Source organism: Eurypyga helias, unplaced genomic scaffold, assembly GCF_000690775.1.
Source record: "Eurypyga helias isolate BGI_N326 unplaced genomic scaffold, ASM69077v1 scaffold1448, whole genome shotgun sequence".
Lineage (NCBI taxonomy): Eukaryota > Metazoa > Chordata > Aves > Eurypygiformes > Eurypygidae > Eurypyga > Eurypyga helias.
The window spans coordinates 26,712-92,750 of NW_010264751.1; the positions used below are offsets into that span (position 1 = coordinate 26,712).

Below are 66,039 nucleotides of genomic sequence, written 5' to 3' on the forward strand. Positions count from 1 at the left end.
ATACATAGGTACATGTGTATGCTTGTGTATTTATATGTAGAAGATTCCTTCCTAGCTTTTGCTAGAAATCAATTTTATGTCCTTTACCAACTGAATCAAGAGTGTGAGTCAAAACAAACATAGTGTTCCATTTCTCAGAAATTCAGAAGACCCCAAAAGAGGGGCTCAATTTCACACAATCACAGTGTCAATTTAATTTATTACATTGTGGGCATACAATAAATTCTCTTCAATAACATGGGAATTAGGGTGGTTTGAAAGAAAGTGAAGGGAAACTATTTGAAAGGACAAGCAGTCCTGAAGGAAGCACTATATCCATTCAAGTACTCTGAAACCCACGATAATGAACTAATTGAAAAATATGTATCTTGATAGGTGGAAACAGTTGGGGACAAGTATATGACAGTGAGTGGTCTACCAGAGCCTTGCATTCATCATGCACGATCTATCTGCCACCTGGCACTGGATATGATGGAAATAGCAGGCCAAGTTCAAGTAGATGGTGAGCCTGTACAGGTTAGTAAATATGTGGGCTTGAACGAAGAGCCCATTCTTTGATAGGATGATAATGCTTTGAAATAAGATAATGCTTGGCCCAGTCCATGCAACCTTTGTTGTTGTTAGATTTTGAGACTTATGTCTACAAATAATATGGAGAGTCACGTGTAAATGTGAAATGTGCAGTTCCCAGACCTTAAAATCTAATTATTGTGCTTAACCTTTTAAAGGACTGAATTAGGTCCGCATCATTTACATCTGTTTTCCAGTTATTTCAATGTAATCGACAAATTCCCATCACTCACCAAATACAATTCGTTGAGTCTTTTTCATCTCAATGAACCGAGCAATAATATTCCTTCACTGATATTTTTGGACACGCTTCAGATCCTCACATCAGTATGAGAAAATATTGCATTAAAAAAGTTCAGTTCCATGGGCAGTTGTGGCAGTGATTACTGGCAACAACGTGCATTAGGGGGAAGTTCACTCATTGCGTGATTTTATGAAGATGTTGTGGCATTAATACAGAACTGGGGAGGCTGCATTGACCTGTCCTTATCAGAAGTCTTTGAGGACAAAGTAAGTAATGAGTGTGATGCATATTTCTGTTTACGTGGATGTTATTGGTCTAACACCTGGCTTAGATCTGTGTACTTCACTTTGTCACTGAGCAAAGTGAGAAGGTTTGATTTGGGGCTTTACAATAAGTTGCTATAAGAATGAGCGTCTCCAAGCCCATCTTCTGGCTCTTGAGCTTTTAAATTCAAAATATCATAATGTTTCCTCTGAGAAATTTTTTCTTGACCTACACCATGCATTTCTGCATCTTCTGAGCACTCATTAAGCACAGACCTGTAGAGTATGCCTCTCTTCCCACTTTAAAAAAAAAAAAAAAAATCACAGTACATGATAGCAGCGTGGCATCATGCATGCTAGAAAAATACGGAGTTTGTTCTTTCATGTGGGAGGCAGAGCCATGACACTGCACCGCAGTAAATAAGCGTTACACAAACCACAACATGCAAGTCTTTGAGGAAGCAGGAGTAGATAGAAATGACATAATATCTGTAATAGTCAGAAGCATCAGATTAGTTATGTTGATTTTGAATATTCAAACTTGTATTTTTTCTCTCTAAAGATAACAATAGGAATCCATACCGGTGAGGTAGTCACAGGTGTCATAGGCCAAAGGATGCCGCGTTACTGTCTGTTTGGAAATACCGTCAATCTAACAAGCAGAACAGAAACTACTGGAGAAAAGGGAAAGATCAATGTCTCTGAATACACTTACAGGTGAGTAATGTGGTGTTTTTATTGCTGTTGACATCTTAAAAGAAATCACTTTGTCAGCTTAACATCATAGTGTCTTTGGAGTTGAAAGTGACGGGACTCCTGCAACACATTGTTTAAGTACATGAATCCTCATGAAATTGTCTGGCAGACTGCATTATGATACACTGTTATTGGTATGCAAATATGGTAAGGATCTAGACATAGATTTGACTCTTTTGTTAATTTGCTCACGTCTGTAGCATGTTTAACATTTTATGCAGTGTTTGGCATGCATGCAAAGTACATATATTTACATGTTTTCTCTTTTCAATTACAGGTGTCTTATGACACCAGAAAATTCAGATCCTCAATTCCACCTGGAATACAGGGGTCCAGTTTCTATGAAGGGGAAAAAAGAACCAATGCAGGTTTGGTTTTTGTCCAGAAAGAGTACAGAGACAGAGGTATGACTAACCAGAGTGTAATTTTTTTTAAACAAGGCATAAACATGACAAATTTAATCTAAACCAATGAGATCCATTTGCTTTTGCAAAACTAAATGTTCCCTAGAAATAAAAAGTTTTGTACAACACATTTCATTAATGCATTTACTATCTTGACAGCACATTAAAGTCCTTGATTATTTGTCTTTGCAGTTTGTGCAGTCCCTGAAAGAATACTTCTGTATTTTAAAAAGTCCTTGAGGGAATGCCAAGTGTTTAAATATTTATATATCTTCCTTTTACGGATTTCTCCCTTGTACTAGGTTTTGCAATATAATGTCCATTTCTGTTTAGGTGACATGTCTGGGTATCAGCATTTCAAAATTCACCATTTGCTTTCTTACAGTGAGTGAATAAATGTGCCTTCAGATATTTAGGTGACAATCCAGCAGCTACTTGCAGGCAGGTTCACACCTGATGTGTATGGTAGTCTGTTAAACACTGATGGATCTCCTTGTTCTGAGCCTTGCACAATAGAGGTCTTGCTTTAGAAATATACAGGGTGAAAACTCTTTCTTCTAAATGACATATGAGCCTAAATCCTGTTCTCAAAATGCTCTAGGGTGAAGTTCTTCAGGCACTGAGTGGTCTTTAAGCTTGTGCCTCCATTTCAAAAATCTGGGCATGTATTAACCAAAATTTCATTAAAAGCCGGTGAGATCTAGACTCAGAAGTGTGACACTTCATCAGGTTACAGTATGCCAGCTGATTTGCCATAGCTGAGCAGGTGCATACATTCCACCCATTGCCAACAAGTTAAAAAAAAAGTGTAAGTGTAATTTACATAGCTTGAATTTTGTCCTGAAGTAATACAAAAAGAAATAGTTTTAAGCCAATGTATTTAATCCTAAAGATACAATTGACTAAAATAATGGAAGTCATCAGTTACCTTGGCTGAAATAATTCCTGTAGGTCACAGGAAATTAATTATATGTCTGAATACTCTCGTGCTTCTAAAAATGAAATTTAGGCTGTTAAACTGGGCTCTTCAGATCTATTCCAGATTTATTACCACTGGTACTCAAATTTATGAATACTGACTTTTTAATGGTAACTCCCAGTATTAATGCCCATTATTAAATGTCAGGGAAGAACCTATACATTAACTCTGCAGAAGTATGTATTTTAGTATATATTACTTACAGTAGTATTCTGGGTGCCACTTTTGATAATACTTTTCTGGTTTTATTCTGTATCAAGATTACCTATAACTTCACATGTCTACCATTCTTTCAAAGCTAGAGTTGTATTTTAAATATATTTTAATTAAACACCTTTCACTTTTTTCTGCATTATAAATTATGTCCTATTATTGTAATTTTGAATGTGAAATTTCAGAGGGGTAGTGAGTCAGGTGGGCATTTTCTTTGTTTAAGCCTCACACATGTTTCATATGAATAATATTCATGTTAATAGTTCAGATAGGAAATTTCAATATTTAAAATTCTAAACTTTTAGAGATCTTGTACAACAGTTGTTTTTGTTAATCCCCACTGCAGTCCTGAGAGGTACTTGCCAATGCTATTATCTAGTAATCGAGCTTTATAGAGAGGGACATGGGGGCAGGAATAAACCTGCCAGAAAAATACTGTCAGCCTGATTTTCAGGAGCACTTAAGAATCTCACTTTAAGCACATTCAAAAAGTCTCTCTAATTTTTGTTAGTTTTTGTTATTTCTGAAATTCAGACATACATGTAATTCTTACAGGCAGAACTTCTCCCATCACAGTTCTCTTCTAAATTGTAGTAAGTTTGGGAGGAGACTGGAAAGATACGTTTATCTGGTGATTGGAACTGATAATCATTTTGTCGGAGGTGGTTTTGCAAAGAGAAAGAATATAATCCTCTGATCTTTTAATTCTCTTTCACTCCCTGCACAATTCCTTCTGTCCATACACACAAAAAAAAGATTCACTGTGTTTTACTCCTTTAAGATTTTCTGAACTGTTTGCAGTTTCTCTTTGTCTTGCGGAGGTACTCTCGCGTTACTTCTGTCGCTTTACAGACTGTACATCACCCAAGAGCAGAAATCAGATAACCAGCTTTTTATGTCTGATTACCTTAGAGTAATCGCTTTGCTTTAAGCGAAGTTGTAGTCTTGGTTTTCTTTTTAGAGTCTTGTTCTCTAACCTTACAAACACATATGCATGCTAATGTATGATGTGCAGTGCCATTAATTTCAGAGGGACTGAAATAACAGCATATGTTATGGCATGTTAACGTATATTCAGAAACCATGTGGTGTATTTCCTGAAAGGTCACTCCAGAATATTGCAAGAAATAGCTTATAGAAGTAAACATAAAAATATTTCGTAAATCATTCTGAAGATATTTCTGTTGGTTGTTCTTTTACTGTGAAGTTTTCTACCTCCGATATCTTTAAATCTATCCAAGATTTACATTAGTGATATATTCTCCTTTTTCATTAAATGCCTTGGAGAGTGATTAGCTCAGCATTTGCAAATCTGTCAGCATAGTATTTTACCCTGAAGCCCAGCAACTAATATGTGGTGAGGAAAGAGGACAAAATACTTACAGCTGTAACAGAGATGTGAAACCAAGGCTTAAATTATGCTGTCTCTCTGCTAGGCCTGTAGAAAACAATAGGGTTGGAGCAGCTCAGCATAGCTCAGACTTGGTTCCTAAGTTGGCATCTCTAATATCAGTCACCATGAGCAGTGCTTACTTCTGAGAAAGACCTGATTTACAAGAATCAATGTTGGTTTGGAGTGCTGCTCCTTTACTTTTTTCCGCTTAATATATCTTTTCCATGATACTATTACAGCAAAAACTTGCATTTTAGCAGAGATATACATAGAACGAAAAGCAACTGTGACCAATTACTCATTTCGCATCTGCTTGTTTGCATGTTATAAGATTAATTATTACTATCATTACTATTTTAACAGAAGTTCAGCTGCAGGTTCTCTGTTGAGAAACAGGTCTGTTGTCAAACTGAAAGCTTGCAGAGAGCCTCATATGTCTGATTGCAGTTTCCATCATTCCCCACTTTCAGATATCTTTTTTTTTTCCCTGCCCTATCCCCACGTTAGTGACGGAAACAAATTAAAGTATCTCAGTCAGAGCCGGTAGTTTATCAGGGAATGTAGGAATTTTTACGTTCCTACATAAAACACGTAAGAAAGAAATATATGCGTTACCTGTGCCGTGGTTTATTATTTTTATTATTCACTGATATTGGTTGCAAGTTGTAAAATTTATTTTGTCACTGCATTGACCCACCATATTGTTGCATCAAGGAAAATTCCTTACTTCTCAAATTCTACTTGCATGCACTCAAGGAAGCAAAGCAAGATGCGTTCTGAGCTGAGGGAAGAAGAGGACGCTGGATAGGGTGCAATGCTGCCTCCAAATAGGGTCCCAGGCAGTAAGGTTGAGTCATGGATGTTATTTCACGTCATGTCTCCATTGCCATGTGCAGTACTGTTGTCTTTTGCCTTAATTCTGAAATCATGCTCACCATTTTTCTCCAGGCTTGCTTGCTATTTTTTTTTTTCCTTAATGTGTGGTATTGTTGTATGTCTGCTATGAGCATGTATTTCAAGCTTTCCTTTTCTTGATATGCGTTTTTGCACGTCAGTCATGTGGCCCTTCCTACCACCAGATAATAATGAATAAAGTTTTGTAGTATGCACGCCACGACCAACCAATGTGATGCTTCACAACTTCATCTTCATCTCTGAAGTATAGTGATTATGTGAATTGGTGACATTTCTGGAAAGATAGGTTTTTCAGTTGTTGGGCAGAACAATGAACCTGAAGAACTATTTTTTAAAATAATACCTAAAGCAGCATTATTATCGTATAAATGTTGTTTATCAGATTTAGTTCTGCTATTACCATGCTTCCCATTCATTTTGTAAATACCACTTGATGCACTCGAAATTCCTGGTTAGAAAAAGGCTCCTCTTTTGCTATCATCCTGCATTTTCCCTTTGCAGACACTATGTAAACATTTTCTATATTGAAAAGGGGTCAGAAGTTTGTCTGATACTGCCATTTGAAGCATGTGCCAATGTACTTCTACTGAAATGCTTGTTCACTTGCAATGTATTTTTCACTGATTTATATTAACTAAATTAAGTTGACATGTTAATAATAGATTGCTGGAAAATTTTTGAGCACCTAGTGCTTTGATTCTTTTCTGATGGAGCCACCAGAATCGAAAGGCATGCTGCTGGGACATGGTTGTCACGGTTGCCTTTTTGATTGGTCTCTCTAATTTTCAGAAATGATCTTATTTTATTCCTTGGGAGGACCTGATAATATTCTAGGCATCGTGACATAATTAAGGGAATATAAAGTTTGGAAGGGGACATAGTGTCTTTTATCAGCTGATATAGCAAAGTGGACAAGGTTTCAGATGCATACACCTTCCATAATGTCAACATACAGTGCATTTTTATGTGAATAATATCTGTACTTATCTGACTGATAATTTCTGAATATTTGCATTATAAAATAGGATAGTACAATTTGTGTATAAAAATTGTCTATATCTGGTACACCTTATCAGCACAGAATATGTATGTATAAATGTTACATGTTAATGTGCAAAAAAAATGGCAATAAATTATTTTTTCCACTGATTTATAGAAATCTTTGGATTTTCCTTTTGGTGAAAACTATATTTTATTGTTTTATACAAAACAAGCATGTTCTCCATTCCATGATATTATTAAATAATTTATTGAGTCATTGTTCCAATGTTTGCAAATGTCCAAGAGTCTCCAACAATCAGGTTAATGGATCACATCCTCAGATTAAAGTAGTGTGCAAAGTGTGTAGATTAATGCTCCAAAAATAGTAGACTAGGTCACAAAACTGCATACATTCCTTTGAAAATCTTGGACAGTATTTAGCAGTCAAAAATTATTTGCTGTTCACTTTGAGCAGGATGTATATTACCAACCAGAGCTTTAGGAATGGGAAATGAAGAGAGGAAGCTGCATACATTCCTTTCCATCATCTCAGTGCTGAACAACAACGCAACACAGCACTCTGTGAGAGATTGTCCTCACCCTAATAGATACACACCTGCAAGTTGCACTTAAAGTTGATCAACCTTACCGAAACTTTAATGGTCACTCCTAAAAATGTGGGATATGTGATGGCTGTGGTTGTGCATTAACATGGTTCATGTGAAGTAACTTAAGTTTTCCATATTACGCTTCAACCTGGTGGAAGTTGGCATGCCAGAAAACTCAAATGATGCTCTGAGTTTTATTTTAGCTTCTTAACCGTTTGGGAGTATTAAAGCTCCTCTTAAGCTACTCTGTAACATAACAGGTTTCTTAAAGCACTAGAATAATAGGTCATGTATTGTGTTCATGTAAGAGCTTTTTATCTCAAGGAAACTACTACAATTTAGGCATTTAACCACATCTATTACTAAAACTGGTCTTCACTGAAGTGCCACATTCATCTACTAAAATTATACTGTGGTTAAACATTACTTTCAAATAACAGTTTAAAACTTCTGCAGGTATTTAGTTCTTTTATGTGTGCTCTATTGCCTCTTTTATTTAACTATAGCAGTTTATTTTTTCAGTAGAAGCTCTCTAGCTGAAACATGAGGCAGAGTAATTATCAAAGTCTGTTTCATAGAATCATAGAATCATAGAATGGTTTGGGTTGGAAGAGACCTTAAAGATCATCTAGTCCCAACCCCGCTGCCAGGGGCAGGGACACCTTCCACTAGACCAGGTTGCTCAGAGCCACATCCAGCCTGGCCTTGAAGACATCCAGGGATGGGGCATCCACAACATCTCTGGGCAACCTGTTCCAGTGCCTCACCACCCTCTCTGTGAAGAACTTCTTCCTGATATCTAATCTAAACCTCCCTGATTTCAATTTATACCCATTACCCCTTGTCCTATCACTACAGGCCCTTGTAAAAAGTCCTCTCGCAGTACCCTTGTAGGCCCCCTTCAGATACTGGAAAGCTGCAATGAGGTTTCAAAGGCATTTACAAATGCATGTGCTTTATTTTAGTACTTTTTGTGAAAAAAAAAAAAGTTGAAAGAAGGAGAAGAAAGGGGAGAGCAGCAATGAAATAGCAAATTATGGAATGCTTAGCTGCTTGTAATCTTCTGGATCATGTGCTTTCCTTTGAATTCAGATATGCCAAAGAATTTGGGTTTCTGTGTATTATTAACTAAGGCTGTGGCCATGGAGGGCACTCTCTGCTACTCCACTCTTGTCTTAAAGTTGGCACAGTGGTTGGCTTCCATAATGCAATGTTGAGTAGTCTGATTGTTGCTAGTGTTTCTTGGATAATATACTCCTTTTTTGCCTAATATAGGGCTTGAAAAATAGCAGGGCTCTCACTGGCTTCATTAAATCTTGAGGCAATCTTAGTAAGCGCATAGTGTCAGTCTTTAGAAATTACGTTATAAGGACTTCCACAACTGATCGGGCCATTTGATAATATGGCCCATATTTTTAGATACTGATCTTTTAATCAACTTTCCCCATGTGGAATTCTGCCAAAACTTGATTTTTTAAAGTTGATATGGGCATGCAAATATGTATACTTAGTTTTTTAGCAAAATATATTATCACTTCTACATGCAAATATGTATACTTTTAGCAAAATATATTATCACTTCTAGCATAGTAAGAGGGATATATTATTACTATGTTTACTTTTCAGTCAGCAGTACATTTCTCACAGGCTCTGTTGGGATGTTACAAGTTACGAGCCTTATGCAGTCAATTTTTTTTTGTGTTTGTATGCTGCGAGGTGAAAACTGTAAATCCAGTCCTCAACGGGAACAAATTCTGAGGATATAATTTCATGTTTGATAATTTTTGGGGAAAAATCTGAATGATAAACAATGAATGTGACACTCATTTGTATATTTATTTACAGTATTAACACAACAGTTATTCCTGTATTTTTTTTACTTACAAAAAGAAATTAAAATGTTATACTACTGTGCTTAGGGACCTAGAAAGTCTTTATAAATAAGAATAGCTTGAAAACTACTTCGAAATGTTGGTAAATGGGAAGGGCACAGGTGGAATAGTGCTGGTTTTAACTCCATATATGTTTCTGAAAAGTTACACATGGGGACAGACCAAACAATGAGCTACACAAGCTCAACTTCATTTTCTTGTAGGAGAGTGTCGGCTTGCAAACTCTGCCATTCTGGCAAACACATCTACAGGTGTCGTAATTGGGATGTAGCTGGAAAGCACGAACATGTCAGCAACTGGAGCAGATGGCTGGATGTCAGGTCTCCGGCTCTGATCTCTCGGATTGATATCTCAAGCTATTGCACAGCTCGTAGTTAAATTCTTTTCCCTCCTGTATCCAGCATCAGCTTAGCTGTAATAATCTTACAGGTATTGTGTCTCTCCCTTGCCCCTAGATTTGGTGATGTAAGAGAGTGATGCATTATTCATTAATTTACCCTTATTGTTGTGATTTCTGTTGGGACTATCCAGTAAGTCCAGCTGAATACACAGTTAAATTTTGGAGGATCTGGGGAGTTTTTCACCTTCACTACAGATTTGTAGGAAGAGGAGGCAGTAGTATGCGTTTTAGATGCAGGTGCAGTAATAAATACTATGCCCAGAAGACTTAATTCACCCTGCTGCTATTGAGCTATATTTTCTTTGCTTGTTTTTAGAGGAACTGCTTGTTTTTATTCTTACGTCACAAAGGCATCATTGGCAGAAATGGTTTATTAGGACCCAGAAAAGTCAATTTATCTCTTCAATAAGTATATATACAATATATATCTTTTATATATATACACACATATAAAGAACATCCTCCAGGAAGGAGTCATGAAAAAAAAAATGCAAAACCCAATTAGGTTATATGAGGCTTTTTTATTACTTGGTTACGGTGTTTAATGTATGTGGTAGTACTAAACATGCCTAACTGGTTACAAGCTCACATTTGAAAGACAATCATATGCACAAGAAGGAAATAGAAAGGGATATGCTAGCATCTGATACGAATAAGTGCTGGGTGGAGCTTGAGGCCCCAGAACCATTTCTTTGAACAAAATTCTAGTAAAAAGCTAATAAACATTGGCGTGTGCTGCAGCTAAGCTGTGCACTGCAATATGCACTCTTGTACTCTGAAACTTTGGTAGCCTTGTCTAATAACACCGATCTCCATGAAGCCAGAGCAGGGCCTGAGGCATCCGTATCCTAATGTGGTTTTCATTCACCATGTAGATGGGTCAGCACTGGACATGTATTGCCATGAACTGTAAAATTGTTATTCAATGGATTTCCAGCGCCATCGTATATTACAAGAGGGGGGAAAAATAAAAAGCCGGGTCATGATGTTCTAGCAGTGTGAGAGCTTGAAGAGAATTTGGTACTCATGTTCTCCAGAGAGCCACCACGCAGGGTGGTACAAATGGAAGACTGTGGGCTACTGTAAATGAATTCTGCCAGTTGCTGTGTTGACTTACCATCTCCAAGCAAAGGGTTGTTGCTGGACTTGTCCTGTGTTGTTTGAGTGCTGGGGACACACTGAGGGTCCGTGTTAGTATTTTTCAATAAACTATGTCCTTTCTTTCCTGGGGGAAGTCTGAAATTGTTGTCATTTCATGCCCCTACCTTTCAATGAGTGGGGAGCAAGTAATAAGCTATAGAGACATGTTAATTGTAACTAAAGAAAAAAAAAAAAGTGGTTCCACTCCCTATCTATAGCTGCATGTACAAGGTACTATTCTTTTTCCTTAGTGTTCTCCAGACTCCTGGCTGGCTTTGGGTGACAGTTGTGGAAAAACTGCAACAACACGTGCTGTCTCCACCAATTCACTCTTTGTTTGTTATTAGCAGGAAAAGACTAATGTTCTTTTTCATCATAACGGTCAATGGGTGTTTCTGCTAATGTGGCTGTTTTGGAGATAACGACAACCAGTGAATGTAAGAACAATTTTGTGATTATTATTCTGGGATGAAGATGTGTGTTCTCTGTTACAAAGGTTTTGTTCCAGGCTCTTCCACATATCCAGCAGTCAGAATGACATTGCCTTTGTTATTGTTTTTCTTTAGAGATGGTTATGGGGATTTCAAGATACGTAAAACACCTAGGAAAAATTTTATGCTAAAGCACAATTCTACTTTTAATGGGAGCTATTTTGTGTGATGAGGGTCTGTGAACTCACAGCAGTCAGCCAATGCTAACGCACATTTGTTTTTATCTGTTCATATGATGGACACTTCTGGCATGAGGCCTGTGGTGGTTTTTTTATATTGCAGGCTCTCAGGGTCATTCTAGCCTTCCAAAATTTTACATTTTCATAAGTGTGGTATCCTGTCTACTGCTCAGACAACTGACTTATGATTAAAATGACAGGATTTAGCTGAGTGCAGACAAAAGACAGAACGCATTCATAATTCCTAGCTGGTGTTAATCATAATCCTGAGCTGGAGCCTTTGTTTAAAAATAAAAACCAAACACACACCCTCCCAAAACAAACCCCCAAAACCCAAGCCAACAAAAAAAACGTACATGGCCCTAGTTTTCAGATGAGAAATAAAACTGAGTTCAGTATTGCTGGCTTCAGCCCCTGCATCAATAAGAGCATGGTGTCGTAATGAACTGTGTGAAAAATCAAACCACCTTCACAAATGTCACTGAAATAAGCAATGTGCTAAGAGTGAAGAAATGCACATCTGTTTCTCACAAGTCCTAAACAATGTGTAAGGATCCTGGAAAGAAAAGAAAGCTGGTTATGTCTTATTATTTTCAGATAATTTGTGCAAGTCAACTCCATAAATGGCATTTTTCATATGCAAAATGTTCAAAAACAATCTGATTTAAAAAAAAAAAAAATCTGTATTAGGAGGTTGAAGAGTATCCATTTTCCACAAAGGACATAGTGAATCATTCAGAGGTTTAACAGCCTGCACAAAAAACCAAAGCCTTGCCTTCTGTCAAATTCTAGGTGTGTTTGTGGGGAATTATATCATGATCTAGAGAATATGGAACTTGCCCACAAAGTGAGGATGCATGCCTTTTCACAAAGCTGTCCTTTCCCTCATCATCTTACCCATCAGGTTTTATAAATACATATGTGTGTGTATATATATATATAAAATCACACTTTAACATCTGTGTAGGCCACTCCTTCCTTGCCGCTTGGGCCTGTGTCCCAGGAAAAAAGATGATACTCATGAGGCCTGTACAAGAAGTACAGAAATACTGCAGTAATCCCAATGAAGGCAGTGTGCAGGGTAATTACTCTAGTCCCTGTCTCTGCAGTCCTTCAGCTCCAACCAGAATCATGAAAAAGTGTCTCAGATTGCAAACAAACACTGTTTTCTCATCTGCAGCTCATTCTGCATCAATTTAAGGTTTGGTCTACCTACATTGTTAAACTGGAGATGTCAGCATCTTCTTAAGATGTAAGTAATTGTTGTTTGATCATGGAGATTCCAAGAAAAAGTCAACATTTGTTTATGAAGTATTTGTCCTAGAACAAGTTTTTTGCTTACTCTCATTATTGGGTATGATTCATTTTCCGACTGTGGTATCTGTATGTAAATGTTGACTTGTATTTTCAGTTGGAAAACAGCACTACAGCTGGAGACAATTTCCATTGTCTCTTGCATTCCCAGGTATGTCACCTTTTAACTGATATTTCCTTATCTTTGGACCATGTGTTTCCTGGCACCACAGCACAGCAGCAGCTGGAAACATTAGTCTGAGTGAGTGCCATGGCTTTTCAAAAAGAGCTAAAGTGAACCCAGCACTTCATAGGGCCACTGATTCCTTTTCTCATTACACTTTTTTCATTTTTCTGGCCTCAGCAGGCTCAGAACTCTCCAATATGTTGTTCAGAAAGAACCTGCAAAATGAAGAGCTGCTGCGACGTGGGAGATCACACAGTAGCCAAGCAATAAATCTGACTAGGTAGGGCTGCATTGGCACAGCTGCCAGTCCTCAGGTTTTATGTTCCTTCTGTCTCATGGCAGGGCCTGTTCTGTGTCAGATGATGTCATGTTTTCTAATTAAATGCTGCAGGGTGCTAATATTTTCTCCCCCTGTTGCTACAATGGTAGCAGGAAATCTATGTAGAACGTTACTACAGTCTTGAAGAAAACAAAAAGGATATTGTATTAGACTGTTGTGTTGGGTTTTGAACGCTCTGCAAGGCTGGCAGGATAAAGCCATAGCAGCTACTTTGCATTTGATCCTGCAAAGCTGTCAGACTTATGTGGAGTGCCATCCAGAGGTAATGGCAGTGATCTTGGATGGGGTGCTCTGTTAGAGCGTTGCAGTGGGTGAGTTCGGACTCTCCCTGCCTGTATCTTTCAGTGTGAGAGCAAGGATTTAGTTCTCTGCCTTCCATAATTAATAGCAACACTTCTACATGTAACAAGACAGTGCCCAGGGAAGAGAGGTACCTGCACGTCCCCCTATAATACTACCTGGGTAAAATACTCTGCAGCCAAAAACCAATTTCAATTCAATAAAATTGTAACAAAACTGGATGAAGGAACACACTTCTGAGAAGGAAATCCTACGTTTTCTCAGCTGAAACCTAAAGGGAGGCAATGATGTGGGTTGCTGAACTTGTGTTAGTCTTGCAAAAAATATGAGGCTTTTGTGCCTGAAGCGAGGACCTGCAGATGCTCTGGATGGTGCTGGCTCTGCTGGACACGTGCTCAGCCTGCCAGTGGATGCCGTTTCCTGAAGCACCACAATGCTGCCAGAAATGTTTTGGTAAGACATTTGCTCAACTAGTCGGAGCTTCTCTTTGGTTGTTTGCTAATTTTTAGGGGGAAGAGTAATTTTTCTTGGGCAACAACTCAAAACTTGGTTAAAGGGAAAATACCACACGCTATAAAACGTTGGGGGAAAGTAACAGTAGGGACTTGGTTTGCCTTGACCCCAGCAAAAAAGACATTAACAGTCTCAAACAGATCATCCAAGGCTGGAACAGGAGCTGCCTGAAGAAGAAACATGTCTGTTCTGTTTGGCTTTTTTAAACTTCAAGCTTTTAGAAGAAGATACTGTGGACTGGGTAGTTTTACTCTATCATGTTTTAATGTTTATTACCTGTTTATACACAATACGAAGATAAAGCTTTCCCTGGAAAAGAGGAGCTAATTGACTGGGGCTGTGTTTTGGTGCTGAATTACTTTATGTTTGTTAGGCCGTGACATGAACACAGACACATTGCACAGTGTTCCTGTCGGGTTGGAGTTCTCTTTCTGTGTCCTTCTGATTGCCGTTGTCTTGGGCCATCTCCTCTATTGAGCAGGGACTGCAGTCCTGTTACAAGACATAAGAGTTTGCAGCTAATACCCAGGCAAAGGTCTGCTTGAAGGCAGCCAGTAAATTCTGGACTAAACAAATGCACACGCTGTAGGGATAATTCACTTCCACAGATGGATGATGGTGGAAGATAATTCGTAAGACTGCAGTTGTTTCTCTTAGACACCCAGAAGTCTGATCTGCAATTACAGGGCAGAGACTCTGCTGCCATACAGGGAAGAGGCAGAGTTCCCTGTGGCTGCAGGACTGTGCACCTCTGGGCTCACCTTGGGTGCTGGAGGCTTGCTTTTGGTTGGAGGTAGCAGGATCATGCAGGTAGTTGGTAGGGAAGAAGCAGAGGGTCACCTTGCTAGTTGTTGGCTTTCTCCTGAGTAGCAGGCACTTAGCTCTCTACTGTGCCTGCAGTACTCCCGTTTGAAAGATGAGGAATTAATCACTGACCAAACAGGCACCCATTTGTGCACTGTACACTCTTGCAGATAGTGGCAAGAGTGACATACAGACTGCGAAATCTGAAGTCAGCAGCTGTTGGGAGAATTTGCTTTCCTGCGATACTCAATTCTCCCCTTATGGAGGAACATGGAAATAACTGCTGGTTTACTTTGGTCACTGGAGGAAAAGAAAGGACAATTTAGTTATATAGGAAAATACTTATTTTTGAAAGCAATTACTTCCTTCAACACATAATGATTTGTGTAATGATATATCTGTTTCCATTGCTCCTTTTGTAAGGCTGAGAAGAGAAACCATCTGGACAAAAGTGCTGGTTTAATGATCAGATCTCTACCTCTGAGAGGTTCAAGCTCATTTCTCACTTGAACCGTGTTTCCTAGGGGAATGGTCCCCAAACCATGCTGCATACCTGTTGAGGGACACTATCCATCCTTTTGGTTTATTGCCTTTGTTGTCACCAAGTGCTGAATTCTCATCTTACCCCTGCCTGCCCCCGCTGCCCCCAAGAAAATCACAAGCCTTCCTTTTCTTGATTTCTTCTTAACCCTACTTTGGACTTCAGGTATCAGTTTAATGTTTGTGATTGGTTCATCTAATGCTGACAGTATTAATGTTATTTAAAAACCATACATCATGTGGTTCATTACATTTACTTCAGGAATACACAAACCAGGTGTTTTGCCCGATGAATGTGTGGATACTTGTCAGTGTAACAGCTGTCGTCGTGTAACATGACATGTAACATAACCTACTGTTTCAAATGAACATAAAATATTCCAGTATCTACAAAAGAAATGGTTAAAATGCCATTGATCTTTGCAAACTTTTTTTGGTAAGGATTATGTAACGGCCCTGATTATGTAACACCCTAATTATGTAATGGTCCCAATTCAAGATAAATGAGTAAAACTTTTCCCCAGCACCACACAGTCTCCCATAACTACCTTTACAGGAAGATCTTAGAAGAAAAGTTTCCTAGAAGCAACTAAAACTTGTTACAAAGCAGATTCTATTTTAAGACATACTTGTTTGTTTTAGTGGTTTTAAGATACTACATCTTTCTAAACATTCAGGTTTCATGAATAATTTCTCACAGAGAACATTTGTGTAATTTCTGCTTGCGTAGCAGCCAATTTTATTGCCCCCACAAACCTGGGGACTTGTAGCATCTGCAGCGTTGCTGCAAGACAGTGTTATATTAGGGCATTGCCACGATGCATTCATCTGGTCTGCTGATAGAATCAGTTGTCAGAAAGAGCTCGTCATCCCTTCGGGAGTAGCTTCTGTTGTGGAGTGCTCAATTCTCTAGGAGTTTCCAATTTCTGCTGATCAACAGCACCACTCCCAATGCAAAGTAGTCCATTTTATACATCTGTTTCTGTGCCTTGTGTTCTTTTTGAACACAGCCTTCTAGTGAATTCACAAAAAAAGTTCTTATGACAAATGTTACTAAAGGTGTCTCTGAATTGGAGACAGGATTGAAAATGCTTGGGGGGAAAAAATGAAAAAAATCATATTACTTCCAGACTGTTGCTAATATCTGGAGTATGCCAAGACCCCCAAAGTCTCATGTTTCTGTTGGGTTCTATAGTTCTATTCTCTTTGAGCCACTGCACAATCTTTAGTTATGAGGATATGGATAAACTGGATAGACTGATGTTAAAGACTCTTTGCTTCTTTCCCTCATCTGTTTGTGTAACAATTCCCCTTCCCTTCTGTTCATCCCAATAATGCAGATATAAACTCTGGGTTGCATTCATCAGAATTGCTTCACTTGCTCACTGTACTTGAAAACATCCCTAAGTCATTAGTGTTGCTAACTCCAGTAGCTGAGCTAGGGTGGAATGTCTCCTGCTCCTAAACAACAAACACATGCTCCCTGCCCAAGAGAAAACAAAAAACAGCTTTCTTCTGGCTGACACACGAGTGTGTGAATTCGCTTAGTGCATGGCTTGGTGCAAAATAATTTTATAGCAATCAGGGAAGAGGAACCTGAGCAGGAAATTAGGTGATGAAAGGAACAGCCCCCACCTGCCAGAACACAGCTCTGTGGGGGAATAGCACAAAGCACTGCTGGGGCTGTTTTATTGCTGCCTGCTTCCAGCCTATGGGGACAGGTGGAACAGGTGATGAAACACAGCTCTGTGATGAAACACAGCTTCTGAACTGCCAGAACACAGCTCTGTGGGGGAATAGCACAAAGCACTGCTGGGGCTGTTTTATTGCTGCCTGCTTCCAGCCTATGGGGACAGGTGGAACAGATAATTGGGGTGCTGCAGGACAAAGGAGATGTGATGCTTTCTGGGCATCAGGTTTCATTTGGGCTCCTTCCATTGTCTAGGCACTTGCATGAGCATGTAGGAGGCACCTGCCTTGCTCTATAGCAGAAGGAGTGTGGCTCCATAGGCACAGAGCACCTGGGCAAGAGAAACTGCTATGTGAGGTGCTGGGGGCTCTGGTTCCTGTCAAGTGCTTTCTTTGCATCAGTTCTCAACAGTACAAAGCAATGTTGCTGCTTTCTCACTTTGAACAAGAAAAAGAGGGACAGATGTTGGGCACTAACCAATTCTGTAGGTATGGCGAAAGGAATTGGTTTATGAGCCTGCGAGCTGCCTGGCAGGTCTCTGTTCTGCTCTCCTTAGGGCAAACAATCGTCTGTTGATGCTTGTGGACTACGTGTTCATTTTAACTAACAAGTCCTGTATATGCTTTATTTCATTGATCTCATTAGTAGTACATAGCATGTGCTCAGAGTACCTGATTGTAGAGGGGTTGTGGTAGCAGGGGAGGGGCCACAGTGGTGGTTCCTGTGAGAAACTGCTAGAAGCTTCCCTGTTGCAAGTCAGACCCACCTCTGGCCATGGCTGAGCCAATTATCATCTCTGTGATTAACATATTTAAGAGGGGAAAACAAAGAAAACCTGTAGTGGAGAGAAGAGTGGGATGTGAGAGATGCCCAGGTTGGTGCAGAAAGGCAGGAGGAGGTGCTCAGAGCAGGGGTTCCTCAGCAGCCTGTGGGGAGAGGGCAGGCTGTGCCCTGCTGTCATGGAGGGTCATGGGGAAGCAGAGGTCCACCTGCAGCCCAGGCCCCATGCTGGAGCAGGCACCTGCTCCCAAAGGAGCCTGTGACTCTGTGGGAAGGCCATGCTGGAGCAGGCAGTTTCTGAGGGACTCCCTCCTGTGGGAGGAGTCCCACGCTGGAGCAGGGGCAGAGAGTAAGGATCCCTCCCCCAGAGGAGGAAGGAGCAGCATGAGGCAATGTGTGATGTACTGACCACAATGGAGCAAAGCTGACCCTAGGAAGAAAGGAGGGGTGGGGAAAGGTATTTTTAAGATCTGTCTTTCTCTCTCATTACCTCACTCTGACTTGATTCGTAACAAATTAACTTTATTTTTCTTCCCCAAGTTGAGTCTCTTTTGCTCGTGACCATAATGAGTGAGTGATCCCTCCCTGTCCTTGTCTCGACCCATAAGCTTTTCCTTATATCCTCTCCTCCCCATCCCACTGTGGGGAGGAGTGAGCGAATGGCTATGTGGTGCTGTTTCTGGATGGGCCTAAACCATGACAAGGATATAAATCCATTCCTCTTGTAGCTTTCTCAGCAGCATAGCCATTCTGTCCTGACAGATAATTACTGAGGAATCTCAAAAACTAACTCTCAGCCTCTTTAAGCTGATTATTTGAAGGCAGAGAGCCTTTGGGTGACCCAGTGTTTATAAATCCAGACACGGAGACTTAAAAAAAGTAGTCAAATTTTATCCTTGCTGTAACTTTCTAGAATATGGCTGGCTTTAACCACTATTTCCTAGCATTTTGTTGTTAATTAAATCAATATTGATAAGTGACTGTTACATGTTTTCCTTACAGGGCACCCTAGGGCTTGTCTTGAAATCATGTCCAGGACTGATCCATTTGTGGATGTGTTTGTACTATTTCTTCTTTCAAGGGAACAATGACAGAATTATGCAGTTGAATTCTAAAATATAGTTGTTCACTTTAGACTGTGAGAGTGTGGTCAAAGCTTCTCTAAGGGTTAATTAACAGGGCTTAACTCCATTGCTGCGTGCAAACTCAGTAGCAGGTTGTGTGTTTAGAAGGTGACTTTTCTGTTCAGTGTTACAAAAGCCACAGGTTAAGAAAGAAGGCAAATGTGTAGGGCTTTCCTTAGAACAGGAACTGTTTGGATCCTCACCCCTTCTGATTTTTCAGCAGAGGTGTGAACCATGCCCCTGTTTGGAAGTGTCACAGTAAATACTCAGTTCTTCTGTTGGAAGCTATCCCTTTCTCTTCCCTGAAGAGATCGTTTCCCCTATTGGATGTGTCTTTGGGATTTTATACAGTTACTGATTTGCTTATAGTATTTGGAACCAGGTCCACATCTTGTGAAGTACTCCGCACAGTGGAGTTCTTGTCTGAACCAGGATGCTGGAAAATAAAGAACAACTGGCAACTTCAGGAAAAATTAAGTCTCTAAAATATGATGCTGTACTACGTCATGTGATTTGTTTCTCTCAGGTTGTGGGTTTGGTTTTTGTTTTTTTTTTTTTTAGAATTATGTGCATCTTCTAGGAACAGTTTTGCCTTTTTTTCCTACTTGTAACTGTTAGCCAGGTTTTCATTTTCAACAGTGACAGCTTCTAACAATCTTAAAACAGACATTTTGTGATGTTTCTCCAGTTAAATTGTTGTTGTTTTCTCATATCTGGTTTGTTTCATGTGGGGTGTTGTTTGCCACTTTGATTCATACATTGCTCAGAAGTTTTGAACTAAAATAACCCCCCCAAAATTCCATTTATTCAGGCTGCAGTAAATGTTCAAGATAAGTAACCCTTCCAGACTAGAGCATGCACGATCTATAAGCGACCTGTAACTTTATGTGAGCATGATGTGAAGTTGTTTGGCATTTTTAGGCTGAGAAATTTCTGCTGAGCCCTGGATCAAGTCTGTAACAAATAATGGTAGTCCTGCGTGCAGTGGGTAGAAATGCTGAGGATTCTTTCAGGTTACAAACATAGTGGGTCAGGTGACCAAAAGGAAAACATTCCAGGGCTAGTCCTATTAGCCATCAGTAGTAGCAGGCTTTCTGTCTTCTTCGCCAGCTACAGCATGCAAAGGCCTGTTTGTTACTCCTGGACAAGAGGTTGTATTAAAATTCTTAGCTAAAGTTGTTGGGGATATCAGTTATGGAAACTGCACCAAGAGTTGAGTCACTTTAGTGGGAGGCATATGGGTCGAGTTGAACAACACCAGAAGCAAATTTTGGTTTTTAATTAACAGCTTTTGTGTGTTTGGCACGTGTGCAATGCTGAGAAGCCTACGCTTTTCACAGCTTGTGTATAAAAGTCTTCCTTCTAGTAATTGCTCCTATTTCATATCTCCGGAAGACTCACGGTTTAAAATGAGGCCTTTAAGTATGTGATGGATACATCAGCAATGGCCAAATAGATAATCATCAATCCTGCCTTTAATGCCTATTTGTGAAGTCTTCAATAGGTAGAACAGTTACGGGAGCCCAGTGCTGTGCTTACACTGAGACCCATGAGGGATATAATGTGTGTAAATCTGAGTGTTCATGAGTTTAACTCACAACAACTGGCTGGGTTGGGAGTGGCTTTGAAAATGTCACAAAATAAGCTGAAATACCAACAGTTAGAATGTGGGCTACAAACCTTCTTTTTATAAAGGACCCTGAAGTGTACTGGAAGTATCACTAAATTTTCTAAGGCTCAGGATCGTTCTTTCAAAAGGAAACCCCAAAATCAGCAAGGTGGAACTAGATATGCGCTTAACCAAGCTTCATGCAGGAGAATTACACACTTCTCGAGCGGTATAAAGGCTTTAGCATTTGAGTCTGGGAAGAACAGCTACATGTGTGGATTGATCTCTCTCTCCCTGCTACAGTTTGTAAAAAGTTTCCCTGATACCAAAAAAGGTTGTTGGGGTGTTTGTGAGCATCCCTCTCCTGAGATCAGATACAGGTAGGGATCCACTGTTTGGACATCAGTTGTGTGTATGGTGGGAAGGGCCATTTGGGATTTTTTTCCTATTCCAAAGAAGCTTTGCTTCCTCTTGTGATGGCTTTGTTCCTAGTAAGGAGTGAGCAGAGAAGAGCTTCTCCCAGCTGGTAAGGGGACTTAGAGCGCAAGAGACTTAACAGGAAAGCGGCATCAGTGAGATGTGATGCTAGCCCTGGATCTACAGCACTATCTCACTCATACAGAGCTTATCACTTGCAACCGAGTCATGCTTCAACATTGCAGTCAGTAATTACTACGATAAAAGTTCAGAGATATTTCCTGTATGCTGAGTTTAATTAGTACATGAACTGTCCGTCTGAGAATATGTTTAACTCAGGATATAGTTACAGTAACTGGGTGTACTAATGTTTCTAGCATAATAAGGGTCTAGCACACTTCTAAAACACTGCGACAAGCTGTATGAATGAACCATTATGGTTTATCTTCATCTGAGATTTTTTTAGAATTGCATGATGTTCCTTGGATCTCCAAAACATGGAGCAACCAGAGCAGTGCTGAATTGGAAAGGAGACTTAAGAAACCAAGGGGCTGTATCGTGCTGCCACAGGGCACTACTCAGGTGAGAAATGCTGCTTTCCTGAAGCTTTACCAGCACTGGATTCATACAGTGCAAACAGTTGTATTGGGGCTAGAGGGTAGACACAGCTAACTACCTTCAAGCTTGAGTGATTGTATAGGGATATTCCTTCTTTCTTGTATAGTTTCAGCTGAAAGAATTGGTGAGGATTAAGGAGATTCTTATTTTACCTTAACCAATACTTTCTTAAGCAACAGTAGATCAGCTGACTTGTATAAGCTCCTTTAAGAGATACTTTGATCAGCTGATTTTGATGCAGAATGGGGGTGGCTGTGGTTTTTTTGTTTGTTTAACGCAGAAATCAATCTAAACATTGTGTGGCAAAGATGCTGTCACTCTGTTCAGGCTTAGTAACATCAGGTTTGCCACAACTCCTTTGAAATATCTCCACAGCTCATACATCATTGATCAGAGAGAAATTGTCTGACTTAAGTTATACTGAGTAATTTTGTAATAGATGCTGAAAAATCAGCTCTGTGCAGGAAAAGGCTTGTGAACAGGAGAAGCCTAGTGTAAGTGGGGCACCTACAGGTTAGATGCTGCAATGAATTAATCTACTATGTAAAAATCCAATCCAAATACTTCTGTACAAGCCAGTCTGTGTTCATTTTGCTTTGTCAAATAAGGAAGTGCCAGGCCTGTACCCTGTGCTCTTTGGCCAAAATTGCAATTTCTCCTTGAATAAATCCTTACTTACTGGCACTCCTTTAGAGGTGTCTGCCACGTACATTGCAATAGTCCTTGTGTGAAATGTCTTAGAAGAAGAAAGGAAATGAGCTCAAGAAACTTCTTCAGCCACCATCCCATTCTGTCACTGATGGATTATAAAGCTGTCTTCCTTGTACCAGGAGCTACTTTGCTGCTCTTATCTGCTGCCTGAGGGTGTGAAAGTTAATACAGTGCCTAAGACAACACAACAATATTCTATGGATGTACGTGTGATTGCTCTGGATTTTACATTGCTATCCCCGCAACTCAATTGCCTTCTTCCATTCTTCAAAAAATGTCTGCCACAGCATTATATTCTCTACAGCGTTAAACTTTAATGGCTTTTACAGCACACATACGTTTAAAAATGTTCCATTTTTATTTCATTTGTTGTGTAATACTTTGGGGCAGTTGGAGGGTGTCATCTTCAGGCTGATGTTTCTAGCTATGAAATCCTGCGTTGGATCTCTCTGCGCACCTCAGACTGGGATTTGGAAGTAGCCCAAGGGGGGGCTTTCCTAATCACATCACTAATTTTATTGTAGGGATTAACTATTTTGGAAGCAAACAATTAGCATGGGAAGGTCTTGCTGATCGCTACATAGAGCATGGATGTGCACTTGTGGGAAGGAAAAAGCAAACAAGCAGCAAAGTAATGCTAAAGTGGGAGAAAATATCAGCAAACTCTTAAAATACCTTGTTTTTGCTGCCCTTAAAGGTGCCTATCCAGTGAAGCCAGATATTTTCCTAAAAAACTCTGTTGCCTTAATAGACCAGTAGTTGTGTGTCAAAGTACAAAAGCACCCTTACTTATGCTCTGCTGCACAGCACACTTGCTATCTTTAGCAGGGCTGGGGAATCATTTGCTTTATATAATCTCATCAGAAGCCATTGCTGGAAAAAAACTCCATCATCTGAGCCTGTCACTTGCCTGTTCACCTTGGGCAGAACACCAGTCTCATGCTTTCTTCAGAGCTCTTTCTGCCACCTGCGTTAGAAGAATCTGTAACCAAGCTATTCTTTCGTGAAGTCAGTGGAGTAAGCAAAAGTCGTGTTTGACCTCTGAAATACAAGGTGTGCTAGATCACTGCACTTAGTTTTTCCCCTGCTTTTCTTATCCAGAAATCATACCTGATTCCTGCTTCCCAAAACATTTTCTTCTGGCTGAGGGATTCCACGGCTACAAACTGTTAGAGGCTGGGAGAAATCTTTAGAGAAATGTTGCAGTATGTTTGTTCTGGTTTTTCCTTTATTCCTCTGCTTCAGCCAACATGCACCTCAGACAGGGGTTAGAGGTACGGCTGTGTATGGCTGCTGTTACAAGTGTGCATGTGCCTGGTAATAGTGTGTGTGGCGGGGAAGTCCCAGCAGAAATGACGAATAAAAAAAGAATGGAGCAAAAATCTCAAAGTTAACCTTAAGGTCTCTCAAGCCCACAGTTACTGAGAAGTAAAATCAAGGCATCTCTTCTAGGAAGCAAAACCATTTCCTGAATGGTTTATCTTGTTGAAGGGAATCTGTTGCCAATGATGGCCAAATGGTAGCATTTCTGTTACTTTATATGCAACCTTAAGGACTTGGCTGCTTAGCAAGTACATGCTACTTTTTTTGTAGAAACTGATCTATTATTAGTTGCTGAATTTGAGCAGATGGTGTGGAGGAATAATGTGAATTATAGAGCATGGCTCTGACTGTTGACCTGGAGTTTCAGGCACAGTGTTTACATCATTTAAGAGTGCCGAGACATGCCCCTGGGCTGACTTAGGGTTGCAGGGCCCAGGCACTGACTGGGGAGCAGTGGTTCGGAAGGTAGTGTCTTGTATCCTTTGTGAGCTTTCTGATGTAAAAATGTTTAGATGATGAAAGACTATACAGTGCTAGTCTGAAGTCTAGACAACTGTCTTTGGGGTTGGATTAGGTGATCTCCAAAGATCCCTTCCAACCCCTAGCATTCTGTGTTTCTGTCTGTACGTTTTCAAATAAACAGTTACTGATTGCTATTGTACAGCTTCAAATCAGGATAATCCTTTATTTTGTAGTCTTAAATTTAGTCTTGGGTGCATTTTCTACAGGATTGTTTTGTCTCTATTTCTAATAAAGGGTTTCCTTCCAGGCAAGTGTGGTAGTACACTTTCTGTACATAAAGTACAGAACTCTATTCAGAGACCTCTTCTAGAGAAAGAAATGTACTAGAGAAAGTGTATAAAGTGAAATTAACTCACACATTTTAAAATAGCTATGGTGTTTGCTAGGATGTTTTACTTAAGCAAACCCCACAGGACACGCTTCTTTTTCTATGAGCTTTACCTTGTGGCGGGGGTTGGAGTGGGGAGGAGAGTGTCTGTTTACATTATTGCACATCTTTGGCAGTTTATTTAATCACAAATATCTTCTTTAAAAACACAACTCTAAACCACTGCTGCTTCCCATGCAGAAGTAAGAAAGCACAGCAGCATTTCTGAACAAATTAAAATAAATAAACTTTCAGGAAGGCTGAATCTGCACCAAAGCTGCAAAATCCTCATTCTGACTTTTTTTTTTTTTAGTAAGATTTAGATTAATTCTTTAATCTTTATCATCTTTCATGACATTAAATCTTGAATTTGGCCTATGATTTCCCACTTGCCATCCACTCAGATGTCTTAAGTTTCTCAGTTTTATATTTATATTAGTTGGCAGACTCACAAGTTTTGGGGGTTTTGCACATTTCAGACAAACAGATAATACACTGTAAAAGTTATTGTTGCTAGGTTCACTCCTAATTCTGATCCACAAAGCTACACTATCCTTCACTGGAACATGTAACAATGGTAACCTCTTAGCAAAGACTCCCTTGTTAATAAGCAAGTTAATAAACGCTGGGTTTTCAGCGTAGCAATGTGCCACCTGGGTGGCAGTTAAGAAACCTCTTGTGTGTGTTAATCTGGCAGGTGTATTATTTCTCCTCAGTCAAAACGCAGAAGATAAAAACTCAGTCAGAAATGCTAAATTGTGTTGCATGTCAATATCACTTGCTTTGCTGTTTAAAAAAACATTGATAATTCTGTAAAATAAAATTTTAGGTAAAGATGATATTTTTCTTTATGTAAGAAAGTGAGACTTTCCAAGATTCCCTCTTTAAAATTATCTGGCACAGTTAAATAGTTCTGGGCCATAAAGGAAGCAGGAAGAATATGGATTGCAGGGAAGGGAGCAATGCAAAATATTACTGTCTCCTTTGTATCTTAAAAAGGAAGGGAAGTGCAGAAACAATTAGTTTCATGCTTCTACAAGACACTAACATTCTTCTATTCCAATCTTTTTTTCCTTGTGTCTTGGTTGGTTCTGGGATGGATTGTTCCATTGAGGCATTTCAGAAGCTTTCAATAGAAGAAAAATGCACATCCAACAGAAGTTAGTAAAAATATACTCAAGCAGTTCTATGATTGTAATCATACTGGCACCACAAAACAATCCAAGCTGGCCACCTACATCTGCTGTAATAGAAGGAAATAAACGTATGTCATTCTAAGCATTTGGTTTAGTCTAGCAAGCAAACAAAACCCTGCTCGGTTTGAGTAGTAAATAAATTCAATATACATAATCCATCACTTTAAGAAAACAGAATTAATATTCCTAAGAATGTTTAATGGAGAAGACTAATGTGTTTCTTAAAAGTCTAAAGTAAGTAAAACACATCCTACCGTGAAACAGATACTCAAAGAGGCATAGAAGAAGGAAATATTTTAACTGTTCTCTTGCTTCTTCTCCCATGTTCTCCCTCTCCCTTCCAAATCCCATAAACTCGACTATTACAGTCCTGCATGTGACAGAGCTGTAAAATGGTGCTAAATTTAATTCTTAGTCTCAGCTGCTGTACATACTGCAGGTTCTTCCGTGGAATGACAGGAGACAGTATCAAAATTGATCATGAGGCAGATGTGATTATCACCATTATAATATAAATGCTATTGCTTTTTGTTTAGAAGCCCACATGGGCTATGACTTGGGAGGGGAGAGAACAAAAAACCAGGTTGGTTTGTGTGAGGGTTTTTTTTTAGATTAATTATTAATCAGCAATAAATATTAAACATTCACTTACCAAGCAACTCAGATATAGTCAAGGCCTTCTGCTGCTGTGTTATTTTGTAGCTCAGATCATGATATTTAATGTCAATACGCACAAGGTTCTGTCTAATGACAAATACATACAGTATTACTTGAGAGAGTCAGAACTGCTGTTCATTTTTACCAACATTTATCAGCATGGATGTAGTTCAGGATGAGTTATGGTGTCTTTAAAAGAATAATTAGATGAGAGTTACCAAAATGAGTTAGATGACTGGAGGAAAAAGAAAGTGTCCTAACAACAGTTGTAACAGGAGCTTATCAGAGGAGTAGGTCATAGAATGGTTAGGGTTGGAAGGGCCCTTAAAGACCATCTAGTTCCAACCTCCCTGCCATGGGCAGGGACACCTTCCACTAGACCAGGTTGCTTAAAGCCTCGTCCAGTCTGGCCTTGAACACTTCCAGGGATGGGGCATCCACAGCTTCCCTGGGCAACCTGTTCCCGTGCCTCACCACCCTCTCCGTGAAGAACTTCTTCCTGATATCCAATCTAAACCTCCCCACTTTCAATTTAAACCCGTTACCCCTTGTCCTGTCACTACAGGCCCTTGTAAAATGTTTCCCCCCACCCTCCCTTCAGCTTCCTTGTTGGCCCCTTCAGGTACTGGAAGGTGCTATAAGGTCTCCTCGGAGCCTTCTCTTCTCCAGGCTGAACAATCCCAATTCTCTCAGCTTTTCTTCACAGCAGAGGTGCTCCAGCCCTCTGAGCATCTTTGTGGCCTCCTCTGGACTTCCTCCAGCCAGTCTATATCCTTATATTGAGGGCTCCACAGCTGGACATAGTACTCCAGGTGGGGTCTCACAAGAGCCAGAGTAGAGGGGCAGAATCACCTCCCTGACCTGCTTGAGGCAATGTTGAAAAAGTAACTCTAGATCTGTACTGTGAGATAGCCTCAGAATTTTTAAGGGTCACAGAGGTAAGTTTGACTGGAAGTGTCAAGCATCCTGACCTAAAGCAGATACGTTGCTTGGAAGTGTAGTCTACCACTCTTGATTTATGTGCAACTGCATATTTACTTGTGTTTATTTCAATGACTGTGTATGTGCAGAAGAGCTCTTGTCTTATACTTGGATGTTTTGTTCTAACCTCTGCTAACAGCCTCGCTTACCTAGATATATTCTTGCCTGACGCAAAAGCTAAGAGTAGTTAAATCTCAGTTGGAGCAAGACTTGTGGAATGATTTGGTGTAAAGAGCTCATCTTTAGATATTGTGTCTACAGAAAGATTCTGTGTTACTCCTAAATAGAATATAAACATAATGGTTGTGGAATACATCAGACACAAAAACTGATTTGACAGATTTTGTGACCTTAAAAAATAAAAATAGTGATTTTTCATCAGAATTGTGAACTGCTGCAAATTTTTGGGTTGATAGTGATAATGAGCTCACTAACAATATTCACGAAAAAGTATTTGCTGCACAAAATGATCACTTCTATCTCTTTAGGTGATAATTCTAAAATTCAGTTAGCACTGAGTAATAAAAATAAACTTAGTGGCTTTTAAAAATAAACTTTCATGGTTTCTATTACTAAGAATTCCTGCCACTGTCATGGAGTTGCTAGCAGAACTATGCAATAAATTTGTAACTTTTCCCTTCTTATAGCTTCAGAAATCAATAGATCTCTACGTTTTATATTTTAGAATGTGTACCCATTAGTATGCCGGCAGGATTTCTATTGGTTAAGGCTTGGTAACAGGGGAATGTTCTATATTTTCACTTGCTTAATTAAATAACTACTGGGTTGTGCATGATGTTTACAGACAATAAAATAATCAACAAAGATAAAACATCCTCAAAGGATTAATATCTTTAGCATATAACAGCAGGTTTAATTTTCATAATATTCACTGGGGACAGACTTTTTAATAGGGCCTGTAGTGATAGAACAAAGGGTAATGGTTTTAAGCTAAAATAGGGTACATTCAGACTAGATATAAAGAAGTAATTTTTTGTGATGAGAGTGGTGAAACACTGGAACAGGTTGCCCAGAGAGGTGGTAGGTGCCCCGTCCCTGGAAACATTCATGGTCAGGTTGGACAGGGCTCTGAGCAGCCTGATCACATTGAAGAAGTCCCTGCTCATGGCAGGGGAGTTGGATTAGATGGGCTTTAAAGATCCCTTTGAACCCAAACTATTCCAAGATTCATATAGTTCCTCTTCACATATAAACATGCAGCATTTTGCAGACTGATGGCCTCATGATTGAGAAAACTGAAGTCACTGAAACAATGAAATACTCACAGATATTTCATCAGCCAAGTTTTCTATGGTTCTTTACAAAAATATTTTGATGATGTGGATACTATGAGTTCATGTAGCACTTGTCTTAATACTTGTACTGTTGACACCTGTGTCTGTGAGCAAGAGGCAATTCAGTCTATAAAACTGTATTAAATGCTCTTTGACAACTAGCTTGTATTTTTCTAGGAAAAATATCTGGACATCATTCTTTTTTTGGATAGAGAATGCATGTGTGTGCAGGAAAATCTGTCATTAATTTATTGTATTGTAAGGCCCATGTAGTCTGTTAAAGCTAAGTGTATACATATATTCACTTCTGTGAATTTCAGAGTATGCGGTTTATGTCAGCTCAGCGCTTCGACTGAGTGACACAGCTCTATGCATAACATAAGTCCTAACACCATTTCCTGGATAAAAAATATGGCCAATATTGTTGAGACAGTATACTTGGAAGCATCTATTTTATATATATAAATATGTATAAATTTTGCCTAAGCGATTATTTTATCTCACAGACAACACCATGAATACCACATATAAAAGTATCTTTTTAAGAAGTCACATTTATATCATACGCTCTTTTAGCACACTTAGAAGTAGTTGATCATTTCTTTATTAGATGAGTTGTTAAGCAAGATTACCTGACGTATTCTGGGCTTTTCTTCAGCTTTGCAGAAAAGTATTTTATGGCTTTTTCTCCTCCAAAACTTGAGTAGGTGACAGTGGCAGGATAATCTGTTTCTTCACATGGCGTTGGGCAAGTGGAATTGTGGGTTCCTACCGTACATAATCCTTTTATCTCTATATCATCTGAAATTCAGGAGAAATAATTTGCATATGGTAATAAGGGTGGAGGTTTTTTGGTCACTTTTTCCAAAGAAATTTAGCACCCTAAGTCATTCTGCCTTTGTTAGGACTTCATGTGCTTATTATTTCTTATCCACAGTGAAATGGTAGGACAACAGAAGACCTTCCATGTTCTGTGCTACCTTTCTGATGATGTACTTGGGTATATAATCGTTGGTCTTGATGCCTTGATGTTTTCCTAGCTCCTTTTGATACACAAAACCAGCTTTCAGAGCAATGTCAGTTGTCGTTTACTATCACCTGATAACTACATAAAAATCTTGGTAAGCTAAGTTCACTTTACCTTAAACCCCTGCCTACCATTTGATAACTGGGCTTAAGACAGCTTTGTTTCTTCAAATACCAAAGAGAAGTCACAAAATTCTGCAGGTCTGATGGCTCATGAAAGTGGGAGGCCATTCCTCTGACAAGGCTCTAACAGGAAGGAATCATTATAGAAATCTAAGAAAGCTGGAGAACATTAATGTAGAAGAAAAATGGTAAGGCATAAATACTTCTTGAGCATAAAACATAACCCAAAGCCCTCTGGTACTCTGAGGTGGGCACCATAACCTCCTGCTTGTGACGTTCTGCCCTGGTGTGGTGGCGGCCATGGTGTGTGTTCCCTCTGTCTGTGGGTTTCTCACTTGTGGAAACTGCAAGGGAGGAGATATCTCAGCCTGTTGGGTGATGATTTGAGGTGCTCTCCAGGGATGCTAGGGTCGTGGATTTCATCCTGGATAGCTGGCCTTTAGAGTCCCCAAAACAAATGCTCTCACCAGAAGTACATCCCTCAGGTACTGGATCAGTGGTGCTGTCATTTTGTTACCAAGTGTTTTTCTCTCCTGTCCTGTAAAAGGAGACTTAGCACCTAACCTGAGGTCCAGGTTTTAGGGGATAAAAGCCAGACATCATACATGGTTCGTCATGTGCAAGACTATGATAGCAGTTCTTTCGGAGTTCCAGCTCTGAATCCTATCCATCCTTGATAGGACTTAGGGGTCATTTTTTCAAAATTACTCAGTGGTTTCTTTGAAACTTGGCACAGAATATCCATGGAGTAAAATAATATGTTTGACAGGCTATCAAAATCATATTTACATAATAGTGGAATCTATTTCAGAAGAGACCCAGGAACAACAAATAGGCATTGTTCATAGTAGTAGAACTTGCCTCAATGTTGCAGACACCTAGTCAAAACAGAAATAAACTCATGTACAGCCCCTCCTACCACTCCCTGCCACCCCTCCCCCCAACACCCTCCCCCCCGAACTTGTTAGTCTACTTGGTTTCTTAATCATCTATTCCTTTGGGAGGGGAGAGTTAGGTTACTTAGCAGAATCCAAAACAGTTAAAAAGGAGGTTTTCTAAAGTTTATGAGAAGTTACTTCTCAGACTACCATTTGCAATATTTTCCAGAAAGTCTGTTGTAGTGACTTACAGATTTCATATCTATTCTGTGCAGATTATTTGCTTACAGAAATCAATTGCATTTGGTGCACTTTGAAAACTTATAATCCATTTTATTTTTGGAAAGATAAAACCTTGAAGTCCAGTGATTTTTTTTTTTTAATGATATTTTCTATCACTTAGCAAACTTATTATTACTGTGGTGTCACTTTTCTGTCACAAACAAAAAGAATACAACATTGGAGCTAGAAGGGTGATACCATGAAGGTGCAAAAATGCAAGCCAGAGGTTTGATAACTGAAAAGAGATTATTTACATATACTTCTATTTTGAACCATTTCTAATTACTAAATTGAATCCTTACGTTTTTGTGGGTGTTTTTTTGTTTTGTTTTTTTGGTTTTTTTTTAATTGGCATTTATTTAATGCTCTGTCTGGTCTCTCATTTCAGAATGAACTGGGATGTGCTCTATTTCAGTACTACTTTCAGTAATTTTTTTTTAATTGACAGATATGGTCTACTATTTGGAATGGGCTTAGAAAAAATAAATATGAGGTTATTACTTACAGACTGCTGGATAAACACAATTGTAAAACTTCAGCAAATCACATTCTGTTCCATTTCCTTAAAAATAAACAACCACCTTTAGGAAATTCAAGTAACACTCTAACCCTGAGTGCTATTTGTACTAAACTGAAAGCGTCAAAACCTGCTCACCACTTCAGGTTTATCATTATACAACTGAGGAAATGATTCGGTTGGACCCAGTGCAGTTACTGACACCAAAGGGGTAAATAGCGAAAGGAGACAACAGACCAAGCCAGGAGGCTTGCTGTTGGAGCAAACGTTCTTATGATGTGTGCCAGCCAGAACTGCTTTAAGCTTGTGCCTCACTCTGTGTTATCTTGTTACAGGCAGGAATTTCTGGTTTTCCTGGTGGAAATGAAAAAATCAAAGTAAGGTAGACAGCCCATCTGTTTCAATAAGTTTTAAACTTCATGCCAGAGTGGTTTGGGAGACCTAAGGGGTAAGGTAGCACCCTGAGCTAACAGCAAAATTTTCAGGTCGTCTCATTTTCACCCCAATTTTTTCCCTTGCATGGAAACTAGGAGGTTTAACACACAGCTAAAGAAGGCACTGCCTTCTTTTATCTAACTGCCACTATATAAAGCTCTCACCCTGGGTGTGGGAGACCTAGACTTAATTTCCTTCTCAAACCCCTTTCCATGAGAGTTTCCAGGAGACTGCCAGCCTCATTTTGATGTGGTTGTCAAGCAGGCTGGAGATCACTCATTAACGGGTCTCCCTTAGAGTAAACGTTCTACCTTGCTTGGGGCTATTTAAAAATACGAAGTCAGAAAGTGCAGGTGTGACAGTGGCTTTCTCTCCCACTACTTGTGAAAAAAATAGCTATGAGAGCAAAGGTTTGGGTTCCAACTCTTGCTTCAGAGGAAGGTGACAGTGTTATCATCACATTTAATGCTGAAAGGTGGGAGGGAGGAGATTGCTCAGGACTCAGAGTTACTGCTTTCTATTTCTAGAGTGATTAAGATGCCTGGATTCGTGAGGGGAGTGTTAGAGCATACACCTGAACTCTGCATTTCGGGCTGATTTCATGGCTCCATGCAGCCTTTTGGCTTCTGCAGACCCTTCTTCTAGGTGCCAGGCTCTTTCCATGGTTCATGTAGGGGACCTTGGTTTCTGTCTTCAGACAATCAGTTCTGCTGTGGCTGCTAAACACCCACAAAGTAGGTATTCTGTGGTACGTGTCAAAATCTGACTTTTTATGGATTTAGTTCTACCTCTTTAGGAAGTCATGATGAAGACTATAGACTTGTCTCACAGCCCTGAGGCATTTTATTTTCTTTCAAGGTTTTTGGTCTGCATCCTAAGAATAGCCAATGACCAGATGCTAGGTCTACAGCTGACCAAATACCTTGCTTGTTTTCTCTGAACTGAGGGGGAAAGAAAAAAAAAAAAGACCAATTTATATAACTTAGTTAACCCCAGCTGTAGATATCCTTCAAGCATGTGCCTCATCACATTTGCTGTTTAGTAACAGGTGAGGTCTCCTAGCAAGATGATCAGTATAATAGTGTTACGATATTCCTGAGAAATACCTGGAAGAATGAAAGGCAAACAGCCACACCAGTCCTGAATGTACCGGGCTTTGCATTCCAAAAAAAACATGCCTGCAAACATCCATTAGTACTATAAATCTTGTGGTACTGAAGCTTTATATCAGGCTTGCACTCTCCCCATGGGTACTCTTGGATAATTGACTGTGGGGTAATAATAACAGAAAATATATTTTTTTGCCTCCTTTTTTAAATTTAGATATTATTTTCTTATATTTTAAAGTGCTAAAGGAAGCCTGTTGGAGACATAATCAGTAATGTTGTGATTTAATTTGAGGCAATTACATTTTTTTCTTTTTGGGATTATAATGTCATCTCCTCAGTCTCACAGCAAAAGCAGGACATGATCAGACAGCACAGGGCAGAAGTGCAGCCTGCTCCACTTGGATTCCACTAGGAATCTGAGACGACATTAATAAGAACAGAATGTGTTGATGGAGAACTTCCACGGGGTCCTTTTATCATTACATGTCAGCAAGACTGTAGAATGTTAGGAAAGGCTGACTTTAGTAGATACAGATTATGAAGACCAATGACATCCCTCCCTGTCTTCCCCTCCCCCCTCCCCTTCACCCCAAAGAGCAGCAATTTTGTATGTATCTGAAGGAAATGTTATTTTTAGGAACTTCCTTGGCATGATAAATATTTTAACTTCCAAAATGTCTAATTCATTGTCACACTTCAGAAGAGAATGAAAGACCAATTCCTCTGCTTGATGGGGTAGGTCCTTACCTTCAGCTGGCGGATTGATACCTGTGCATGCATGCCGACCGATGTTAATAAGCCTAAACCATCAAAGCGTGGGAGCTCTTTAGGTGAATGGATAACAAAAGTTATACCAGCATCAGTATAACCGAGAGCAGGTTCATCAGTGAATTGTTCCTGACAGAAGAAATTATTTTAAATAGTTTCAGCTTTGCTTACCCTCTGAAGCTTTATCTATGTTTAAAATGTTACTCTGCTTTTTCACTTGGTCTTGTATCTCTAGTCACAGCTTTAGCAATTTACAGACAAGTATAGAAATGAGCTGACTTAAATGTCCCTCATTGATTACCTATGTGAGTTTCCTTCCAGGTACTGTAAACTTTGAGGTTTTTTATTCCTTCTGTTGTCTCCCAATTTCAAAAGCAAGAAGGCATAGATGAACCTTTACACATAACTTGGATATTCGTTCCTTTTACTTGCAACTACCTATCACGATTCAGTAAACTTTCTGTTACTCTCTCCAGAACCTGTCACTCCTGCCTCATAATTCCTAGAGAACTCAAGTGAATGTTGAAGTCATTTGTCACTGTAGATTTTAGTTTTTTTCCCTGATCTCACAAGGTGATATTCCCTGAGTTTTCTGCTTTTTCGTTGGTCAAAAACAATTCTAATAGGGTCAGAGACTATTGGAAGTGCAAAGACCAGATCCTAGCTGGCATTGAGCACTTACTGCTGCTGCAACTAAAATTCAATACTGAGAAATTGCCACCGTATGACTGTCCCTACTATGCCTTTTATTAAAATGAAATTATGTTATCCCATAGTGCTTGCCTAAAATTAAATTACTGCTCTGATGATGTTTCAGTTGTAGGTGATCTGTGTATATATACATATATATGCCCACTCGCAGCTTTCAGATCTATGTAGCTGGCGACAGAGTCAGTAATAATTCTGAATTTTTTAAGTCTATATTAGATCTTTCCTTTAAATACCCTGTCACTCACAAATAGTCTTGATACAGAATTTTGTGCATGAAATTCTAAAAGGCTGTGTAAAACCAACCAAACCAACCCCCAAAACAAAACTCATCTATAAATTATTACATGAATCATTGTTTATAATCGTTAGGATAACGGTACCTGTTGGACATCAAAAAGTAAATGTAAGCCTCTTCCAGATAAACTCACTCTTCTTGCTGGAAGGTCATTGTGATTAAAAGTAAAGCAGTTTCCATACTCAGTGAAAACATGTTCAAAATCCTTCAGTAAAGGAAAATAGGGAAAGGTAAAATGAAAGGAAGATCACTTGAAGTTTCATCAGTGAGTCACAATGCAAGAGATGGAATTCTGGGGTTGGTTGTTTAGTTTTTGGCTTTTTTTTCTGCAAAGGCAGTGCTAAATACTACAATCAGAAAAGTGGTAATTGATGAAAATATTCAAAAAGATTGCATCCCTTTCTGTAGCAAATTAAAGGAGAAATTTCCCACTGTTTTTTTAATACCCACGAACTGCTCAGAATCATTTAATGGGGTTCTGTTGTTTTTCTATACCTGTTACGCTACATAGAAATTATATATTCAGAAACTTGTTTAGTTTTTCCAGTAGATATTTTGTGAAGATTGTTTCAAAGCTGAAGTACAGTATTTGGACTTTTCCCAAAGCCATTTAACTGAAAACATTTGCTAGTATGACTGCGTCTCATTGCTTTAGTTTTAGTTGTTATCACTAGTGTCTTTCACTTAAGAGAACTCTGCAGTGTCTAATTTTAGAAGCTACAGCATTATCCAAAGGTTAGATAAATCAGAAAGAATATAGGCCTGACTTTTCTGTTCATGCTTTCTATTGTTCAAATAGACAAAATTTTGGGAATTGCTGTATGGAAGAATCGACATAAAAATGGGATGATCGTATTCTTTGGTTGTTGTCCAAAATTCCAGAAGATGGGCTATTTTTATTTCATTATATGCAGATCCCACAGGAATTTTAAATGTAGTTACCCTGGCTGTCTATATTCTTGACCTCGAGAACAAAGCTACACAATCATGTCCTGCAAAAAACTCCATTCAAACTGACCTTCATTATAGGCAGTTTATGGGAAAGGTTGCTAGATACAGCCTGGAGGTATGACAGCTTTCAAGGGCTGCTGTCTGTGCAGAAGTGGCACTTCAGCAGAGAGCTATTGAGACTGAAATCTCATTTTACAGCTCAGGGAGTCCAGCAGGCTGTCTCTGCAGTCAGGAGAATCAGGGTCCTCAGCGTGATTTAGAGAAGGACTTTTTCTCCATTTGCTGACTGTAAAGGGAAAACAGGGTGAGTAGCTGGCAAAGCTAGGTGTCTCAAGTTGAGTGGTAGAGAATACATCCCCTTCCCTTCCGCTGTATTGTTTTACTAAAATAAAAAGTATTTACCTGTGGGTAACACGGCTTTCCAAAAAATTCACATTCTAGCAATGTGCTGCTGTTCAGATAAAACCCATTTTTCTTTGTAAACTCTTTGATGCTGAAGTTCTGGTTCCCATGAATGAAATCATTTAGCTCTTGAGAGTATTTATCTTCCATAGCAAATTTGTGGAGAACCCCAGTCACAATGTTCCAAATTATAAAAATTATTCTGAGGTTGCTTACTGCATGAGCTTGAAACCTGTCAGTGGGAAGGAGAAAGAATTGCTCAGAGTTCTGCAGAGTTATAGGGCTGTTCTCAAGGATGCTCTTGCCAAATCTGTGACACAGTTTGTTGTCTGCTTGCAAACTGGAAGTGATTCTTGCCCACCACAATGCACTTTAAGCACTACAACATGAATAAACAATATAGTCTCCATTTCTAGGAAGGTATTTGCCATATCTGAAAATGGAAAATATAAGCCTTTCTATGGCTATTCTATCATATTGGAAACATTTCTGTTGTGTGTGGTTGTTCATTAAAAATTTAAAACCCAAAAAAACAAGTAGATTATCCATCTGCATAAGCCAACAACCAGATTACAACTGATATGGAACTGAAGACAAGCTGACCAATTGCATTTACATGTGGGGAAACTAGCTGGGAGGAGCTGTTCCTTTCAAGAAACCTGTCTTTCATCATTTAGTGAATTGATTTCTAAGTGCATTTGCAGTAATCTCATGTGCTTTACTAAGGCACTACACCCCAGTGTAGAGACAGCTCCCCCTCCCTTGAGCTCTGTGGCTGGTGACACAGTGGCATAAACCAAGGGTGATCCTTACTCATAGAATGAACTTGAAAAATCTCAAAAAAAAACCCATGAGGCATTGGAGGTGTTTTGCTGATGTACAGCACTGAAGTGAAGTAGGGGCTTACAGAGCAGTTATAAGTTTGAAAAGAGAATAAACACAAATGAAACAACACCACCATGTTCTTTAGAATTTCCATTTTATGTAATCCTATTTTTAAAAACATTGATGTATTTGTATAACAGATCTTAATGCCTCAGCTTAAGGAAGATTGGTAGGAACAGCTCTTCACAACTGAATTTGAGTCAAAAAATAGAGAAAGGTAGATCTGTGCCTCATTGTCATGCCAACAAACAAACTCGTTACTACAACTGGAAGGGAAGGGTAAGAACAGCACAAACAACAGATGGATGTGGCAGCAAACTGTTGCTTAGGCAGACAGCTTCCATGCTCATTAGCTGAATTTTTACTTACAACGTGCTGCCGTTATAATTACAAGAAGTGAGGAATTTTTATAATAGACAGGCCACTGCAATCAAGAGGAACTTCTGCCCACACTGTGTATTGTGCAGTAGAAACTAGGATGGCTTTATGCAGGGTGATGGGAAGGAGGTGTAGTGAGGCAGAATGGCTCCAGATACTTGAGACTTGGACTTCTGGCTGATTCTGCCAGCAAAAGGTAGAAGATAAGAAAACTTAAAATTCCTGAGGAAACAATGTGGGTAAACTTTTTGTATTTCTAAAACAGTTCCTAAATTTTGTTCTGAAAATCAGGCCATAGGTTTATTATATTATTTTCAAAGTGGCTGCATCTGAATCTTGTCCATTATCTTCAAATGTAGAAATCTGTATTGAAGTTCCTGCTTAGATACATGACTTCCAAACAAACAAAATGCTTCCCTCCTGCAAATCCCGCTGACATCAGCTGGAACTGTAAAGGCTGAGCACCTCTGAAAAAAAAAGTATCTGCTTTGCCTAAGATTTCTACATTTGTCTGCGGTTTCTATTTGCTAATGTTATCTTTTAACTTGCATGTCACTGATGACTGTCCCTCAGCTGCACTCTAAAAACAACAGTCATATGTAGAACAAAAGCAAAGAAGTTTTTCTACTCCAACTTACTTTTCGAAACTTAAAAATCTGCAGTGCAATTGCTCATCTGAGGAATGAGGAAGATTTAAAAAAAAAAAACCACCTCCTTTTGTTGATTCTTGTATTTTCCTCTTCTTTTAGATTTCATGTGGTGGTGTGGAAGACGCCCCTCAGAGACATATTTTTCTTGTTTTTTGTGATTTGTTGACAAGTTGGGGAACCTGTCTGCTTTCAGACAAAGAGGTGTTGCCTCTCAAGAGCAAACAACAAACATAACTTTTACCTGTTCAGGTTGCAGAAAGTCACAGCAGGGAATTGGACGTTTTCCACATACTGAACTACCACGGTAGTTGTGGTTGGCCAGCTGAAGTAGTAGATGAAGCGACTGCAGATTTGCCATATAACAATGGCAAGACAGCTGGCGACTACTAACAGCCACAGCACTTTGCGAGTCTTGCTCTGTGTTTGGACAATATTATGCACCCCATGAAATGAAGTGGATGAGGCAAACTCCTGGTGATACTTCATTCTGTCTTCCAAGTGTGGCAGCAGTTTCTTTGTTAAGTACAATTGTATCTTTTCCAATATTCCTTAATATTGAACAAAGAGAAAACACATTCTTAAAATTAGAATTTAAATGTCACTTAGGAAACCATCGAATTCTGATACTGGAAAGGAGTTGTAAAATTGCTCTTTAGTTGTAAATTCTCTTTAAGTAGTGATTTTGCTTCTAAGGATGGTCTAGAGCCCTGCAAGAGTTGTGTGCTAGGACATTAATTCAGTGTTGCCTGGGAATGGCACTTTATACTTTATGATATTCTAAGCACACTAATACAAAAGAGTAGTTCTACTTCTGGGGAAAAGCTTGGATTTTGACATACCACAGTGATCTGAAACCACAGGTTACTGTGAACCAAATGTAGAAAGCTAAGAATTTGATTTTTACAGTAACATTGCATTAAAGGGCTGGCCTTTCACACTTGCTCTGAGAAATAAAGTAAAAAGGGAATGATATGAAAGGGAATTTCATTCTTTCATTACTAAAAATTTCTGGATAAATCTTGAAAGGTTATGGGTTCAAAAGGGAATCTATTCTCTTTTCTTTTGGCTCATATGAGTTGATTCCATAACTTTGAAACAAATGTTTTAGTTTTCAAAACTGATGTTAAAAAAACTCAAACTAAGCCCAAACATTTTAAAACCTTTAGTTTAAGAGCTCTAACAGTAATGAATACAATAAGTACCTGGAAATATAGTCATTTTCTTATGCTTGTTGCTGAGTGATCTTTTGAGCATGTTTTTGAACAGAAAGTTCTCTCTCAAGATATCCAGATGAGGGAAACTTATTAAGACCTTTCCTGAATCTAGTCAGAATTGGACCAGCCTCATTGCAAAGTGCTCCATTTACAGATTGTTATCACTACTTTATTCTGTCATTGAGAAAGCCCATAACAACAGTAAATCAAAGAAAGTTTGTGAGGCAATAATAATTAGGATGTGAAAATACATTAACAGAAATTATATTATTCCCTAATTCAATTTTTAAACAAAACAAAAAATGATGTAATAATGTGTCATGTGTTGTAGGAAGAGAATATACCCTTTATGAGACTGATTTGCTTGAGGCTATTACTATTGGGAAAAGGAATGAAGGGATGCAAGAGTCATCTGCCAAAGCCATCGTGACCACGTTAGCGTTCTGGGGTATTGCTTTGGTCTCTGCAGTCTCTGGACTGTGTTAATGAAATCCCAAATGGTGCTGGATTTCAAAATGTTTCTGAAGGGAACTTTGATCAATACTGGTATAATTTATGGTGACCCCTTTTTACCATCAGTTTTCTGCTGGAACACTGTTCAAAAGTTTCTCTCCTAGCTCTAGGGACTACTGGATCCCTTGGCAAAGCTGTTCAGCGATGTGTATGCTTTTGTACATCACACTGGAATGACGTGGATTTCTGGTTTCGCTGTGTTTGAAATAGGTGACATTTGTAGGCTTCTCTCACACCAGAGCGTGTGCAGTGAGAAAAGCACTTTGCGTGTTCCCTGAACCATGGCAAAGTACGTTCCTAGCGTGTGTCTGCGTCTGCTGCCTGCCGTAGACTCCAACAACTGACCGGAAGCAGGTCAGACCCTTTTCACCAAAAAATGCAGTGTGTGTCTTTATTCCTCCTATACACGCTGTGCTAGGTAAGAGAATGATAGCATATCCCTACATAAAAGTCCATTGCTATCAAATCCATTATTTAGCTTAATCACCAGAAGTGTAACTTAGAATCTATGCAAGTATGTGACTAATCTCTATGTCAACTCTTGTGCAGTACTACTACAATAAGTATTCATGATGTTTTACCTCATTGTGGAAGTTTTGCTCTTAATACATGAGATGATCTAATATACTGTTGCTTTCATTACTGTCTTTCACCAGAGGAATTACTTCTACTAGGTAGCACTACTAGCTAGCACAGGTACTAGCACTACTAGGTGAGTGTCTTTAAGAATCCTTAATGTACTTTCAGATTATATTAGAAAATGATCTAATAAAATTAAAAAAAAAAAGGCAAAATGGTGGTTAGCTGCTCTGCATAGGGTCGTGTGGTAAATTCTAATGTGAAGTTTCTCACATGTGGTGGATTAGATGGATTGGAATAGTATGAAAAGTGTAAGCCAGGACTAGACATTTATTTTGAGTTTTGTTCTGTTTGTGAGGATTAGGTACATTCCAGTGATATATAATTAGCAATAGAATGGTTATTCCAGGTCTCTATTAATGAACACTAAAATAATACACCAAAATAATGTCAGTTGGTATGATATTATAAATTATTAATCTAACTTAGGCTGTGTGTATCTGGTTGTGTAACCAACATAACTGAACTATCTGTGAGTTAGGGTATCCAAGCTGCTGCTAGAGAGACAGTAAGGTCTTGCAGGACCTTAGACAGACCTTAGACGTATTAGGCAATGAAATCCTGAGAGCGCAATGTTCTTTCAGTAGCAATACAAAGTACATTTAATGTAGGCAACACAATAAAAAATATTTTTGTCAAAGATATGAATAAAACCAATATTCAAATATTAAAGGATGGATAAGTAAAAAAGCAAAGAGGTAACTAAATGAGAGGAGTTCAGGTTCAGGAGCAAAGTACATGTTTGGAGCCAAAGATAGAACATGCATCTACCAACCACTAAGGTAGCTCATACGTTCAGGATGATCTGCAGATGCTTTGTCTTAGGAAACGCTGGCAAAGCCATGAGAACCATCATGGTTAGTCAGATAAACCTGATTTCCCAGTCAATGTTGTTAAAGTAGAAATTAACTCCCTGTATATATAACCAGGGATTCATGGCCATGGAAATGCTATTATGAACTTATATAAAAAACTCAGTAATTCACAGTATCTTTAATGGTAACACTGTAAGTTAAATTTGAAGGGTTTTCTAACATCTATAGGAGGGAATTGATCACAATCTATGACTACTTCTATAGGAAACTGATAAATAATGACAATAGGTTCTTTGATCTAGTGGGGGGATAGATGTAATAGGAGCCAGTAAGAAGAACTGGAAGCTAAGCTGCTGCATAACAGAAATAAGGTATAACAGTTTTATTTTTGCATTCCTAATGTTTAATTATGATTGAATTTTCATTCATGAACATGTTAAAAAAGAATGGCTCTTTTACAAAGAACTCAGCTTCAGCCAGAGCTTTTAACTGGAAGGAGTTATTTCAGGGAAGTTACATGTGTCCTCTGTGCAATGGTTAATTAGTCTAGATAGATCTGTAATTTACTTTTTGCCTTAATCTAAAAATCATTAAAATATGGTATCATCCAGACAAGTCATTGCCTGGTTAAAACTGTTAGCTGTATTTTAAGTGAATAAAGGACCAACAGAGACTTTCCCTCCCTACTTAAGTGTAAGATTTTTTTTTCCTACAAGCTTTTTGCATATCTCCTTTATATCTTGAAAATGTATACTACTGATATTTTTGAACAACATTGCAAGAGAAAGAAAACAATTTTTCTCATTTTGATTGTCAATTCTGAGAAAAACTACCAAAATGTAACTAAAACTCTTGGTAAAGGACTCTAGTATGTCTAGTCACATACCTTTAGCATCCGATTGAATGAATCTCCCAAGCTGATCCATGAGGCTCTGCTTATTCCAGTAAGGAAAGAATGGATAATAAGCTGCCTTATCACTGTGATCATAGCTAGGTAATGGCTTTTATAGAAAACAAAATGGGAGGTGATACTCGATGACACATAACACTGGGCAATTTACCTGCCAGGGTTGCTATGTTTTGCCTCTAAATAGCATAGTCTGCAACGTAAAAGAGAAGATTAGGTTTATGACAGGATCAGTTGTGCGTATTTATGTGTACTTCAAATGCATATTATACTAACAGTAGTACAACTGCAGGTTTGTCTTGTGTGTTGCATCAGCTTGCAGATTTCTTTCGTAATTTTTCCTCTTATTTTAGAAAGACTAGTCATCTTCATTAAAATACAGTGCTGTTCCAAACTGCATAGATTGTCCTCAAGTAGATAAGAAGACCTTTCTGCTCTGGAGGGTAATGAATACCTGCCACTGGGATCCCACCAGCAGCGGGATGCACTTCATCCATGCTTTGTCTTCATAACCGGCTGCAGATTTGATGTTCTAGTAGTTTTAGCAAAAATGAGCTGTTACTCCTGAGAACTAAACCTGTGGGTGAGGATGAAAATGCATGCAGTCAATCATTCCAGTAACTCCTTATGAAAAGGAGGACAGAGACTACTTCTGCACTAGATGTGTAGTATGATCTTGTTTGACATTCGTTTCAAGGAAAGAACTGAGCATCTACTAAAAGGCAATAAAAATTACTAGAAAATTCAGACTTGGGATGTGTTTGATTAGTGCTTTAGGAAATAACAATAACACCCCACCCCACAACCCCCCCATCATATTCCCTCTCTGATCTGCAAGAAATGGGAATGGCTGCTGCTTCTTCCATTTACTCTCTCAGTAATGGTCCGGTTGGTTGCCTGCAGTGTTCATGGGTTATTAGGGGTATTGGCTTGGCCCCTCTGTGCCTCACTGTCTAGTTGTTTGCTGACTGCTTTCTGGCTGTGTTGTTCAAGCTACAGGCTGTGAGATAGAGCACTGAACTCCATTCAGTTGTTCCCATGTGACAAGTAGAATTTCTGTAGTCAGCTTCATGGAAATCCCTGCTCCGTTTGCCACTTTTGCCTTGCAGATGAGGCTGTCTGCCAGGGCAAGCTCTGCGTGGCATTTACGTGCACCCAAGCAGCAAAGTGCTTAACAGTAACCCCTTTTTCAACATCTGTACGTAACTCACCCACATCTAATGCACTGCCAAGCAGCTATTTGCAGATCTGTTGAGTCCTGTTAATGCAAACCACTCTAATTCACAGTACGCAGACAAGATCTCTTGCTTGACTCGCTTGAGTTCTTAAAGCAAATTATGTCAGTCTTTTTGCTGCTGTGTGCATATGATTAAGAAGTACAAACAGTAATTTGCTCTCTATGCAGCAAATAGGATTCATCTTACATTTTTGTATTTTTTTTTAATTCTGGGAGTTGATGTCTTACAAAGAGTCTTTATGCTTATGTAATATTTTAGGTGAACATGGCTTGTGCTCTCTGGCTGTGTTTTACAAAAATAATTAATTCTAGAAGCTTGCTTTCTTACACGGTTGTTTTACATTAATTCTTAAGCAAACACTAGGGGGCGAAGACCAACCATCTTGTGTTTGTTCCTCTTTCCCAAATAGCTTGTACACTTTGCTTTCAGATCGTGACGGTCACAGGGAGCTTGGTTTGTCTGCTCATTCCTTGCAGCCTGTATCTGGTTATCTAAACAGCACATTCTCTAGTGCTTCATGTAGTAAAGATTAGGAAAACCAAATGATGACGCAGATGGTCATGACTTTTTGTATTCACACATATTGTAAATTTTGGACTCAAATTGTTATTTGAAGTCAGTTCTCAGTGCTGTTCAGTTCTTCTATGATGATGCTGAATTTAAAGAAATTCTGCAGTCAGCATAGCTATATAGCTATTTGCTGAGACGAACAGATAATGTGTTTGTGAGAAAGTTATTTCTCTATATCTTACTTTCAACAAAATGTCGTGTAGAAATTATTTTGGGCTGCCGAGAGACACATAGATACATACGCATAGATACATACATATAGATACATACACATAGATAGATAGATACATACACACACACAAATATATATTAGATGCATATTTAACTTTCATTAGACAATTTTTTTTTTTCTCCAGAAAATGTCAAAGTTCCTTCCAACTTCTGTTTCATTGCATGAGGTTCTGTAAGTGCTTTATTTGCATTAATGCTTCTTACAATGTTTTGCTTACCTCTCTTTTTTTAATAGAAATATCTCAAATATTTAAGACAGAGAAAGTAATGTATTTTCTAATATAGCAGACTCCAAATACTTACACTCGGTTCATACAAAAAATGTTAGCAAAAAAGGAAAAACAGAGCAGAAAAAAAGGAAGTGACCACCACCTGGACTGTTATAATGCATTGTCATTGCCATTTCACAGCTAATGCTGGGATATGTGGAAGATGGTAGGTAATTGTAAATGCAAGCATCTGTTTTGCTCCTTCCTTCAAAACAGGTACGTCAGTTGATTTAGCAATGCGGGGTGGGGGGTGTGCATGTACTGGAGAAGAAGGGGGTCAAAGAGAGTTTGAGGGCTCATTAGGTCTGTCTCTGCATCAAGGCAGAACAGAATCAGCTAGGACTGGAGAAACTATAAGCTCTTATTGTTTTCTAGTGCTCTACAGATGCTAAAATTTCTTTATTTTTTTGTTTTCCAATGTCTGTCTTAACTTGCTGTAATTTAAACGGGTTATTCTTTTCCCCATCCCCTTGTATATGGAAAATCATTTATTCCTTTTCTCTTTAAAGGAAAAGTATTTATCACTTTTCTCCCACAATTTTCTCTTAGTTATACAGGTTAAGTATAATTCTTTCCATCTCTCTTAGTGGGCCCTATTTTTTACATCAAATGTTTGTTATTCTTGTTATTCTGAGCCCTTTCCAAGTCATATTCATCTTTCTTGAAGAGTGATGGTGAAGACATAATACAATAGACAAATCTTTCTGATGCTGAATGGAAAGGAATGTTTTCATGCCATGTTGAAAGCTTCCACTTAAAATTTCCAGTATAAAATTTGCTCTTTCGACAGTATTACTTTTTGTTTCTTAACATGTTATTTTTGAATAACGAACACCCAGATAATTTCTAAAGAATTTCTTATTTGCTAGCTTGGTTATCACAGCTCTAGTTCAAAAGCACTACTCTTTGCATCACGGAAGCTGCACATTATTTATTTCAATGCCTTAAGATCATTCTGAATTCTAGCCCTCATCTGCCAGCATGCTATTATACCTTCTGTGTTGTTCTCATGTGTTGATTTAAGAAGCGTACAACCTACTCCGTCATCCAAGCCATTAATGAATAGCGTAAGATGAGCAAATTGTTATCAGCGTTTGCCCTGAGCCAGCCCTTTGCACTGGCTAGCCAGCTGTACCATGGAGTAAATAGCAGCACGAATTGAGCCACGTGGAGGCATGGGAGTAGCTTATGGCTCTGGATTTTGACTTCACTGTACCTGACCGGTAACCAGGATTCAGGTGTTTAGGACGGGAAAACCAACAGCTTTCCTATACTGAGGAATTGTACCTTGCAATGTGTGGCTGCAAGGCATTCAAAGAGGACAGGTTTGCCTTTGGACAGTTCTGTGGCACACATCCAAGATTTGTGGTTTTTCCTAAATTTATAGTTTGGGCTGATATTAATACATTTCATTGATGAAGGAAGGATTTTTTGGGCATAAATGTGAAAGAATGTTTCCTCCATACTGGGGAAATAATTATCAGTCAGAACATGAGGAATATAAATGATTCCTCTAGGACAATTCAGAGAGCAGGCTGCTTCACTGTTGGGGTACGCCTCACAGGCAACAAGTGAAAGCACAGCCAGCATGACTGCTGTATGTTTAGAAAATACAGGTGTAGAGGAACGGGTGGTAATCTGAGTTCCTTTTTAAGCACAGCTTCAGGCAGGAGGTTTGGTACCCACATTAACAGGGTCAGATACTGTGCAACGTGAAAAAAAGTTCAGCTGCATTCTGCTGAGCCACAAATGATAGCGGGGCGGGGGATTGTGCTGGGATGTGTGAAATGTAAATGGAACTATAAGGTATGCTGAGAAGTGATGACACAGTTCTTTGTGTTTAGGAAGTAGAATAAATACAATATTAAAAAAAAATATTGCAGCACTATCTCTTCCTATCTCTTCTCTTTGTTTGTAGTTTGCAAGACCTTGAACTCTTCTCCTCCCCCAGGTACAAATGTCTGATTGGATTATTAATATTGCATCAACTGAAAGCTTGTTTGTTTTAGCCTTGAGTCTAAATTTTGTTTTTCTTAAAACTGACTTAATTTCAAATGCTAGTCTTGAAAATTCTAAAACACTCATGGGAACAGAGGATCTGTTTTGGTGCCCAATTTATCTTCTTGCCTTCACCTTCCTTTTATGTGTCTTTATTCACCTGTCTATCATTCGTTGTATTATTAAATTAGCTGGGGAAGTGCTTTTTGTTCAGTGCTTGCATAGCAGCCAGCACAATGAGGCTCTTGCTTAGGCTACGAGGTGCTTCACCTATGCAGTCCAAGTTGCACCTTCTCAACCAAAACCTACCAGTGGCTGCTGTACTGCATTTCACTGCTATAGTTCTGGGTTCATTGTCCAAGAGACAAATTCTTTCATGACTATACTTTTACAGAACTAACAATGCTCACATCTCTGTATCCAAAAGATACTTGCATTTTGAACACTTCATGTCCAAAAGGTGACAACAGAATCTGCACAACTGCAGAAAAGGTAACTGGGACTATAAAGGTATAGTACAGGTATTTCTCGTAAGATCACTTAGTACCAAATGGAAATTAAAATTACTTGATTATGTGGCAGGAAGTTTGAAACCACCACAGGAAAATACTCTTTCACATGGTATGTGCTTCAGTTATGGAACCCTTTGCTGCCAATGGTGGATTCACAGAAGAAGGGTTACTAAATACAAGGGCACAGGACACTTAGGAAGTCCTGGACTATCAACACTGGAAAGTGAAATGGATATATAGGGGAATTATCTCACTGTAAGCTTGCTTTTTATATTTTGTTTGTTTATTTTTAAATGTTTAATTGATTGTCGTGTTCTAATAGCTGTTCCTAAGTCTTCTGCTACTTTCTAGTAGAAACTCTTTAGCATGGCATCGCCTACCTGGATCTTTTATCCAACTCACTACAGCCACTGTTACATAGGTAGAACCCATGTGTGCTGGATAACTCCTAGTCTGCAATTCTGGGACAACAGTGTTGGAAAGCTTCGAGCGTCACTTCTTTGTAACCAGAAGGTCTCCAAGCCCCTTGTTCAAGTTAATGGACATTGGAAAAACAAATTGATCTGTAATGATTTTGTAATCAGAATGAGAGTTTGAGCAGAAGAATGAGTGACACTGTCCAAACCATTTGTGTGTGCATTTTTTCTTCTCCATAAGTGATTTCGTGTAGGATAACTTGAGTTCTGTCTTGGGTGAACAGGTCACTTCTAATTAAGTAGGAGAAAAGAGCCTTGTTGGATTGATGACAGTACATAGGAGGTCATTCTTACTTACATATCCTCAACAGAGTAATGTTTTAGACATGGAGCCCAACACAACAAGAACATGCAGTCTTGGCTCCAGCTGTACCTATCAAATATGCTACAGGACCCCTCTGCCCTTACATCAACCTCATCTTTGACCAGGCTAGAAGTTTGCTTAATTTTTGCCCTTACAACTCAATTCCTTCTGCCCAAGCAAGTTCAGTTTGTCTCTGCTCTGCAATCCTGTTGCAGCTGAGATGAGCAAAGCTAGCCCAGCCAACCCATATCAACAACTGTTTTTTAATTAATTGTTAATTAACTGTTACTAAGAAGTGTGCTTAACAATTTCCATGCTTGGTCATGAAGGCCATGGTAGTTTGTCTGAAGGCCACAAAGTGCAGTTCTGGGAAGCTGTGGGGTTTTTTTCTGCTGTGTTTAACTGTTTGTCTTGTATTCAGCCCAGTCACAAAACAGAACATTCTCAGTCTCTGCTGAAGGTTAGAGACCTCTGATATGTTTCTGGGATGAACAGAAATCTCTCTGTCAGAATTTCATACATTATAAGTAAGTAAATAAATAACTAAACAAAAGTTGAAGGACATGGACACACTCTTGGTTTTCATAGCCTTGCTCAGTAATCCACATCATGAACAGCAAGTTGTGCGTACAGTTACATCTGCTCCTACGTCGTTCTGAGTGTTCAGCATGAAAAAGGGAAATGATGGTGCATTTTGAGAAAAAGGGAATACCATCAGTTAAAATTAATGTTATGTTCTGCTTTCAGAGATGTTGAGATGGAGGAGCTTTTTCATCGAGACTCATTTATGATTATGTTAGTATAAAGAGATGTCAAAATAGCCATAAAATCTCTGTTTGAGCACAAAAGCCACTCAAACCACTTTAAGAAAAATCAGGTGCCTACAGTAAACCCCAAATCTGAGCAGCATGGCAGAAGCACATTCATTTTTAAGGGTGCCCGTAGCCAAGCCATATTTGAAGGCTTTGAGTTGAGCCAAACCTGAGAGCTCTTTTAATCTGTGGCGTCATCTACACTGCCAACAGACAGTTTCATAATCAGGCAGTACAAATCAATTTTTTTTTTTTTTTGAACCAAGTTCAATACACACTTGTGAGGCTCCACTGAGATCAGATGAAGGTAGCCCATAAGATGAATGAATGGTAACTCTGTATTGTCTGTGGGTTTATTTCAGGAGTTTTCAAGTCCTCATTAAGATCTTTTTTTTTCCATGGATCTTGGATAGTTTGAGGTCTGTTGTAGTTGGAATTGCTAGAGAGCGTAACTCAGCTAGCATGAGACTAAATTTCCTTAAAGGAATGGTTGCAAGGATGGCATTATCCATAATATTACCCAGCTGTTTAGGAAATGTTCGATCTACAGATCTTGCTCTGGCTAGATACACAGTGCAGATAGGAGTCCCATTCTTGGTTCTGCTTCCCCCTGTAGAATATGAATGCAGGAGTCTTGTTTGACTGAGGCAGGGCAGGGGAGAGGTAAGGCTTTTGCTCAAGAAGTTAACACAAAGACACTTCTGACATTTCTAGTTTCCAAAGTGAAACGTGGATTGTTACATTACTGCAGCATCAGTTCAGACTGATTGAACTTTTGCATAGTTTAGACTACACATTTATTTCAGTTGGGGTTATCTTTGAGATATGAAAAGAGAGAGAAAATTATTTATGGTTTGTGTGCAAAATCAGAGTATCATGTACTTTTCCTGGTAAATGCAGACTTTTATTTAACGTGATGAATATAGTCTGTGGTAGTCACTCTACAAAGTATATACAAAGTATAGAGTATATATTTTAGATGCTAAAAATTTTTAAAACAAACTTACTAGGCAGTATTTTTTTTCCTAAACACATATTTGTTTTTTGGTTCTCATAAAAATACGGAACTTGAGCTTACCATCTTCCTTCTGCATTGTGCATAAAAGTAACAGCTTGCTTGTTTCTAATTTTCTCAGCCCTGGGAAGGAATTGTTAAGTTGTTGGGAACTGATTGAATATTTCAATAGCAGTGTTTCATGTATTGACAAAACCACAAAAATTATTTTTGTTTCTTATTTTATTCTTACTTTTTAGTCAAGCACGGCATTGTAGAAACATGGTTAGAGGAGTGTATTTGTGGTCCGAGCGTGGGCTTGAAACAAACTGCTCATTATTATTTTTTCCAATGTCTTTGCAATTTTCTGATGATTTGGAGAATCATATTTTTGAATTCTCTCATGTTTATCATAAGGTTCTTGATGGTTAGTGAAATAAAAGAAGAAATGATGGGAAGGCATTTGGTGATATTGGTGATAGAGGACTCGGGGACTCTTGGGAATGTCATCTCAGCAGGATGTTCCTAGGGACAGCCAGGCTTTCTAAATGCACCAGGGCAAGGAGGCTTAAGAGGAGGACGTGAACATAGTCATGAAGCAAGAGCCATCAGTAGAGGGTGTGTTTCTTTTGGGTTGCCAAGTTTTCCAAGTGTTACTATGCTGGTGTTTTGTAGAATGGAGGTGCTTTGGGACCAATCACCTATGAGGTCCCTAACAGAGAATTTGAACATGCTGGAAATACTGGATGTAACTTTCTAAATAGTTGCAGTCTGGGTAATTTATTTGATTGGCTGAAGCTTGTCTGTTGCTGAATTATAAGGCGAGTTTGTACAGGGCTTGGTTCAGATGGTATCCTCAGCTAGATTTTGAGAAAGTTTGGTAACCCTGAACCAATTAAGGGTAGTACTTTTACTTCCCAAGCAGGGAGGGAGTTTATGTTTTGTTAAGCACAGAGTTTAAAAGGGCTCTGAGACTTCAAAGTCCTTGGCCTACTGGGTAGGCAATACAAAAGCTGAAAGTCAGAGACCATTACTCTGGAAGTTTATTATTCTGTGTGTCCCACAGAAGAAACTAAAAGTTCAAAAGAAAACAGACAGTAAATTCTTTGGTGAGGTTGAGAGTTTAGTATTTTTTGACTGTCCTTATTTTTACTAGGTTCACGCTTTTTCTTTGCTTGTGCCACGAGAAAAGGTAACAGGAAGTTTGATTTCACTGTGGAGGTTCAATCTGGATGTTTCAGGTGAACATGTATAGAAATGACATGGTAAACCTTCCTTGTCCGTGCCTTTGAGATCTATGGATGTAAGAGATTATATTATTACATTTGTAATTGAGCTTTTTGCGTGCAAACAGGATGGTGAAAAGCACAGTTTTCTAGATGTCTGTGCCAGTGCAGTCTTTGCCTTTATCTCTGCTTGCCTGCATCCCAAGCAGATGTATAAATGTGTGTGGTGAGAGGATTATTTTACTCCATCAGGTTTTACATCATGAATGAAGAACACCTTAACCATGCTGACAGCTTGCCTGAGTGGATTCCTATTTTCCTACAGCTCAGCCTAGTTTTAAGCTAATATTTGTATAACCTGACATACAACATCTTGCTTAGCAGGGTATACATCCCATCACCCATGTACTGTGTGTGACACTCTTAGGAACCAAGTACTCTTAAGCGCCTGTAACAGCTGGAACCACCACACAGACACCACTAAGCACTGTAAGTCTTGCAGAGAGCATGTGGTCTGGGGCCACAGGGGCCCCGTAGCTTTGTTTGCAGTAAAACTGAGCATTAACTTTTTTTTCAGAAAAGGCTGACAGGCGGAGAAGAAGCGCACACTAGTTACATGTTACTTCATGGTGTGTTAAGCTGATGATTAAACAGAATTGTGTAACATCTGTCAACAAATGAGAGTGAAACTTTTGCATGAGGAAATAAAATTAAGAAATTGCCATGAATTAAACCACTGGAAAAATAGCATGAGATGTACATGATTGGGTTTAGTTCTTTTACTTAATCTGCGTGTGTTTTTTGAAAGTATATGTGTTGACTGAGATCCCTGAAAAGCATTATTCAGTCTGCCATAGAATTATGTTCTCTTTCCTTCCCCTCCCCTTTCCTCTTATGCATGTTTTGCTTTTTAAACTTGAGTACCTTGATATTTTGATACAAGGGGCTGCAGGTTACAAACCTACTCTAACAATTCCTGAATTTATTAAATGCTTTTTCTCACACACAGACCTCTTGTTGGCTTACCCCTGACACCAGGCTTGGTCCTCAGAGAAGCAAAGGGTGGGAACTTTGCAATAAAAAGCTTAGAAAGTGTGTGCCATAGGACAAACCAAGTATGCCAGCCATTTGTGTTTTGACTGATTGGAAAAAAAAAACTCACGACCTGGAGAGCCAACAACACATGAACTTATTGACCTTTGTACTGTGATAGTTTCTGTAATTATTGAATAGCGGGGATGGGCTGAGGGCTAAGGAGGAGAATTTGGGGGTTGGCCTAGGCAGTGAGATAAGGTTACATATACGGGGGCTGCAGCGGGTTTGGGAACACTTAACAGAATATATTCCCTGGAACGCAGCTCAGCGAGTTTGGATCCTGGAATCATGAGTGGGTGCCCCTTCGCAGGGAACAACTACCTGTGAGTCCATCATCCCTGTGTTTTGCTTCATAACATCCGTTCAAAAGATATGTTGTTAATGTATGGAAGTACAGAGAGGATTTAACCCTTGTCAACAAACAGCTGGAGCTATCACTAAAGGAAGAGAGATTGTACAAGGACTTGTCTGAGCACTTGCTATTTGCTGAACTAGATGCAATGCTGCCAGCTACTGTGACAAGATGTATTTCAAGTGTACTCTTTGTCTCAGGAGTCTGATTTCGTGGTCCATTTTCTCAATTGTAGATGCATCTGTGAGTAAAAGGGCAGGTATATTCATATTTCTTTAACTGAGTAGTTTATACATTTACCTAATTTTCCTTCTTAGATTTAATTTTAACAAGCTGTCTTTGGAAGATGAAAAAGATGATAAATCCCAAGAAGGGATAAATAAAGCCAGCAAAGGTGGACTTGTCTATGGAGACTACCTACAAGTAAGTTTAAGGGTTTGATTTTTACTACTTTGGTCGCTCTTAAGGCTTCAGTCAGGTCCTGTGATTGATGTTTCCCTCCATTCTGCACTGAGCAGTCAGTGAGTCACTGAGGCAGGTCTCCAAGTGCCCTTTGCCTACCTCAGCTCTTCAGGTGTTACTCATGGCCACAGGTTGGATGGTGCAGGTGGGCTGTGGCACAGCTTCTCAAACTGCAGGGATGATGGATGTTTCAGGGCTTTGGTTGGGAATGTAGTCATATCGGTAAAACAAAACTGTGAAGTGGTGCACCACAAAAGGCTTTCTTTGGCCTGACAAGGACTACTTGGCAATTTCTCCATATCAGTGGCTGTGTGCAACTTCCCTGAATTATTGCATGAAAGCTAAAAATATTTGGCTGGTAAAATATATTGCAGAAATTTTTGGGCACAAAAAACCCAAACAAAATCCCTGCAATGACTAGAATTAATGAAGAAATTAGTAAAAATAACCTGCCATAAATAATTAAAGAATTGAGACATTTCATTTTAAGTGTGGTTTTTTTTTTTTTTGTGACAGCAGGAACTTAAGTGGTTGGAATTACTCTGTTTGTGAAGAGAAGACTAATTCATTAACGTATTATATGGAAGCTTGCAAAGATTTCTTTTAAAGCAACTATGATGAGATTGTGAATTTGACTCAGTAATAAAGTTAGTAATGCCAGAACTGAAATAACTAATATAGCCTCAAATCAGAGCTCTTGTACAGATATGTTATTTCATGATTACACAGAATTTTACTATAGGAACTCCATTTTCATAGAATCATAGAATGGTTAGGGTGGGAAGGGACCCAAAGATCATCTAGTTCCAACCCCCCTGCCATGGGCAGGGACACCCTCCACTAGACCCGGTTGCTCAAAGCCTCATCCAGCCTGGCCTTGAAGACATCCAGGGATGGGGCATCCACAACAACCTCATCCATTTTCACCCATTTTCACTGAACAATGACAGTATTGATGTAAGATCTGGAAAATGTGCTGGATGTTTTGTTTTTCTTTTCTCTCTTTTTTTTAAAATAATTAATAACACTGTTTAAATGATTTTCCAAACTTTACTAGTTGAGGTATCTAAATGTTCTACCTTAGACAAGATTTTTTTTTAATTAAATTAAAGTGATACTTGAGGCCATTTAGTCCAACTTCTCATACAACCTGGAATACGAGGCACCCATATTTTTTAAAAAAATATTATCCTTAAATATTAGCTCTACACAGTAGGACTATCATTGCTAATAACAGAATTGAGAGCTTTACAAAACAGTCTTATCTTTATTTTTAAGCTGAATAAAATATTGAATGCTCAAGAACTTCAGAGTGAGAAGAAAGGCAAGAAAATCCATGATGAGCACCTTTTCATTGTGACACATCAAGGTAAGTGGTTGGGAAGATTTCAGTCGTGGTTGATTGGCATTTTTGCCACAGAGGATTATTTAATGCTGGAACATGCAATACACAATTTGTTTTCATTTTAGACAGAGCCACTATAATTGCTCTGCCTTTTATCTGCTTCTATATTTTCATATATCTCTATCATTTGTAAGGCTGTAATCAACTCTATGCTTAAGAAACTCTAACATTTGGATTTGGTAAACCAAGATATATTTCTAGAATAACTAAAGTGGTGAATTGTGTGCAGTTCTGGGCTCCTCAGTTCAAGGACAAGGAGCTACTGGAGAGGATCCAGTGCAGGGTCACTGAGATGATGAAGGCCCCCTTCCATATGAGGAAAGGCTGAGAGAGCTGGGTCTGTTGAGCTTGGAGAAAAGGAGGCTGAGGGGGGATCTTATCAATGCTTATCAATATCTAAAGGGTGGGTGTCAGGAGGATGGGGCCAGACTCTTCTCAGTGGTGTCCAGCGACAGGACTAGGGGCAATGGCCATAAACTGGAAAACAGAAAGTTCAGGCTGAATATGAGGAAATCCTTCTTCCCTGTGGGGGTGACAGAGCACTGGAACAGGCTGCCCAGGGAGGTGGTGGAGTCTCCTTCCCTGGAGACTTTCAAAAGCTGCCTGGGCTTGTTCCTGTGTGATCTACTCTAGGTGATCCTGCTCTGGCAGGGGGGTTGGACTAGATGATCTCTAGAGGTCCCTTCGAACTCCTGCCACTCTGGGAATCTGTGAAATTCATTCCCCGTCTGAGTAATAGGCTGCTATGCAGATTATTGTAAGCAAATTTTGTGTGTTGGCTTGTGCCTTCTCTGAAACTTCAGTCCCATATTAACCATCTAGGGGCTGTCTAGAAACCTACATACTGGTTAGGCACTCCCTAACTGCTAATATCCACATTTTGCAGGCATTAGCCTGATGATATTTTCCTGTTGTTGACAGGAAACCTGTAGATGACAAAGAATGTAAGCAGCTCAGTAGTTAGTATTTACTGGAGTATCAAATCTCAATTTCTCTTTCCCCCTTTTGTAATGACCATTCTGTACATCAAATATCTGATGTGTGAAATATGCTTTAAAAAAAAGTCTGTTAACATTCTTGTTGCTAGATAATTTCTTGTAACAGTTTAGGTGAAGAACAGTGCACTGTAACAGGTAACAGATGTCTGTGTATCAGTATCTTTTTATACATCAGGAGTGTAAATGCAGGCTACTCATTTCAAATAAAAATGTAAGAATTTTAATTCTCCAAAGTTATGAAGAGAAAACAAAGTAATGTTGAAGTTAATGCTAACAATGCCTCTCTTGTTGTAGCTTATGAACTTTGGTTTAAGCAGATTCTGTGGGAAATGGACTCTGTGCGGGTGATCTTTCAAAATGGCCATGTAAGTTAAGAGCAAATAATAATTTGGAGAAAATGCAGCACTCTCGTTCCCTTGCCTCCTGCCTTCCAGACTGATATGTTTGGGTTTACTAAAGCAGCATGTGCTCTTTTTTAAAAACAGCATAAAAAAACCCCAAACAAACAAACAACAAAAAAAACCACACTGAAATTTGGCTGAGTGGCTCTTACATCCTGATAGTGCAGACATTTGATCTGCAAAATCTTATTTCCTCCTGAAGTTTGCCTTTTGTGTAGATTGCTCTCCAAGACCAACTCCATTGGTCAGAATGTTCTCATACTCTCCTACTACTGAATAACTGCAGAAACCTAACCTGGGAATATACTACTGCAGAAAAAGCAAGCTCAGAGGCAAAACTGAAAACCTGAGGTCTAACAGTTATTTTTATGCTGAAAAGTCACTTCTGCCTTTGTTCAATTTTTTTAAGTCTGCATACTATATCCTTCCATCCAACATCTGCTTTATGAAAGGAAAACTTTTTGGTAGTTGTGTATTATTAAATCCAACTGAAAAGCAATATTCAAAATCACAGTGTACAATTGTATGAGAACTTAAAAAAAATACAAATATAACAGGGATATTTTGAATATCTCTAAACATCTGTCCAAAGCTAAACACACCTAATGACAACAGATAACATAGGAAAACTCCTGACCTGATATTACATCCACAAAAAAAGGCTGACTGCCTGTAATTAGAGAAATACCTTGAATAACATCATGAGTATGTGTATATGAAGAAAATTTGAAACTAGACCAGACTGAAAGAAGGAACCATTTTTATCATCATGTCCAGTAAAAATGTTCTTTGTTGTCCTCCACACTCATAATTTTGTTGGCTTTTTAGTTGAACATTATATCAAATTATAACCAATCAAAATCAGTTCTTAAATAGAATAAGTTCTCATTTATGTTTGTGAAAAATGAAACTTTGCTTATAATCAGAATCTGAAATGTCAGTGTTAAGGTTAAGTAGACAGAAAGACGATTAAGGAAACCATTGTAATTTTTCATTTTTGTAGTTTGATATTTCTTTTTGTGTGCCCTGGTCTTAGAGAGAATTTTGATCCCATTCAAGCCAACAGGAATCTTAGCAGACTATTCTGAGGGCAAAATGTACAACTAAGCCAGAAGAGAGCTTCTGTATTTTCCATTTAATTTGCTATTTCCCAACAGATGCAGTGTTCTTTGTTTTCCTCTGCTTGCTAATGCACATCTCTGATGAACGTCTTTTTAGATGTGGTTTCCTTATGTGCCTCTTGGATTGTTCTGCTTCTCAACTTTTAAGTACTTTCTACACTTGCCTTATGACTTGTTCTTTCACAATAGTAGATACTATTATAGAAGTGATTAGAATAGAAAGCATAATATAATTATCATATTATATCATATATCATTAAAACCAGACTTGTGATAATTGGAAATGATCTTTATATAAATAATTTAGGTCTAGAATATAATTTCTTATGGTGACTTCTAGTTCAGTCAAAAATGTAGAAAAGAAAAAAAAAAAACCCCTATATATTTGGCCTTGTTGTAATGTATCATAAATCAGAGAAAACCAGACTTCAATCTTTGAAAATTATAGTTTCAGTTCTCAGTTACACAGGGCTCTCTATTCAACATGAGATTCTGCTGCTATGGATTTCATGTGGAAAGGCCTTGGGAACTATAGTGATGAACAACAGGGAAAAGACCTGAAATTAATAGATAGAATACAAAGAGGATACCATTCTGTCAGTTATGATCTTTATGTTTTGCTACAGGTAAGAGATGAGAGGAACATGCTGAAGGTTATTACTCGAATGAACAGAATTTCAATGATTCTGAAATTACTTGTGGAACAGTTCTCGGTTTTGGAAACTATGACTGCATTGGACTTTTTTGATTTCAGGTAAATGCTTACTATTCCTCCACAGTAATCCATGAGCTGGCTATTCCCATCCTGGGAACTGACTGAATTTTGCATGTGCCCTGGCAACTTGTGGTACGTGCACCATTCAGCAAGAAGAGAGCATACCTCAGAGAGGCATGAGAGGGCAAGGGTCAGTTAAGAAGCTGAGCTTGAGTGTGAGTCCAGCGTGCTCTGCAAAGAAGTACAAGCTCATTGTTGATGTTTATGTGTGGTGCTGCTCAGTGGTTTCAGAGTAGAAAGTTAAAACAGTAGAAACAACAGAAATAGCTCACAGTTCCATTAACGATTTACTTGATGCTTAGCACTGCGCAGTTGCAGCCGTATTTTATGTGGAAGTGCTTGGGTGAGAGAATTGCACTCTGTAGGTTATCAAATAGATCTTTCAACTGTCTTGGTTTGCACAGTGTTTCCTTGCTTCATGTTTTCATTGGGCCTGCAGTGCTGGACGCTTCAGGTGGCTGCGGGAAGCATTGCTGTCCACTCCTTTCTCCCCAGTAGCTTCTTCTCTCCAGTAGTTGCCCAGTGTATTGCTGGGCCGGTGGCTGGTAGCTCTTGGGCTCAGGCTTTCTTTGGGATCCCTTGGCTTGCCTCACTTCTCCCATGGCATTTCTACCTCTTCCCTCACTTCAGCTGCGTCTTTCCACTGCATTACCATGTGCGACAGCTTCATCCACTGTCTGCCTTCCCATTCTTGTTCTGCTTGTGTCCCTGACCTGTCTGACTTGTGACCTCAGTGCTGTCCAGCATCCCATCCACTTCTATATTGTTTTAGTACCCTTTCCTTTCTGTCTTTTCATGTTCCCTAACTAAAAAGCACATGAAACTACAATTTGGCTTCTCTTGGAAGCTTGAAACATCTGTACAGTACAGCAGGGGAAAATCCATGGGCTAATCATTGGTTCTGATGCATTCTTGCTTCTGCTTTTCAACAACATACTGTCATTTTATAAGCAAACGTAAGATAAAATCAATGATCTGCTTCTGCCAAATCTTACATTTGAAATTCAAAGTGCATTATAATTATCTAGCAATGTGGGATTTCAGATTAATTTATTAATCATTTTTTCAGCATGGCCACACAATTTAACTATGAAAGAATCCCATTGATGAATCCCTCCAACAAAACCCACTAAAAGTTTTACCGAACATTATTCTATTGTATACATAACAATTTTTCTATATAACAAGCCTATTTAAAATGCATTCACTTGCACTTTAATGATGTGGAAATTTTTGTAAAGCTATTTGGGGTGAAGCTGTTTATTCTGCCTGGAAAGGAAATTATAATCTCTAATGTTTCCTTCTGTACATCACACACACAAAGCTGCCATTTTAAAACACAGTATAAACAGAACTGTGTTTGTATATATCCATGTATTCACAGGTGATATATAGCTAGAAAATTAGAATATGTTACACATAGGTTGTAGTTATATTAAAATAGCTTGGCTTTTTTCTTTCCTTCATTGAGATCATATAAAAATCCTCAGTTATCTATTTGATATCCTTCAAATGTGAAATATGGGGGTTTTTTTTAAATTTTGTTGACAACCACAAATCCCATCACTGGAAAATAATATTCTGTATTTTTGTATCTTTTCTTCTGTTCCCAAAGATACTATCTAAGCCCAGCCTCAGGTTTTCAGAGCCTGCAGTTTCGCTTGCTAGAGAACAAAATTGGTGTTCCCCAAAGTCTGAGAGTCCCCTACAACAGAAGGCATTACCGTGATAACTTCAAGGGAGAGGATTATGAACTGCTGCTTAAATCAGAGCAAGAACCAACGCTACTGCAGCTTGTGGAGGTAAAAATGTCTGTCTTTGACCTTGCTCTGTTTTCTCCCATCTCCTAAGAATGTCCTTCATTGGTGTTAGTGACGCAGTCTTTGTCCTCGAGAGAAGCAAGCATGCTTGCAATTTCCCAGTCAGTCACATTTGGATTCTTACCAAATTTTGTGGGAAAGAGAGTTAGTCATTATTAAACCAACTGATTTTCACTGTATTTTCTCTTTTCTAAAAAGTCTGACTGTTAAACTAGTAAATTGCTTTGTGGAAGTACGAGCTAAGAATACAAAAGTACTGTTTCATTCGCATTGTTTTTTATAACCATAAACCCTTTTTAGAAGAAAGCTTTCAAACTATTTTCACTGTTAGTGATGGCTGCTAGAGAGATTAAAAAAAGGAAAAAGAAAAATGACAACACAAAATGGAAAGGAGAAAAACCATGTTTAACAAATGTTTCATCACCGCTTTCCTTGATTTGGTGACTTTGAGTCACAGTAATTTCTCCAACTCCCTTGTCATTTTCATGCAAAATATTGACATAACTTTCTAAACAATAATGCAGTATAAACCTCAATAAAACATCAGCTGTAATTAGCCCTATCCATTTGTCTAATGACACCTGATACAGAATATGAAAGAAATTTCTATAGCGTTTCTCAGTTGTTAAGATTTCATGCTCTTGTAGCTTTCAGATGAGGTGCTAACTTAAGTGATATCTAAAGGGAGTATGACCATAAAGATTTCTAATTTTTTTCCCTCCTAATTTAACTCCCATTATTAAAAGGAAATCAAAGAGAAAGCCTTGCTAACTGCCAAGTAAACCTCTGTCTTGCATCATCCCATATTGTGGTGTAAGTTAATAACAGACTGCTTGATCAGTACTCAGCCTGTCTGGCATGATAAAAACTGATTGTATAGATAGTTCTGTATCTCCCTTCTGAGATTTTTCTTTGCTATTACCCTCTATATCGGACTAAGATTGCTTTCCTGTATCTATAAGGAAGTTGGTTTTAAAAACACTCTTAGAATGAGACAGGTTTTTCCTTCCAGCACTGGTCATTTAACCTGGAACACCTGGGGGTGTTTGCACAGCACTATGATGCAGGTATAAATCATCTAAGTGGACATGCTTACTCCAGCAGTAAGCACCTCTAGGGGGTATTAAACCAGAACAACTGTGGCAGTGTAATTTACGTTGTTACAACGTGTAATTCTAGGGTAATGCACTTGTGTTACTAGTGTTTGAACACAGTATTATTGTTATTAAAGGCATGGCTGGAGAGAACTCCGGGACTTGATGCAAAAGGATTTGATTTTTGGGGACAATTTGAAGAGAATGTTTTAAAAGGTTTAGAAGAGGAATTTGCCTTGGTGCAGGTATGTAATGTACTCTTGATCTAGCTATAAGCAAAGACAGCTGGCAAAATGACATCCTGTCATAAATTTGCCTTTTGGCCCACTCACCATTTCTTACTCACTTCACTTAATCTTCAGCAGCCTCTGTCTGCAAGAAGCAGAAAAAAAATTCAGATTTCCTGAAAAAGTTTGCCTAACTCTGTAATTTAACATCTAAGATGGTTTAAAACATGTGATACATGGATGATTTTGATTGCAAAAGGAAAGGAATAGTATCAATGGAAGGGTTGAAACTGATTTTACTGAAACTACAACTTCACCTTTAGTGAGTACTTCAATCCACAGCTCAGAGTAAAACTCCCGAAGTTTGGGCCCATGAGCTGTGAGCATGGAGTGTCAGTATAAACAGCCCATTTCTATTTAACAGTATGTGGCAATTTGCCGCTTTGTGATCCTTTCAATTACACTGGCAAATAAGCACAAGAAAATCCCCAAATATTGTAAGACCTGTAGCTTTCGGTACATTTTTAAGGGAAAAAACACCATAACATAAGAATTAATCAATTTCCTGAGAATATCCGTTTACAACTTTCTAACTTATCTAGACTTTTTTTACAATTTTCTTACCCATAGCTGTGCAAGGCTGTCTTCTTTTTGCCTTGAAAAAAAAAAATCTGGTCTTTGAACAAATGAAGATCAAGTGTTTTTAAGGCCTCTAGACCTAAGGAAAAGCAATAAGCTTCCATTTGAACACTCATTCATCTGAACCGTGTCAACAGCTATTTAATTGTACATTTTGTGATAACTGTGTTTTTTAAAGGACAGTGACTCAGGGCCTCATCTATCGTGTTTGAAAATTCAGTTCTTACATTTAAGATGTCAAATTACAGAGTGTTTATGATGGAAACAGAGGTTACATCATGGGTCATTCAAATAAATAATTTTCCCTATTGAATTCTAAAACCCGTTTTTCTTTTAATTACCGAAGGCCAAACCAGAATCAGAAGAAAAAGATGACTTATTATCTGAATTCCAAAAACAGAAAGATATATTACTTTCATTATTTGATGAAAAGCGCCATGAACACCTGCTCAGTAAAGGTAGATTGTATTAATCTATGTCAATACGCACTTTTTATTTTTTATGTACGACACACATAATCACCTAATAGCATTAAATTTGCAGGAAAATCAGTAACAAGCTAAGGACACTTAGCTTGTGTTTTGCAGGAGAAAGACGACTGTCTTACAAAGCACTGAAGGGTGCCTTAATGATCTACTTCTACAGGTAATGCCAGAAGATACATCTTTAATGCTTACTGGCAGGAGGAGGGGTAAAGGTTAAGGGTAGTAGCACAGGTTCATTTAGGTTGGAACAAGCCTTGGAAAGTAATCTAGCCCAATCCTCCACCAAAACCCCGATTAGTTAGATCCAACTTGAAGGTCAGATTGGGCTCTTCATGGCTGTGTCCTGCCGAGTTTTGATTATCTTCAAGGACAGAGATTACACAGCCTCTCCAGGCAGTTGGTTGGTGTCTGCCCAGATGCCGCTCCTCAGATTAAAACTAGTAAAAGCCTTCTACAAAGTGTCCTAGAAAGATTTAAAGTATTTTTCCAAGAACAAGGGAAAAGGTGCAGATTGAGATTTACATGGCAAAAGCAGTTGTTAGCGTATCTACTGACATTTCAATACCAACTTAGGAAAAACATACATTCCCACTGTTATGCACTGGTAAAACAATACTCTGAAAAACGCAGCGTAGCCTAAGAGGTCTCACTGCCTTCTCTTTCATTTTCCAAGGGAGGAGCCTCGTTTTCAGGTCCCATTTCAGCTTCTCACCTCCCTTATGGATATCGATGTGCTCATGACCAAATGGAGATGTGAGTTTTACCTTTTGACTGTAACAGTTCTACTTTTAGATGCCAAGTAAACTGTTCTGTTTCACCCTCTTTTGGACAAGTTATACCCAGAGTTTTAGAATTGAGCTTCCGAGTTCATAATTTAGGAATGACTTTTTCTGTTTGTACTTCAGCCAAGAGGAAAGATGAACAGCGTCTCCTGTGATCGTTAGATATGTAGGTGTAGCTGTCATTTCTGTGATATGTTTTAAGTCAGGTGAATAATTTTATTTAAGGGCCAGGTATATATTTTCTCATGTCTGCCAAAATGTCACAATGACAACTCTTCATATGCAAATGTGCCTTCTGCTCCTTCCCTATCTACACATCCAAAAATGGACGTGTTAATTCTGTATTAACAGAGCATAATGATGTATGATAATTAGTGTGTTTATTCTGTATTAATAATAGATTTATATTAGTTGGCTGGAGTGGCACAATTAACTCCTGCATTGCTGAAGACCTAGTAGTTCTGTCTCTCTGTAAAGATCTCTGTATGATCTTTAGTATTCCACTGATGCCCCTTGATGTGACCCTTTGGTAATGTCTTAACAATGACCATATACCATATCCTTTTTTTTGTGCTAGATAACCACGTCTGCATGGTGCACAGAATGATTGGCAGCAAGGCTGGCACCGGAGGCTCATCAGGCTACCAGTATTTGCGCTCCACAGTGAGGCAAGAACAATGCATTTCCCCCATTACCTGCCCTAACACGGTTTGTAGACACTGTACTGCCAGGAGACAGATTCCAGACAGCTCGTTGGAGGCCAGAGGGCTGTTGTTTCTCTTTGGGACTCCAGCATCTCCTCCCAGCTGTTAAACATTTACTTATCAAGCTGAGATACACAAATTCCAAGCCTTGTGGGGCAAAAACAACTCTTCCATCACTCAAGCAAAGTGCCATTTATAATTCTGTCAAGGGATCTAGGTGCTGTTGTAACTGCAGTAGTATTAATCCCGCAGGGTTTGGTTTGTGTACAAGCCAGCCCCAGTTAAGGAGGTGACACGGGCTGGAAGTGTCCCCTGTCCTCTGTGTGTGATTGGCGACAGTCCTTTATTCCTCAGCAGACCCTCTAATCCTGTAAGATAAGGTGCTTCCATTTTGGACTGAATATATTCTTAAAGGTGACAGTAATTAATACCTCAAGCTGTGCAAGCAACAAACAGAAACAGGTTTCCTTCTGTTGGATGAAGCAGAAAGGGAATTAAAAAGGGATAGTTGAGGCCTGAGCACAGAGTTCACTGAATTTGAGTATTTGGCTAGTTAGATGCTTCAAGGGTTTTAGCTGCAACTATGTCCTGAGAGTCCTGAACCACATTATGGCAAAAAGCACAAGGATATCTGAAATGTCCTGTCTTCTAAGAGGACTTTCCTTGAGGTTTGTTTTCAAAGAGAAACTGTACATAGCTGGTAGCTGCCCTGTATGGCCATGGGCGACAATTTCCATTGTGACAGAGGGTGGAATCATAGGTAGATTGTTAGACCGAATGCCAAGATTAAAGGTTCGCTGTCTTTTTCAGCAAGCCTTCCCACTCTTCCCTGATTTCAGATTAACGTTCTTGTAGACAGATTCGACTTTATATCTACCGCAAGAGTGGAGGTCAGGACGTTGTCGCCTACATGCTCTGAATTTTCAGGAAGATGTGACTATAGCAACCCTGCTTCATTTTAAATCTAATCTGCTATGCCCTAGCAACCGTTAGGATTGGATTCTTACTCTGGAGAGTTCAGGAGGGTTAGTACAGAAACCTTATTAAATTAATGAGAGATGGAATGATTCCAGAGGATTTGGAATTTGTGTCCTCCTATGCCAATATAGTGGTATTAATTGTTCCCCATTGTCTTTTACAGTGACAGGTACAAGGTGTTTGTGGATTTGTTCAACCTCTCCACATTTCTAGTGCCGAGACACTGGATACCCAAGATGAACCCAACCATTCATAAGTTCCTTTACACGGCAGAATACTGCGACAGCTCCTATTTCAGCAGCGACGACTCGGACTAGCCTGCCTCTCTAGACTGTTGCTGTAAAGAACATCAGGACTTTCACCTCGAGTGGTGCTGCCCCTCCAACGTAACAGCAATTCTCATGCAGTGCGGGTGTGTAAATATGTATTTATGTACGACAGCGATGTGAATAGCATGACCGGTTGACTGAAGAAGCTTTGATTGTTTGTAGAAAAAATAATCTGTATCGAGTCAACCTATATTAGGACTAAAATGATACACCAATTCAACTCAATGACCAGTTTAACTCTTAGCTGGCTTCTTGAAAGCTACACCGAGAGAGAGGAAGCAAATTATACAGAATTATCCTATCTTATTTGTACAGAGTTTTGTATTTGGTTGATGGCTGTTGGTAATCTACTTCTTCGAGCTGAGGACGTAATCAGTTTCATCCCCTTCAGAAGCACATTGGTTTCTGAGCTCTAGTGGGACTTCAAAAGGAAGTTAAGGAGGTTAAGATCTTCAAAAGCTAGATTTAAAAACAAGAGTCAGTCCTGACTACAGACAACCAAGGCTCTTGAACTTCTACCTACATCAGGAATAATGTTGTCATCTATGCGACGTTACACGTGGATGTAAATCCCTTCAGCAGAAATACTTACCGTTAAGAATAGCAGATATAAATACTTCATTTGACCTTCAAATAAAGCAGTATTAAAGCTCTTCTGTTGTTAAAGACTTCTTCTAAAGCAAGCATAAAGTTCAAACAACATTACGATAGGCATTTGAACTGTTTTTTATTAAAAGTATCATAGAAATAAGTGTAGAATTGATACATAACAAAAGCAAGTCAAATTTGGCCATGGAATATGGATAAACCTGCATCATCTTCTCGTTAGATGGACGCTTGTCTTTTTAAATGCTTCCCTTGGGAACACACATATGCTGCAGGCCTTAATTTCTGCCGAGTTGCTCTGTATCTTATTGCTTTAGGTAATTACGCCTGGTAGTACCACCTCAAAACCACTGCTGGAAAATCTGTGTTTGATACTACTCTGACGTTACTCTTACCAATGCCAATTAGGAACTTCGGCTACTGTTTTTCAGTTACAGAAGTGTGCTCTCTGTCATTTGTAAACTGCTAAGGGGAGGCCATACTACAGGAGACTCCAGGCCTACAGCAGACCTCCACTTTGGTTAAGCTGAAGCTTTCAGCCAGTAAATTCAGGAAGTAGCAGAACCTGACATAGTGAAATGCAGCACTAGGTCTCTTCCTTTCATTTAAAATATTAAAACTTAGAAGTAGAAGGGCTAAAATGGCAATACTTAAAATGGACAATTATGATTGCACTTGTCATAAAAAGTTAATCATACACTGATTTATTAACATGATAGAGTAATGGAGTGCAAAAACTACAGAACTGCTTCAGTACTTTTCACTGTAGTGCTTCAGAAAAGATTACAGGTACAGCATTACAGATGAAGACACAGAGCAAATTATATGTTTGGTTGTGAATTCTGGTTATGTTTCCTGGCAAGTGCAGCTTCACAGATCAGCAAAGCTGGAACCACCTTTTGATTCCCAGCAAGTCCCACCTGTGAATTCAATTAATGTAGGG

General features: G+C 38.9%; 3 protein-coding genes across 3 annotated transcripts in view; 2 read left to right on the top strand and 1 right to left on the bottom strand.

Annotated features, from left to right (window-relative positions):
* GUCY1B3 (guanylate cyclase 1, soluble, beta 3) overlaps positions 1-6,186 on the top strand; it is a 26,066-nt gene extending 19,880 nt beyond the window's left edge. Inside the window, exons 9-12 of the mRNA XM_010156464.1 lie at positions 376-516; positions 1,640-1,794; positions 2,111-2,237; positions 5,579-6,186. Of these exons, the coding sequence (XP_010154766.1) occupies positions 376-516; positions 1,640-1,794; positions 2,111-2,237; positions 5,579-5,602 (447 nt within the window). The 3' untranslated portion in view covers positions 5,603-6,186. The remainder of the gene's footprint in view (positions 1-375; positions 517-1,639; positions 1,795-2,110; positions 2,238-5,578) is intronic.
* A 19,423-nt stretch (positions 6,187-25,609) lies between these two features.
* On the bottom strand, positions 25,610-42,212 carry ASIC5 (acid-sensing (proton-gated) ion channel family member 5). Its single transcript, XM_010156465.1, is given in 11 exon segments — positions 25,610-25,809; positions 26,415-26,506; positions 29,328-29,496; positions 31,510-31,566; positions 33,063-33,120; positions 33,123-33,224; positions 33,813-33,962; positions 34,925-35,044; positions 36,193-36,424; positions 38,347-38,653; positions 42,173-42,212. Coding segments are annotated over 11 exon segments (1,527 nt in total).
* Positions 42,213-52,206: 9,994 nt separating this feature from the next.
* On the top strand, positions 52,207-64,478 carry TDO2 (tryptophan 2,3-dioxygenase). Its single transcript, XM_010156467.1, has 12 exons — positions 52,207-52,241; positions 52,588-52,693; positions 54,011-54,101; positions 55,430-55,500; positions 57,284-57,411; positions 59,048-59,234; positions 60,484-60,591; positions 61,559-61,670; positions 61,800-61,857; positions 62,371-62,450; positions 63,057-63,147; positions 64,325-64,478. The coding sequence occupies exons 1-12, from the start codon at positions 52,207-52,209 to the stop codon at positions 64,476-64,478; spliced, it is 1,221 nt and encodes a 406-aa protein (XP_010154769.1).
* Positions 64,479-66,039: the final 1,561 nt, after the last annotated feature.

What these genes read in the sequence shown, in the direction of transcription:
- TDO2 (XM_010156467.1), top strand. Translation starts at nt 52,207, where the DNA reads ATGAGTGGGTGCCCCTTCGCAGGGAACAACTACCT. An exon ending in TTTCATTGTGACACATCAAG is followed by an intron (nt 54,102 to 55,429) that starts GTAAGTGGTTGG and finishes CTCTTGTTGTAG; the next exon opens with CTTATGAACTTTGGTTTAAG. An exon ending in TATTTGCGCTCCACAGTGAG is followed by an intron (nt 63,148 to 64,324) that starts GCAAGAACAATG and finishes TGTCTTTTACAG; the next exon opens with TGACAGGTACAAGGTGTTTG.